Below are 72,089 nucleotides of genomic sequence, written 5' to 3'. Positions count from 1 at the left end.
GGTCCAGGTGTCCATCCCTAAGCAGCTGTCCCCTACGTTACCCACTCAGCCAGCCCAGAGTGTTCTTGAGACAATGGGGCTCTCAATACAGCGAATTTAAATAAAGGAATGAATGAGGCACAAGGCTGAGTTCGGAGTCGAGCACAGTGGACAGGGCAGCTGTATCAGTGGGGTTTGCGGATTAAAAAGTTCAAATTATATCTTAATTTGAATCCTTCTATGCTCTTTTTGCTGCAAATAAATAGTTCTAGGAGAGCACAGCAGTGATCTATATTGGTGTAATTCTACATTAGTGTGTGTGATTGGGGGCTGCACATGTAAATTACACCCATTTATTTTCCCTCTCTGCACTCTTGGAGTGACTTCTTTGCAGAAGAGGTAGCAACAGTCTGTTCTTATTGTCACCAGGGAGAACACAGGAGTAACTCCAATATAAGTGGATTTACACCCATGTAAGTGAGACCAGAGTTAGGCTCTTAAGTGTGAGTCTAAGGGAGTATTGGGGCCCGACTGATCTCAAAATCAGATCATTCTAAAATCCTGGTGCTGTAGCTTATTCCGCTGTCTTCACTGAGGGCTGAGGCTTTGGAATATAGTTTTAAGAAGCTGGAATGGCTAACTTCTAAGCTATTCATTGAGGTACCTTTTCACCCCAACTTAATAAATCCACATTCTAGAGCGCATATACACACACAGATAGGGAGCTGGGACTAGAACATTTTGGTCCCTTAGTTCCAACACCTGTAGGTGTGTAACTAGCTGTAAGAAAGAGCACTTTGAGTTTAATCAGTGCAGCAAGCCAACTTCTGGCCTTCCTGGGAGCCATCCATCACAAGGCTTAGTGTTCACAAATGTAAAGAGCCTGGTGCCCACCTCAGTGGGCAGGGCTGGGGGTGGTACAGCCACGCTGAAGGAGTTGCCTGGGCTGGGCACGGCTCCTGCGAGAGGTGGCCCGGCATGCTGCTGTTTTTGTCGCTGTGGTTCCTGGTGGAGGCCCTGCAGCTCTGTGGATAGCCACATTGTATTCATGGATATGCACATCCGTGGATATAAATTTTGTATCCCCGCAGGGCTTTAGTATTCAGTTGAGGCATGAGGACTTTGGCATGAGCTGGCACCTGACCTGCCAGCATCACACCCCTTATGCCCTTTTACAGTTGGTATCAAGAGGTCTCTGGATCACAGTAACAAATCTGCTGTGGGGCCACTAGGAAAGCTGAAGCAGGAGGCTCAGAGTTCTATCCCTGGTACTGCTGCAAATACAGACCTCGGGCTTGCCGATAATCTCCACTAGCTATTAGCAGCGTAGGGTCTGCTGCAGTCCATCTAAGAGAAGGCAGTGGTAACACCACCTAATTCTTTACAACAAGTGCTAAAGAGAGCCATCCCACCCTTCTGCCCATGTGTTCAGAGATCAAGGCACGGCGGGTTATAGATGGGAATAAGCTGAGGGACCCTTTTGTTTCTCTTTTTTTATTCCCTACTTTCCCTCCTCCTGTCTGACTCATTCTGTCCATCTGCCTCTCCCACTAGGGCTTCTCTGAACTTTAGTTTCCAGCATAATAGATTTGTGATGGTGCTTTTTTTTTTTTTTTTTTTTTTTGCTGACATAGGCCAGTAAAAGCCCCAGTGTAGGTTTAGTTATGCTGGCATAATGGTGCCTTATATTGGGATGGCTTATTTTGGATCCCTCAGTAGTATAAGCACTTTTATAATGGGGTATAATTGCATCCAAATGAGGGGGATTTTGCCAGCTCTTGAGCTGGCAAAGAATAAGTGCAAGTTAGGCCTGGGTGTCTGTCTCTTCAAAACACAGAATCTTCTTTATCCCTGCTTCTTTCTTGCTTTGGTAATGCCCCATTCTAGCTGATTTGCCTCCCTGCTGCTGATTACTTTTCTGCATTACAAATAGTAAGCAGAGGCTCCATGGTGCTAGTTTCTGTACAGAGAGCTAGACCACACATGGTCCCCGCCCCAAAGACAATACACTCTTAAGTAGGTGTGTAACATATAGAGGCCTGGGAAGAAGGAGGCAACTGCACGTACAAAATGTTTCCATAGAGAGATCCATCTATGCCTCTCACCACCCATAGCTCTCCCCAGATCTGGCCCTGCCCCCCCTCCCCCCACTAGGTCCATTTAATCTGCTCCCCGCTCACAAGACATACAGGCTCATACCCCGCCCCCCCGGCACTGTCCTTCAAGGAGGGAACCTCACCCCACCCCATTTCTGGTTATGTGCAAATTGTGATGTGCAGGGGCTGCCAAGCAGGGCCACACCCCTGATGTCTCAAGGCTCTTTGGTAGGAGGAATTGGCAGCCTACTCCCACTTCCACCCCTACACCCATCTTGCTGCAGTGAAGAGCCTCACAGACCCCCTCCCTGGCTCCACCAGCAGCAGCAGCATTGAGCTCTGCCTGGCTGCTAACCAGCCCCGTCAACATGGTTTGTTGGAGGCCAGGACTTGTCAAATACAGTTCTGGTGTCTGCATTTTAAAAAGGATGTTGAAAAAATTGGAGAAGGTACAGAAAGAGCCACAGAAATTATCTGAGGGCTAGAGAAAATGCCTTACAGTGAGCAACTTAGAAAGCTCAAGCTGTTTAGCTAATCAAAAATATGATCAAGGAGTGACTTGATTACAGTGTCACAGTATCTTCCCAAGGGGAAAACCGCGGGGTACTCATGAGCTCTCTCAACTAGAGGAGAGGGGCAGAATCAGGACAAATGACTGGAAGCTGAAAATTAGAAATAAGGCACACATTTTTAACAGTGAGAGTGTGGTTAACCATTGGAAAAAACAGCTAAGAGAAGTGGTGGGCTCTCCATCTCCTGATGTCCTCAAATCAAGTCTGGGTGGCCTTTTGCCTTAGCCATGTACAAGCTACTGGGCTCAATATCGGTGAAATTCTCTGGCCTCTGATCTACAGAGGTCAGACTAGACGATCTAATAGTTCCTCTGGCCTTCATCAATAAAATCCCCTCAAACTGTGCTCCCTCTCCTCTCCCAAGCCTGTCCGCCAGCAGCATGGAAGTAGGGATGACAGAGCACAGTTCCATAGTATGCCTGGTGGTACAACCCCTGTGCTGGCTCCTAGCATCTTGCCCCCTTCCACTCAGCAGAATTATGTTTGTTCCCCTGCAGGGCAGAGCCTCCATAGCTGCAAGGGATAAGGTAGGGTTTGGTTTGGTTTTTAAGTAACATGGATTTCTAGTTATTACATTAATTTTCTTGTCCTTGTAACTGGTCCCATCCCACAGGGGACAGACTTTGTAACCTGGTGAAATGAAATAGTTTGCAAAGGCTGCTGAGCTACAAGCAACAGCAAGTCCATACTAAAAAGAAAGAGCTACACTACAGGACAACCATCTGCGTTGAGCTTCATGTGTGCATTCTGCCAGGGAGTATAATTAACACTGCCCTGACAGCTCCTCTTCTGTCTGCTGTCATCAGTCTTTTATATGTTGCAAAGTCTGCCAGTGGCACTAAGAACAGATGTCTCTAGCCTGTGCAAATGCTTGCAGGAGACTTCAAGATGATATTTTCACTTTCATACACTAAGTGCAACAAAGGAAGGACTCTTTGTAAAACCATTTTATAAATTCCCTTCCATGTGTTTTCATAATAAAAAATTCCCACATTGCAGTCCCCTTATACTAAACCAGACCAAGATCTAGGGTATTACTACCCTAATAGCAAATAGCCTACAGATCTAGCAGCGCAGATGCCAACTTGACGCAAAGATCTCTCTGACCTAAGTTGCAGCATTCTCCCATTTCTTTGAGATAATTTAGGTTTGGTTTCAACAGAACTGGTTCTGCAGAAGTTGAAATGGGTCTGACTTAGCTCCTTGGGACTGGGACCTTGTTATATTTTGTTCCTGGAAAGCACCATGCATGCCTATGGCAATCTCCCCCACCTCCGCTGTTCCATACATTACCAGTAGTCTCAGGGACATTGACATGTTACATGGAGTTGCCATTCCAGAAGCATGGCATATGGAAAGCAATATATTTCTTGGGCACAGCTTCAGCTACTCAGGAGTTTGCAGTTGGATCATCATTCTTTCGAAATTCCATTTGTGAGGGGCAGTTATTCCAGGAATAACAGACGGAGTGGCAAATAGAAAAATGCCTTCCTCACAAAAGTTCCTACTGATAACCCTGTTTTTCTGGGTTATCAGTAGAGACCTGAGTCTTTCTTCAACAGACTCAGACAATGTTGCAAGGATAAAACAGAGCACACAGGTCAGTCCTGAGCCCCAGTAACCCAGCACTTGCTGCTTAGAAGTGTCTGAGCATCCACTCAAATAGCAAGGTGCTGTTTGGTACCACTGTGCTGTATAAAGAATGTTCTCTTCACAAGTACTTTATTTGCACATAACCAGAAATTTTTGTTCATGGACAAGATTATTGGTTCATTATTTCCTATTTGCCATTCCTTTTTCTTCCCCTTCATTTCAGTCATCCAATAAGTAAAGCAGGAACAATACCATGTACCATCCATAGATGCTAAGCATAAGTATTAATGCTTTGCCACCTTTGTGAAGAGACTAGTATAATATCCCTCATTTGAAGATGGGAAAACTGAGGCACAAACTAAAATAACTTGCCCAAGATCATACAGCAAGCTAGTGGCACCGCCAGGATTAGAATTCAGCTATCCTCTCCATGTACTTATTTCTAATTTACCATTGGGAATTGCACACCAAAGAGCAGTGAGTTAAGTGAGCTTTACCTTACCAGTATTTGCTGCAGAGCTTCTGCTTATATGTGACAACAGAAATCATGAATAAGCCCTGATGCGAAGCAAAGGCTAAATCCGCTGTACGTTTTTTTTGCCAGTCATATTCACACATCACCTATGCATGCCCGCAGAGGTGTCTCCATACCCATACCCCCTGGAACTGTCACAGTCTGAAGGAAGAAACCTAATACAACTGAATATAAATCTGAGGTAAAAGTTTAATGTCTGAAGTTTTAGCATTAGTCTGAGTGTATTTTGTTACCAAGCAAAACAATTAGCTCAAGCGTGTAATAGCTTATTGCTGCCAGTAGTTAATTAGTATCAAATTAGTGATGTGTGTTTAATGTTATGTATAGATCTAATTTCAAGCAGCAAGTCAAAGAACAGCACTAAACACTCTTCTTTGATGTAAGTGGAAAAATGTATATTCCTAATATGGATTTACGAGGTTTCTATTCACTGGCATTTGTTTATTCTCATGCTCAGAGGAAACACCCTGGAAGCAGAGTTTTGGTGCCAAACTGCTCCCCCTATATCTGAGAGCTAGAATTCCCTCGCAGTCTCAGTCTGCTGCACAGACTGTCTCTCAGCAGTCCTACAGTGATGCTTGTTAAACGGGGTACCTTTGGATCCTACCAAGAGTCCTCTCTTCCCTTCTTCCTCTGCGTCTCTCTCTTTAGCCCTGGTACTCCGGACTCAGACTGTGATGGGGGCTATTGTCTAGGGCCACAGAAGATTGCCCCCCAGACAGCGGGGGATAAAACAAACAAACAGTCCGGAGCCCTGCAGCCTCCTGGCTGGGGTGACCAGTAGCACTTGGGGTGTGGTAGGTAAACCCCGTCCCGCCCCGTCCACTAGGTTCCGACACAGGGTCCTATGAAGCTGGAGAACTTCCCGTCAGGGTCTCAGGTATCCGCTTCTCCTAACTCCCCCGGGTCACTTTCCACCACTAAGTGCATCCTGGGCGTCTCCTCAGGTGGCGGCGTCTCAGCTTTCCCGTCAGTCTCTGCAGTCAGCAAGTTGTCCACGGCGTGGTCTCGGTCTACCGCCTCTGCTGCCTGGAGCATCGCAGGTACTTCTGCAGGGACCCGCAGTATACATCCTGCTCCCTCCACTGACCACCCCGCCTGAGCTCGGCTGCCTCCTTTTATCTGGTTCTTCCACCTGGAGCATGTGCGGCACGGGAAGGTGGGCATGGACTCCTGGGCCAACAGTGATTGGTCTTCCCCCCTTGGCCCAGGGTGTAGTCGGTACGCCCCATCACACTTCCAACAAAGGGCTCTTCTGTTATGAAAAGATATTAGCAATATGTTTGGACTAACCAGTTCAAAACGAAGAATAGGAACTGTAGTAATTTGCTACAGCCAGGGTCAATATCTCCATTTCTTCTAATTGTTTCTGCCTATACACATCGTCTGTCTTCTCTGGCATGAACTTCAGGGAAGAAACCGACGTCCAAACCTTCATCTTTGGGTATGTCACTGAGGCCCAGCTGTCAAAATCCTCCACAAGCTATGGTAGTGATATCAGTATTCTAAAACCAGAGCGCCATATCCTCACTAACCCTCCTTGGAGCCTCAGATATTGAGCAGGAATGGTAACAAAATAGAACTCTGCAGCACAGCACATGAGAACCTTCATTACAGACAAGTTATTTCTCAGCATAGCCCTCTGGCACCTTCCAGAAAGAAAGTGAGACAGACAGTCCAAAGCAACTTCAGCAGTGCTTGTTAGGGACTACAGGTGTATCACTAAAACCTCCTGGTGATAAAGGCAACTAACAGACTTAGACATTTCTGCATGGACACCATTTTTTATCCATCATCAGCTGTCAGTTTCTTTATATACCTCATTACTGAATGGAAACTGACTAGGGTCAAGGAAATTAGCAAAGAATCCTAGATATTGCCAGAATTGTATTGTCACACCTTTCCTAAAAAGGTTGGAAGCAGGCCTGTAACTGAGAGAGACCTCTATTCAAGAAGGCTTTTCCTGAGACACAGACAATTGTCTCTTAAGATGGAGAGGATCAGACCCTGAACCATTCAAGTTGGGTGAGGTAATATCTTTTATTGGATCAACTTCTGTTGGTGAGAGACAAGCTTTCAAACCTCTTCAGGTGTGGGAAAGGTACTCCCGGTGTCATGGCAAAATACAAGGTGGAACAGATTGTTTAGCATAAGTAGTTAGCACATATTGTAAGGCACCAGTCAAGGTAGAGTGGCCCATTAACACCTCTGCAGTCATAGGACAACAGAAGTTGGTCTGATAAAAGATATTACTTCTTCCACCTAGCTTGTTTAATATCCTGGGACCAATACGGCCACAACTAAACTGCATAAATGTATTAATATGTCCAGCCAAGGTGGTGAGAACAGCTACTGCCTGCTGATTTCCTCAACACTGATTGAATTCTGCATTGCTTTAAGATAGTTACCTGCAGAACAGCAGCCTTGTTAAGCAAGTCATAATTAAAGATTTTAGTCTAAGAATATAAATGTCGATGTTTAAATAGTGGCTATAGCTTAATAAGATTGACTCCAACTTTCCTTTCTATCCTACAGAAGAGACTCTATAGATTCATCTTGGATTATTTCAAGAGTTGTCAAAAACGTAGCCTACTTGGAGGTAGCCTGCCTTGCATTCAGCATCTGCAGAATCAGACCTTTCGTTTAGAAGTAAGTTTCTAATCTCCATGGCAGTAAAGAAAGCAGTATGAGTGTATTCGTGCAGCTGTGTTTCCAAGTCTGCTTTGCTGAAGAGAACATGGGCACAATCTGACCCTTCTGTTGTACGGAATAATAGTGTGCTTGTTTAAAAATTGTAATATAATTAAGCTCTACTATTATGACTTGCTGACAGACCTGTCAGTCAGTAAGCATTTTAACTCAGAGCCTAGTTTAGCTGTGACACATACAATGATCACAGTTAATTTAGCACTAGTTTGTTTTAGGAATGATGAATCGTAAATGGGTTTGTAACTGGAGTTGACAGATCTCTCTGACCCCCACCCGCGAATGCTGCTTTCCAAATAAGTCACTTGAGGCATTATGATCTGTTAGACAAAGCCTGACCTGACTCACATTTCTCAGAATAAGAAGAGATACCCTCATATGTGGAAGTTTTGTTGTATCTGTCTCTTCATGGGAACCAGTAGGTCTGTTACACCACACATTGCACTATTGTACAGATGTCTTAGCATTTGTTAACACAGTGATAGCTGAGTGTCTTCCCATACTTAAAAAAGGAAATAACTGACTTTCACTCACTTATTTAAAGAGAGGCCAATGTCCTAGGCATCTGCTCCTGTATTTTGTAAAAGAACGAGGAGTACTTGTGGCACCTTAGAGACTAACAAATTTATTTGGCATAAGCTTTCGTGGGATATAACCCACTTTATCTGACGCATGCAGTGGAAAATACAGTAGGAAGATATATATATACACACAGAGAACATGAAAAAATGGGTGTTGCCATACCAACTGTAACGAGTAATTAATTAAGGTGCGCTATTATCAGCAAGTGGGATCCCACAAGTATTCCTCTTTTTGTTGTTGTTGTTGTTGTTACAGACTAACATGGCTACCACTCTGAAACCTGTATTCTTTGTGTGACCCACTGGGAGTTCTGGGTGCACAAGTGTTTTAAAAAAATGTTTAAATACGGCAGGTCAGCAAAATAAATATTGAGAACTGAAAAAACCCTTTACCTGTTTCTAGCCAACAACCACCAACCTCCTCTACCTCCGCAAATGAAAAATGCTGTCAGACACTTCACTGCTAAATGATTAAACCAATTAATAGGCATGTTGTGCTACCTTGAAGCTTCATATCCCAATTGGGGGGCCTCCAGAGTCAGTTTATATGCAGGGAGACAAGTTTGTATCTGCAGAGGTAGTTCTACTTTGATGCCAATGGGTGGGGATAAACAGGAAATTAATATATGTTAGCTACAGGCAGCTTGTGGCTAAGGTTAATGACTCACTTCTAAGTAGTATTAAACATGATAATCTGGGTCATCACGTGGCTCTTAAATTAATATGCTTTTCCAAACATATGGTTGTTTGCACTGGTTAAGCAAGGTTGGGAAGCCAAGGTTCCAAAAAGGTCAGATAGGTACAATAATCACTTTTCCTACCTACACAAAACCTCTTCCCCAACAAAATTGTAGCATAATAAGTTGTCAGTTCACTCAATATGAAGAATTTAAAGACAAGGGGGAAAATAGGGCAGTAACATACATACCAAAGACAGGACACAATCCAATCAATCTCTAACAGTGATTTTCTCAGCTCTCCCCTTGAAGTTGGACAGCATCCCTGGAGGGCCAGGGATAAGGGGTTGAGGAGGTGCTGTTTCTAAAGCTCTTAACCAGTTGATGAATTCCTAATACATACTGTGACCTGCCTTTGTACTGTGCACCAACCTGCCTCAGAAAGATGGGTGCTCTTGAGTAGAATGAGTACATGTTAGCTGCAATCAGCTGGAAATTCTGCGGCAGCTTCAGATTAAGTGTCAGAATCTTGAATTTTATTAACTATGCAAATATTAGTATGATACCCTCTGCCACTTTATTCATTTCAGTGTTCTGTTGCCCTTAATTTTCAGTGCTCTGCAGGAGATTCTATTAATATTAATTGCATCGTATGAACGGATATGGGAAACTGGGCATTTAAGCAGCTGGGGGTAGGACAGTTGTTGTTTCTGGCACCCAGGAAGGCATGTGAGGAAGAGTTTGTTGTTGTACAATAAGCACATTGCCTTTATGTTTCTGCTGAAAGTGATCAGCAGTGAACTAGTTAGCACTGACACTGCAGCTGTCATCATTCAGCTTTAGAGTTAACAGGCCCGAGAGATGAGTGGGGTAGTTCACATCAGAGCTATTATTTCAGACTTTGGAAGACAATGCATCAATTTACATTCACACAGTCTCTCTGTAACCTTAAGAGCTAGAAACAATGTTTTTTTAAAGTAAGATTAAATTCTGGAGCAAAATGTAAATTCTGCGGACGATCCCATATTATCCGTACATAGGGTATTCTGTATACACCTACAAACACCATTTGCTTAAAGAGCTCCAAGAAACAGAATTAAGTAGTTCACAGCAATTCTATAAAAGGTAACACAGTATTATCCATCAGCAACACCTGAATAACCTGAGGTACAGAGTGAATTAGTGACTTGCTGTAGGTCACATAGCATGGCAGCGGTAGAATGGAAAAGAATCTGTATGTTTTGACTCTCCTCCTGCCCTATTCAGCCACTAGGGAACAGCTTCTAATGCTGCTCTGTGCTTCTGCATCCAACATTATTCATTTCATTTTGACATCTTTGGCTGCTTCCCCTTTAGAGAAAAGGAGTACTTTTGGCACCTTACAAGTCCTCCTTTTCTTTTTGCGAATACAGACTAACACGGCTGCTACTCTGAAACCTTCCCCTTTAGAGTTACAAATGCACTTGAACATCAGAAACGCTTTGGCCTGATCCTATACTCGAAAAGGGCAACAAAAATGATTAGGGGTATGGAAAGGCTTCCATATGAAGAGAGATTAATAAGACTGGGACTTTTCATCTTGGAAAAGAGATGGCTAAGGGGAGATACGATTGAGGTCTATAAAATCATGACTGGTATAGAGAAAGTAGATAAGGAAGTGTTGTTTACTACTTCTCATAACACAAGACCTAGGGGTCACCAAATAAAATTAATAGTCAACAGGTTTAAAACAAATAAAAGGAAGTATTTCTTCACACAACGTACAGTCAACCTGTGGAACTCCTTGCCAGAGGATGTTGTGAAGGCCAAGACCAAAACAGAGTTCAAAAAAGAACTAGATAAATTAATGGAGGATCGGCCCATCAAAGGCTATTAGCCAGGATGGGCAGGAATGGTGTCCCTAGCCTCTGTTTGCCAGAAGCTGGGAATGAGCAACAGGGGATGGATCACTTGATGATTACCTCTGCTGTTCATTCCCTCTGGGGCACTGGCACTGGCCACTGCTGGAAGACAGGATACTGGGCTAGATGGACCCTTGGTCTAACCTTGTAGGGCCATTCTTATGTTCTTATGTTGCTTGCTCAGCCACATCTCCCATTGTGGGGAGAATCTTCAGAGCCTAATCCAGACACGGATGCAGGATTCCTACTGGACTGAAACATGCCAGCCAGAATGCAAGGGGGCAGGAGAGAGACAAGGTCATGGAAGAGGCAATGGCAGCTCCCTTGCCTGCTGCCACATTCCCTGAGATCCCACTTACCACTCCACGGGGGATCTGCAAGAACGGACCTTTGTCACAGTTTTGGGGTGGAACCAAAGAGAGAAGGAGAGAAGATGGAGAGCTAACATTGCTCCACGCAGCATGAAGTCTCACCCCTGGCACTTACTGCAGTCATGTAAGGAGGCATGCACGGACAGCTTTGGGAAAAGACAAGGGAGCCAGCTGTGGCACAGTCTGTCTAGGTGACATGGTCTGAGGGGGACCCATTTAAACTCAGGGAACATTACTTAATAATTGTATAGCACTTTTGTCCATAGCTGTCCCAGTACTAGAAATCTACAAGGAGGTCTGCCATCAGGATGTTTCCAGCCTGCTAAGCAGTTATAAGCAGCTGTGTATAGTCATCCACACTTCAGAGTATCACTCCTATGGCTTGCCACTAGTTTCTCTTCTGTGCATTGCAACTTTTAATTTTAAAGACCTCTGCTTATCCATTAACCTCCTAGAATGGAGGCCTTCACAGCAGAAGGGATACAGTACACTACACTGTGCTCTATTGGAAACTTCACATTTGGTTTCCTGTTTTTAATTCTCTGCTTTTAAATAATGTAAAAGATTCAGACTTGAAGCCTATGGTTATGGTCTTTGTATGGAAAATCTTGACATCTGGATATGAGCCTTTTGACATTCCCCCAAAATGAGCTCTAGCCACTCCTCCTCACCTGTGGTTAACCATAATGTAACGTAATTGTATTGCAAGGGTTACAGCTAAAGTCCAATCAAGTATCATTATGTTGTGGTTGTTCATAGAAGACCGATATTGTGGCTCCATTGCCTAGCACTAGCAGCTTGGTTAATTTCAATGGAGTGAGACTGGAAGGGTGGTGTGCAGAAGTGCAGCAGCGTGCTTAATGGTCTTAGAAGAGCTTCTGAAAAGCATGGGGATGTCACTGCTTTTATAAGAGGTCAGCCTTGTTCATTGTTTACAGTCTTCTTTCATATTTACTAAAATGATCCATGCTGAAGTTGTTTGGCAGCACTTAACTGCGGCGTGACTTGTTTTAAATGCTGCCTAGACTAGACTTAGAAAATGTCCACACTTGTTCAACCCTTATCCCAGGAGAGAGTCATCTCAAACATATTTGTGCTAAGTTGTTAAATGTGTATGTTCCAGATATCACCAAAGTAGACACTTACAAGTAGTATAATTTTACCATGTGGAGGGTGGAGTTGGCTTGTGATATTTAGCTACCTTGGACATAATTTGGGTATGCCCCAGACAGGAGACAGTTAAGTCTCAAGGGATTTACTCCATAGGGCTGCCATACTGCATCAGATCAGTGATCCAGCAAATCAAGCATCCCATCTCCAACGTTGGCTAATACCAGCTGTTTCAGAGGAAGATGCAAGAAACCCTTTCTGGATGAAGCTACAGAATAACCTCCCTTAGAGGTAAGTGTTCATGTAAACACTCAGAACAAGTTATCCTCTCAAAGAGGAGAGGATACAAGTTGATAAAGTACAGGAAGGAATTAGAGAAACAGTCAAATAAAAAAAGAGTCCCTTTTAGTTACATCACACAAAGGCAGACAACTAAATATTGACTAAATTTTATAAATGTTTGTATACAAGTGCTAGAAGTCTAAATACTAAGATGTGTGAGCTTGAGTGCCAGGTATTAAATGGGGATGTTGATATCATAGGCATCACAGAAACTTGGTGGAAGGATGATAATCAATGGGACACAACAATACCAGAGTATAAAATATATCGGAATGACAGAATAGGTTGTATTGGTGGGAGAATGGAACTTTATGGGAAAGAGAGCATAGAGTCAAATATAGTAAAAATCTTAAATGAATCAAACTGTACCATATGGATAGAAATTCCATGCTTGAATAATAAGAGCAGTAGGAATATACTACTGATCACCTGACCAGGATGGTGATGACTGTGAACTGCTCAGGGACATTGGAGATACTACAAAAATAGAAAAAACTCAATAATGGGGGATCTCAACTATCCCCATATTGACTGGGTACCTGCCACCTCAGAACAGGATGCAGAGATAAAGTTTCTAGACACCGTTTATGACTGCTTCTTTGAGCAGCTGGTCCTGGATCCCACAAGGGGAGAGACAATTCTTGATTTAGTCCTAAGTGGAGCACAGGATCTGGTCCAAGAGGTGAATATAGCTCAATCACTCGGTAACAATGACCATAATATAATTAAAATTTAACATCCTTGTGTGGGGGAAATACCAAGGAAGCCCACCACAGAAGCATTTAACTTCAAAAAGGAGAACGACACAAAAATGATGAAGCTAGTTAAATGGAAATTAAAAGGAACAGTCACAAGAGTGAAATGCCTGCAAGCTGCATGGAAACTTTTTAAAAACACCATAATAGAGGTTCAAATTAAACGTATACCTCAAATAAAAGATAGTAAGAGGACCATAAAAATGCAGCCATGGCTAAACAGAGTAAAGGAAGCAGTTAGAGGCAAAAAGGCATCCTTTACAAATTGGAAGTAAGATCGTACTGAGGAAAATAGAAAACATTCTGGGAAGTCAAATGTAAAAGTACAATTAGGAAGGCCAAAAAAGAACTTGAAGAGCAACTAGCAAAAGACTCAAACTAATAGCAAAAAAAGTTTTAAGTGCATCAGAAGCCTGCCAAACAATCAGTGGGACCACTGGACAATCAAGGTGGTAAAGGAGCACTCCAGGAAGACAAGGCCATTGCAGAGAAGCTAAAATGAATTATTTGTCTTGGTCTTCACTGCAAAGGACAAAAAGGAAATTCCCACACCTGAGCCATTCTTTTGAGGTGCCAAATCTGAGGAACTGTCCCAGATAGAGGTGTCAGTAAAGGAGGTTTTGGAACAAATTGATAAATTAAAAACAGTAATAAGTCACCAGGACCAGATAGCATTACCCATGAATTCTGAAGGAACTCAAATGTGAAATTGCAGAACTACTACTGTGGTATGTAACCTATTGCTTAAATCAGTTTCTGTATCAGATGATTAGAGGATGGCTAATGTAACACCTTTAAAAAAAAAAAGCTCCAGAGGCAATCCTGGCAATTACAGACCGGTAACCCTAACTTCAGTACAAGATACATTGGTTGAAACCATAATAAAAAACAGAATTATCAGACACATACATGAACGCAATTTGTTGGGGAAGAGTCAGCAAGGCTTTTGTAAAGGGAAATCATGCCTTACCAATTTATTCGAATTCTTTAAGTGGGGGTCAACAAACATGTGGACAATGGCGATCCAGTGGATATAGGGTACTTGGACTTTCAGAAAGGCTTTGACAAGGTCCCTCACCAAAGGCTCTTATGCAAAGTAAGCTGTCATGGAATAAGAGGAAAGGTCCTAACTGGTTAAAGGACGGGAAACAAAAGGTAGGAATAAATGGTCAGTTTTCACAATGGAGAGAGGTAAAGAGTGGGGTCCCCCAGGAATCTGTACTGAGACCAGCGCTGTTCAACATATTCATAAATGATCCGGAAAACAACGAAGCAAAAATGTTGCTTGTCTACAGCTGTAGCAGACTTTTATGGATCAATAACTGGTTAAAAGACAGCAAACAAAGGGTAGGAATAAATGGTCAGTTCTCACAATGGAGAAAGGTAAATGGCCATGTTCTCCAAGGATCTGTATTAGGACCCGTGCTGCTCAATATATTCATGTGTGATCTGGAACAAGGGGTAAACAGTGAGGTGACAAAGTTTGTAGAGGATAATAAATTACTCAAGATAGTTAATTCCAAAGCAGACTGCAAAGAGTTACAAAAGGATCTTACAATGTGATTGGGCAACAAAATGGCAGATGAAATTCAGTGTTGATAAATGCAAAGTAATGCATATTGGAAAAGTAATCCCAACTATATCTACAAAATTAAGGGGGTCTAAATGGGCTGTTACCACTCAAGAAAGATCTTGAAGTCATTGTGGATAGTTCTCTGAAAACACCTGCTCAATGTGCAGCAGCAGTCAAAAACGCGAACAGTGTTAGAAACCGTTCGGAGAGGGATAAATAAGACAGTGTGATGCAGTAGAGAAACTGACAAGCAGCACAGCAGGGGTTAAGCAGAGGCTTTGGGCCCAGCTAGCCCCGCCCTGTTATACCTAAAGCCAATGCGGGTCTGGAGCAGGGAGAAAAGGAGAGGACCTGACTGGCAAAGAGGCAGGAGCTATCTGCCTCCTTACCAGAACGGAAGGATCATGAACCTGCCAGCCAAAGCAGCCACCTGGGAGTGAGCAGTGTCTCCCCATCCAAGGGAGACTGTGGAGGAGACTTAGAAGCCTCTGGCACCTGAGTGAGCGAAGCTCAGAGACATTGTGGGGCTTGACCTCACCAAATGGTGGATGCCCTGCCCGAAGAAGCCTGGGACCGTGGCAGGGTGCCACCCCAGATCCATGACCAGGTGCTATGGGAAGCAAGCTTCCAAGCAAATTGGAGTAGAGGGGCCATGCCCCAAACTGAACAGACACTGGTAGGAAGTAGCCCAGGGCTGCGGATTTAGACTCCCTGCTGAGAAGTCCTCCCTACCCCCTTTCAGAGGTTGACATACACAGGGCCCCGGGTTGTGAGCCAGTAGAGAGGGAGGGCCTGGGTCCCCCTACCCCTCTGGCCTTAAAGATTGAGGCTCCTCAACCAAGCAGGGGGCTGAGAGCCCCATGCTCTAATCACTAGGCTCCTGGCTCTCCAAGCCACTTGTTACAGACAGTAAATATCATAATGCCACTGTATAAATTTGTGGTACACCCACCCCTGGGTGCAGTTCTGATCACTCCATCTCAGAAAAGATATATGAGAATTGGAAAAGGTACAGAGAAGGACAACAACAATGATGATATGGAACAGCTTCCATATGAGGAGAGTAAGAACACCAGGACTATTCAGCTTGGAAAAGAAACAACTAAGGGGAGATATGATAGAGGTTTATAAAATCATGACTGATATGAAGAAAAAGTTTATTTACCCCTTCACATAACACAAGAACCAGGGGCCACCCAGTGAAATTACTAGGCAGCAGGTTTAAAACAAACATAAGGAAGTACTTCTTCACACAATGCACAGTCAACCTGTGGAATTCATTGACAGGGGATGTTGTGAAGGCCAAAAGTATAACTGGGTTCAAAAAACAATTAGATAAGTCCATGGCGGATAGGTTCATCAATGTCTATTAGTCAAGATGGTCAGGGATGCAATCCAACACTCTGGGTGTCCCATAGTCTCTGACTTCCAGATGCTGAGACTGGACAACAGGGGATGGATCACTTGATAATTGCCCTGTTTTATTCATTCCCCCTGAAGCATGTGGCATTGGTCATTGTCAGAGACAGGATATTGGGCTGGATGGACCATTGGTCTGACCCAGTATGGCCATTTTTATGTTCTTGGGAGATCTGGGTTCTATTCCTGGATCTGCCCCAATTCCCAGTATAATGCTTTAGCCACAAGACCATTGTTCCTGCCCAAGAGCTTCTGGCTCTTTTCAGGTAAATTTAGTGAAGGTGTTTGAGAGCCACCACCCACATATGTGTTGAGAGCAATTTAATGGAGGATGCTCCATGTTCTCATCACAAATTGGCTTATTTCCTGCAGCTATGTTCTTTCATCCAGACAGATCTGTTCAGTCCGATACAGATGCTCTTTGCAGTTTTGCTACCCAATAGTTGGTGTTCTGGTGCATTACTTTGATCAGGCTCCCACTAACAGAAGGAGTCTACTTCCTCTACAGTGAGTAGGTTTGGATTACAATCTGCTGTCATAGTAGATAACACATCCCTTGTCCAGATGTGCAGCAATCAAATCAGCATAGCAAGATGCCACCTTTTAAAACACACTTATGTTCTCTCTAGACCCACACATCCTGGCTATAGCTAAATCTTGCCACTTCTTCATGCACAACATCTCCAAGATGAAGTCTTTCTTTCCCCTCCACACAGCTAAAATTCTTGTCATGGCATGAGATAAGGGTATAGACTACTTCGGCTTCCTTTCTGGTCCTTAATGTCATGTTATTCCCTTAAACCCGTTCACAACTGCTTACAGACACACTCACACCCACCACCCCTTCTTGGCTCCTCACTTTGACCATGCTATACCCACTCCCAACTCTTGCATCCTTCCATTTGACAGCCCCCCCTCACCCTTTCCTACTACATCAAGCATAAACTACTTTGTCTTCACAGTCAAATGCCCTTCCTTTAAAAGCTATTGACTCTTTGCCTTCGCTCTGCCAATGGTGCCTTTTTTTATTACACATCAGTGCAATTCATCCATCCCCCACAACCCAACACTTTAATGCTTTCTCCCATGCCATTCCTTAAGCATGGAAAGAGTGCCTCATCAAAATTTGCAAAGCCACTAAGTTGTCCTCAAAACTCACCTCTACCATGATATCTACCAAACAGTGATTAGACAGCTAGTGTCTTGTGATCACTGTCTTTCACACTGATCATGATCACCTCACTTATCTTGTTCTGTCATATCTGTTGTGTACACCTGTTGGCTCATTACAGACGTCTAACTGTAGTTCCCTGGAGCAGGGACTGTCCTTTTTGATATGTAGGTGCACAGTGGAGCCATGATTCCTGACTGACCATCTAGTCACTACTGTAATAAAAATATCAATATTTTGAGTCCCACCATCTGCAGTTCAAACCATTTCGCTCACACCCGCATAGCTGGCTCTTAGGTTTCATTTTACATCTGGTTTCTCCTTTGGCAAGGGCTTGCTAAAGCCAGATGTGGAGGGAGTCTTCCATCCTCTCCTCCTTGGGTTTATGGATTATCATCCCCATGTGGCTGATCGTAGCTGCTTGATTCTTAAAGCTTTTCTCTGGCAACCGATAGCAATGGAGGCAAAACCCCTCCCATGCCCCCCCCACACGCACAGTAGCTTATTGAGCTTTCTGGCCATTATAATCTCTGATTTATGTGTTCCCAATAAGTAGTTTAAAGAGAAGGAAAAAAACCAAACTGAATTCTTTAAGGTTCAAGGCTCCAGGCTGGTCACAGATAATTAAATGTAGTGGAGGACAGTGACACCAGGAGTGATAAAATTAAAGACTTTATTTAATGTAAAATAGTGAGTTAAGCAAACAGGCTTCACGCTATCGCCACACCCTGCCTTGATACTCACATTCAGAGATGAAATGATGCATTTGGGGCTAATCAGCCCTGAAGTGAGAAGAACAGGTATAATCCTTTCTCTACCGATGCCTAATCTCAGATTAATTTGATACCCTTTTATAGTCAATTATAATAGTGCCCCTTAATTAATGAGCATTAAATCCACCTTTTTACCATAATTAAATATTTTCTACTTTCTCATTGGCTATTTAATGTTCAGCTCATCTTTATTAGCATCTGTATATGTTCAGGGCCTTTTCACTTACACTCTGGAGCATTATGTACATCACAAAGAACCATGGAACTGAGGTGACAGAACTGAGATAATAATTCGGATTGCAGCAGCACCTAAAGGCCCCAGCAGAGATTAGGGCCCCACTGTGCTGGACGCTGCACAAACCCAGTGAGAAGCTGCCATTGCCTTGAAGGGCTTACGGTATGAACGAAGGATGTGAAGGGAAAGAGGCACAGTGCTGGGGGAAAGTCATCTGCTTGAGGTCACACATCAAGTCACTGGTAGAGGCAGGAACAGAACCAGATCTCTTGTTTCCCAGTTCACGGCCTTAACCACAAGACCATCCTTCATGAGGAAAGGAGCCCTCAACATGTTCTGTTCTCGTTGATTTAGGGTCTGGTGCCACACATTGTGTGTAAGGATCTAGGATGGATCTAGACTGTTCTCAGTGGTAGCAGATGACAGAAAGAGGAGTAATGGTCTCAAGTTGCAGTGGGGGAGATTTAGGTTGGATATTAGGAAAAACTTTTTCACTAGGAGGGTGGTGAAACACTGGAATGCATTACATAAGGAGGTGGTGGTGGAATCTCCTTCCTTAGAAGTTTTTAAGGTCAGGCTTGACAAAGCCCTTGCTGGGTGATTTAATTGGGGATCGGTCCTGCTTTGAGCAGGGGGTTGGACTAGATGACCTCCTGAGGTCCCTTCCAACCCTGATATTCTATGATTCTCTTTGGAACCCCTTTTCAGATAGTTGAAAGCAGCTATCAAATCCTGCCTCTTTCTTCTCTTCCGTAGACTAAACAATCCCAGTTCCCTCAGCCTCTCCTCATAAGTCATGTGTTCCAGTCCCCTAATCGTTGTTGCCCTCCGCTGGACTCTCTCCAATTTTTCCACATCCTTCTTGTAGTGTGGGGCCCAAAACTGGACACAGTACTCCAGATGAGGCCTCACCGAATAGAGGGGGACGATTACGTTCCTCGATCTGCTGGCAATGCCCCTACCTATACATCCCAAAATGCCATTGGCCTTCTTGGCAACAACAGCACACTGTTGACTCATATCCAGTTTCTCGTCCACTGTAACCCCTAGGTCCTTTTCTGCAGAACTGCGGCCTAGCCATTCGGTCCCGAGTCTGTAGCAATGCATGGGATTCTTCTGTCCTAAGTGCAGGACTCTGCACCTGTCCTTGTTGAACCTCATCAAATTTCTTTTCGCCCAATCCTCCAATTTGTCTAGGTCCCTCTGTATCCTATCCCTACCCTCCAGCGTATCTATCTCTCCTCCCAGTTTAGTGTCATCTGCAAACTTGCTGAGGGTGCATTCCACACCATCTTCCAGATCATTTATGAAAATATTGAACAAAACCGGCCCGAGGACCAACCCTAGGGGCACTCCACTTGATACTGGCTGCCAACTAGACATGGAGCCATTGATCACGATCCTTTGAGCCCGACAATCTAGCCAACTTTCTATCCACCTTATAGTCCATTCATCCAGCCCATCTGTGGGAGACCGTGTCAAAAGCTTTGATAAAGTCAAGGAACAACACGGCCACTGCTTTCCCCTCATTCACAGAGCCAGTTATCTCGTCATAGAAGGCAATTAGATTACTCAGGCATGACTTGCCCTTGGTGAATCCATGCTGACTGTTCCTGATCACTTTCCTCTCCTCTAAGTGCTTCAAAATGTATTCATTGAGGACCTGCTTCATGATTTTTCCAGGGACTGATGTGAGGCTGTAGTTCCCTGGGTTCTCCTTCTTCCCTTTTTAAAAGATTTACACTATATTTGCCTTTCCCCAATCATCCGGGACCTCCCTGATTGCCACAAAGTTTTTAAAGATAATGGCCAATGGCTCTGCAATCACATCAGCCAACTCCCTCAGCACCCTCGGGATGCATTGCATCTGGCCCCATGGACTTGTACATGTCCAGCTTTTCTAAATAGTCCTTAACCTGTTCTTTCACCACTGAGGGCTGCTCATCTCCTCCCCATACTGTGCTGCCCAGTGCAGCAGTCTGGGAGCATGACTCTGGGAGTCAGTGAATATGTTTACACTTCTGGTAGATGAACCATTTTTTAAAGACCCTAAACAAACAGCTTTGCTTGGGATTACCTCCTGTTGTATTTTGCTTAGCTCTATTACAAGGACCTACGATTTGGGTCTAAGCAGAGCCGATAGAATTATTTGTCACAACAGAGAGAAAAGACTTTAGGGGATAGTCATTTGCTAACTAACTCTAGGGCCATTAGTCAGAAAGATGCTAAAGTACAAGTTACCTCAAGCCACTCTCTAAACACTGACAACTTACACCTCTTCCAGGCAGCTAGAAGGGGTCACCTCACTTACCAAGTGCAGCCACCAGCACCCACTGTTTTGGTAACCCTCTCCCTATAGTTTAGGACAGGAAGTGAAGAGACATCTAGCAGAAAGTAAAAGTGGCACTGAGCCAGGGACTCACTAACACGGCTTTCTACGAATCTTTCATATATCTCCTATTTAGTTATGGATGCACCAAAACCCTACTTAGCTTAGAGATGGGATGGGATGGAAGTACAGGGGCACATTGTTAGTAGCCAGCACCAAGGTGTAAACAGAAAACCATTAGACAGTCCAGAAAAAGAGGATGAATGGGGAGAGTCAAGAGCTGTGATGCTCTGAGTATATGTCAGAGACCAGTCACCAAGCAACTGTTCCATTGCCTCTCCCCTTTGGAAAGACTCTGAGAGGTGCAATACTGCAAAGTTCTGCTGTCCTAGCGAATCTGTGGTAACCTGGGAAATGCTGTTTTGCCCAAGTTCTTGTCTCAAGCACCATGCGTTCACATCCACCCACAGTTCATTTTAGTTTGTCTTTGGGATCTGAACAGTAATGCACTCATGCAATAGACTCCATTTCATTAATCATTCATTTCATCAATCATTCCCTGGGGGCCACTCAGCCTTCCCTACAGCTTGTTTCATCTCTAACCTAGTTTCAGAGCTGCCTTGTCTCACTGCCTTTCATGTTTTCACCTTGCATTTTATTCACACAAATTCATTCTGCTGGCCCTGCCAGTAGAAGGGGGTGATCCAGACTAATTATTGTTGTTTTTACTAAGCCTAGAGTCTTGAAATAAGATGTTTCAGTTGCTTAATTCAAAGTCTTGGAAGAGCAGAATCCACAAACTGGGCAAAACTCCATGCTAACCATTATCTATGGGTCTCTAGTAATTAGCAGGCATTTGATCACTGTATGAAACAAAACATCTTCATGAAACAGCATGTCCTGGTGTTACATAGGACCCATCACACAGGAATTGGCAATGAGCACCGATGCACTTTAGTCTCCATCATTCACAACAACGTCCACAAATTTAATCATGAGTAGTAGCAAGATGCTTCCACATGTTTAAGTCTGGGACTGGGGAACATTTGTTCTTTCAGAGGCCCCAATGTACAGTAGTAACAGTGTGGCCTTCGCTGGCATGGTAGCAGACAGAGGGCTGCACTCACTCTCCCTGGGATAACAGAGAGAAAGGGCTTTTGGACTGAAGAGGAAGGGTTTGTCCAGCAGACCCAGGAGATAGGGATGTAGCTAGGGTGGAGAATGCAAACCTGGGATAGTCAAAGTAGGAAGTACTCCAGGGGAGAGGCAGGAAGGTTTGGGGTAGTATAGACCTTGGCTGCTGGAGATAAGGCCCCTGGACTAAAACTCAGAGTAGAGGGCAGGATGGTGAGTAAATGGGAGAGTGAATGGAAAGATTTGAGGCTTTTGTTTACTCTTATGGTTATCCTGCCCTTGGCTGAGCACTTTGGTCACTGGTATAAAAAAAATCCTTTGATGATAAGAGTCTTTCACACCTGGAGAATTCCCCCAACTAGTAAATTAAATCCTCCATAACCACATCACAGTCACCATGATACCAACTAACGGGATGCAGCGAAGAGGCTAGCTGCCTTCTCCAGTGCAGATAGCAATCTCCTTCCAGCGAGTTCCCCACTCCAGAAACAGACCAGAAGTTATAATCAAAAGAAAAAGCCGCTGCCTTAGTTAAACAGCTCGCAGCGGGTCCTGCATCTCCCAGTCTCCTTCCCAAACTTAGCCCCAAATCCTCACTCCACCTAGTGTGTCCCCCGCCACCCAGACTGATAGTTTGAAAGGAATAAAGACAAGGGGTAACCTGAGAAAGTTTACACTCTGGGACGGGGGGGGGGGGGGGAGGGGGGCGGAAGGAGTTAATGTAGCTTTAGGTTTTGCAAAGCTCCTTTCTTTATCAGTGAATGAACTGGAACCCCGAAGCCAAGCACCCCTGAATTTGGGGATATTTAAAGCCCAGACGTAAATTTTGCAACTTAGGCCCATTTCTATGTTGTGAGTAAACGGAGAAGCAAAATGCCTCAAGATAGCCTGCAGAAAGGACATGTCATGTACACATACACACCAGCCCCTTGGGCACAGCTTTCTCCTGAGCATCCCTGAAGGATGAGGCCACAATTCCTGCTATAGACACCAAGCATGAGTCAGTGGGAAGTGAGAACTCCCTGTTTCTCATGAGACACTTAACACTTGGCAGGATCAGCTCCATTAACATTCTTCTGTGGAGGGCAAGTCTACCTTTGAGCTATTCACCCAAGCAGGGCCCAGTGGGAAACCAGCATGTAGCTTACACAGGAAGACTTTTTTTTAGTGAAGTCCCACACTCCTCTTAGCAATAACATTGCCTCATTGAGAACAACCTGAAACACCGTCACTTCCTCTGATCAGTCTCTTAATATCTCAGACTAACCACATGGAGCCAGAAATCCTTGTCTGTGTGCACTTCTCACTTGGTAGGATGCACACACAAAAAAAAATTTTTTTTCTTTATTCAACTTTGCCCTGCAGATTAGCTCTTGAAATGCTGCAGTTACTCTCCTCCTTTATGCTTAAACTTGTTAACGTGTTATCTCTGCCTGTCCCCAAAGTGATAAATAGAAAACAGACAACAGCTGCTTCTTTTCTGCCCTTTGGCTCTGCTTGACAGACAGGGTGTATAGCTAGCTTCAAAGGGTTCCACTGACATACCCACTGTCTTTCACATACCTACACTGGCTCAATACAAATATGTAAATCCAGCAGTTTATGCTTTGCTTGAGAAGAGGCTTCATACAGAGTTTTGTGGAGAGGAACACGGGAGTTCAAATCTGCTACTCCAGACCCTTTCAGAACTCACCAGCTGTTCACACTACTGTTTCTACCCTTATAAAGTTCTGGAGAGCACCTAATCCACTTTGATCATTGTCTTTTCTCTGGGAAGGATGGTATGAAGGGTGGGTTATTTTTGGACTATCTGTGCCTGATTACATTAAAGAAGCAGTGCATCACCACCCAGGCATCCATCACTTAAAAGCACTCAGTTGGAAGTCTAAATAGCTAAAGAAACAAATCCCAAACCAAACACCGTAGTCAGATGCCTTCAGAGATGGAAGACCAAGTATCCAGGATGAAGACAGGTTAATGTTTTACAATTTGTTAGGATCACCTATCAGACCATCATGTCTCATATCCTGCTCCTGGCAGTGCCTTACACCCAATGCTTTACCAGCCCCTAACAAAGGCTGTTCCATTGTGCTGTGTGGTGCATGAGAAGAAATATTCCTTACTGAGCCCTATGTCAATCAGCTATTATCCCGATTGGAAGATCTAGCCGTATTCTTTGGCAAGCATGATGACTAAGGTGGAGTTGCTCTACACAGGTCGTAGTCATTGCTGAACAAGAATTAACACCCCCGCTAAAACTCGGAGAGACTGTGGTAAGCCAGCAGAGCAAGTGAGCCTTATATTCCTAATCCTTTCATTACCCAGGACCACTAGCATGTGATAGGTGAGGCCAGCAAAAATTTTCCCCAGGAGTAGCTGGATAGAAGCCTGGCACAGAGGCACCCACCACAGAATGATGAATTATGGTTGAATTACACCACATGGGAGACCCACCCTGGTTTTGCACTTCCTGGGCCAGCTGGTGGAAAGCTCTGTGAGCTGAGGATAAGGGAGGGACTTCCAGCAGTGGGGTCAAAGTTGTGTGTGTGTTTGTGAAATATTGAAACAAATCTGTAGCCATATCGGGTATCCTGGTGGTCTTTGGGACCATAGGAATTGCCATGCTGGATCAGAACTGTGATCAATGGCTAGTACCATATGTCCCAGAAGAAGATGTAAGGGGCAGACGTAGGAATACTCTTCCTCCGACATAGGTCTCATCCTGAGGTCCAATAGCTAGAGATTGGCTCAAACACTGAAGCAGGAGGTTTAATATCCCTTCCACAAAATTAATCCCAATAATTCTGGATATCTGTGTAAGTGTCCCAGTCCCTTCTGACTCTTGTTAAATTCTTGGCCTAAAAGAATCATCATAGAATATCAGGGTTGGAAGGGACCTCAGGAGGTCATCTAGTCCAATCCCCTGCTCAAAGCAAGACCAATCCCCAAGACTTCCTGTGGCAATGAGTTCCACCATCTAATTCCATGTTGTGTGAAAGAGCATGGTCTTTTGTCAGATTTGAATTTCCTCCTTTTAGTTTCACTGAACGTCATCTTGGCCTGTGTTCTGAGGCAAGGGTAATGTATCCCCCATACCATTCATTATCTTACATAAATGAGAGGGGATGTGATAAAATTATCTCCTTTCTAAGGGAAGGAATCCCAATCTGTTCAATCTCTCTATGTGGGAAGGTTTTTCCAGACCCATGATCATTCTCGGCACCCTTGTCTTGAATGACTTCTATGTACTTTTTAGATGGGGTGACCAGTGGTGCACACGGTATTCCGGGTATTGCACCATTGATTTATAAACAGGCATAATACTGAATTTCATCTCCCACTCCCCTTTACCTAGCTCTCAGTACCTGACTAACCTAAATAACTCTATGCCATCTGCAGATTTTGCTACCTCACTACTCACCCTGCTTTTCAAATTAATATATTAAACCCAGGACTTGCTACATCGCCTTCAGTACCCCCTTATGTCATGATGAAAACTGACCATTTAATCCTACTCTTTGCTTGGCCTTGCCAGTTTTTGATCCATGACAATACTTTGTCTCAGTCCATGACTAGCTTCTTTAGTAGTCTCATGCCAGACATCGTCAAAGGCTTTTGGGGAGTTTACATAAGTTATGTTAACTAGTTCTCCTTCATCCATTCTTTATTGACACTTCCAAAGTATTCCAAAGAGATTAGCGTAACAATTTCCCTTTGCAGAATGAGTGCTCGTTAGGCCTTACTGTATTATGATCTTCTACATATTTTATTATCCTGTTTTAAATGATCATTTGAATCAATTTGCAAAGTACAGATGTAAGGCTAAATGATCTAATATCTAGGATCAAATTTTGCTACATTTCAATTCAATCCACTGGAACAGTGGCTGTTTTTAATGAGATGGTATATTTTAGTTGGCACTCAGCCACCTCATGCTTAAGCTCCTTCAAAAGTCTTGGATATAGACTATTTGGGTCCGATGAATTACTGTTTTTTAAATGATCAGTTTGCTCCAGAACCTCTGAGACCTCAGTCTCTGATGGCACCTCACCTTTATTATGAGAAAAGAGCAGCCCCAACAGACCTGGCAGTGAAGCCTGATGAAAAGAGTTCATTTAGCTTCTCACTGTCCTTATTTCCCTTAATCACTCCCTGTGACAGGACATACCAGGCCTTCACTGCCCCCTGACAAAGACATCTGCCCTGACACATCTACCTGTAGGAAACATGTCACTTGAGAAGGTGGGACAGTGGGATTAGACCTCTGATACTGCCTAGAGAGGCCACTCTGGCTCTGGTATTAGCAGAACCACTTAAGACTTGATTCCCTAAGCCACTCGAAGGGCTTGGAGGAGGCAGCAGCCAACCAGCTATATAACCAAATAGATAAGAAGTCTTGCCTGCTTCTAAGAGGAGAGCTGGTGGAGCTAGGGCAGGAGAACAACTCACAGTCCTACCCCAAAAGCACCAGGCCTGGGTCAGGGCCTCACAGCCTGACTGCACCTTCAGTTAAAGTGTGCAACAAGCATCATTTTGGAGTTAAAACCCAGAAGGACACTTGTGTTGAATTACAATTAACCATGGCAGGACTAGCAAGGGGTTTATGGCATGAGACACTGCTCTGGCTCTCCCTTGAGCCCTGCGGGATCCAGCAGACCTACCAGTTCTTTTATAGATGTCCTGCTTTTTATATATTCACAGAATCTCTTGGTGGGTTTTTTTTTTGTTTGTTTTTTACACCTTTAATTATTTGCTTTCCATTTTGGCCCTTCTAATTTCCCTCTTACATACTGCCATCTATGATTTATGCTCTCGTTTATTGGCTTCTCTAAGGTCAGATTTCCAAGCCTGGAAGATTTCTGTGTGTCACGAATACCCTCTCAAACCTGCTGTTTACTCCATGCCTCAGTGGTTTCCTATTTGTTCATCAGCAAGCATCTTCCAAGACTGGTTCTTAAGTAGCATCCATGCCACCTCCCAGGATTTTGCTTCCTTTACTTTTAAAGTTAGGGCCTTTTTGTCTATGCATCTCATTTTGCTGGAGACTCCCTTTCTATAATTTGTTTGCTGTAGACTGTTGCTATCCAGAACTCCACAGTACTAGCAGAGAGAGAACCTAAATCCTCCTGGTCTGAAAGCCCAAGCCCCCACCATCCGAGCACAAGGAGAATCACCATTAGTCATGAAGTACAGGGCCTGTGACACACAGAAGTCAGACATTGAGGCTGTTCTAGAGAGCCAGTTGCACCCTGCCCAATGAGGACTGCACATGTACACCTTTCAGGATCAGGGCCCAATGACAAAGGACTGTCTAGGCACTGTGGTAGAGGGATACATTCCAGTTGCATGCAGTTTTTATATCCAGTTCTTTAAAAAATATATATATATTCACACTAGCTTATACTATTACAAGAGACTAATTGTTCTCATACTCAGGGCCCAGTTCCCCTGAAAGGAAGAGGTGTAAGAGGTCTGAACAGTTCCTCTAACCCTGCTGGCCTCTCTTCTTAATGCCACAAGTGACTCCGACTCCCTGGGCCAATGGAGTGATTGTGCCTCTCATCTCCTACTTCAGTTACACTCCTTTAAGTCTGGAAATGGAGGGAAAGCTAGGATGACCCTGCTAGCTCGTTTCTGTGCAGCTCTCCCCTCACCCCAGCAGAGCTGGAGGGAAAGGATCAAACCAGTGGAAAACCCCTTATCAGCCAGCCAGTACAGGGCTCCAGGATGTCTGGTGGTGCAGGCAAAGGAAGAAACACTCTGGAGATCAGAGGGCCAGGTGCAGGGGATAGCAGAGGGGGCAGCAGGCAGCCTGAGAGCTAGGACTAAGAGCTCTTCAGCCTTCAAAATGCTTCCTCCTGGCCTGTGTCTCGCCTGCCACTGGCCCACTGTCCCTCCTGGACCCCGGTGCCCTTTTCCTCAGGGTTCTGTTCCAGAAGTACCCCCACACTCTGGGTCTCCCCTCCCAGGGGAACTCCCAACACTCTAAACACACCTTGCCTCAGTGGCTACTGCCAGTCATCATCTAACCCACACTCACTTTGCCCTTCCCCAGCACTGCTCCAGCTCTAGTTACCTTGCTCCTAGGCAGCTAGACCTTCCCACTCCAGAGCTAGAGTGAGACTCCTCCAGCTTCTGGCCCACAGCTCTCTTATAAGGGCCAGCTGTGGCCTGATTGAGGCGTGGCCCCAGCTGTGGCTGCTTCCCCCCAATCAGCCTAGCTGTTCCCAGCCTCAGCCCTCTCCAGGCCGGCTTTAACCTGTTCAGGGCTGGAGCGGGATGACCACCCCGTCACAAGGACTCACAGCACCCCCCGGCAGTAGGGGCGGGGACAATACCACAGCACAGCAAGGAGGAATGTGTGCAGTGAACACAGTTCCAGCAGAGACGAAGCTGGAATTTTGTCCAAAAACTAGTCAGACAGTGTGGGATAAAAAAATTGTAATAAAATCAGGCTGCTCAGATGGAAATCAGGCCTGTCAAAAACGCAGAGAATTATGAGTTTGTCAGCTCAGCTCCTGATCGACGTGAGGTGATCATGTGCTAGCTGAGACCAGTGCCCCATTGAGCCAGGAGCTGTCTGGTCGCATAGCAAGAAAATCCCTGGCCCAAAAAACTTCCAGTCCAAAACAGATCTGATAGACAGAGGGTGGGAGGAGAGACAGGAACAGAGGGGAAGTCTGTTGTTTGAGGTCAGTGATTAAGTTGGGTACAGAACACAGGTGTCTCAAAACTCTGCCCACTGGGCCATATTGTCTCTCAGCCAAGAGGTATGCTCATCCTCTTTAAGAAGAAACACCCTGTTTGCAGCTTTGTTAGCCCAGTATCTGAGCCCCTTCAGCACTGAACAAAAAAGCTTGTGAAAACAGTTGGAGAAGTGTTCATAAGAGATTTAAAAAAACCAATGAAAAGATCCATCAATACCTGAGTCAGGTCCAGTGAACAATGCACGAAGCAGGATGGCCATGTGCTCTCCCCGCTTACAGGCCTCTTTCTGGGAAAGGAACTTGCAATGGAAAAGATAGATCTGGGAAATGTGATTTCTTTGCAAGTCCAATTTGAGGTAAATAGGGATATGACCCTAACAGCATCCCAATGCAAGAGGGCCAGGGGCTCACTGGTATCTGGTAGCAAGTTTCAGCCAGCCTGACCAATTCAGTTTACCCCAGCTCACTGTCGTCATGACCTGTATCTAGAAGGTATCAGGTAAGACAACAATAGACAGCTAATAACATACTGATCAGTGCAGGGCTGACAGCCAACAGGCAATGTAAGTAACGCAGCCTCTACACAGACACTGCATCGCCCAAACTACATGAACCTAAGCAGAGGTGGAGTTGTTAGGTCGGTGTAGTGGGTGACTTACACTGGCGGGAGCTCCGTGGTAGTGTGGACACTTAAGTAGTTAGGTCAACATGAGCTGCCTTACATCAACCGAACTCTGTAGCATCGACCAGGCCTCAGGAAGGCCCAATGCAGAGAAGGCAGAAAGAAGCCGCAATGTAGGGTTTGATTCCTGAGTAAATTAACCCCTCTAATGGAGAGCACAGTGCTTAGCAGAAGTGCAGTAAGGTGCCACTGGACCTGCCACTGTTCAGAGGATACAGCTAGGAGATCCAAACAGGTCATTGGCTAAAAACTGATCATCCTTCATCCAGCTCCCCTGGTATTTTACAATAAACCCCTCACAGCCTCAAGACTTGCAGTTATTCAAGCCTGCCACCTACTGGCCCCTCAATCACGAGCCAGAACAGAAGTGGGAAAGGAAACTAGATAGCGCTTTCAGAACTAGCATTAGTCCCTGTATCAGTTTTTGGCCAACCCTATACTGCCACCAGAGGTTTCATGCAAGTCTTAGAAGAACTGTGTAATTATGATGAATTCTGTCTGCAATATGCTTTTATAAGTGCATCTTTATGTTACATTGGAATTGGGAAAAGGGCTAATGTCAAATGTGAATCAGCTGATCAGACTGAGGTTTTGCAATGCAGGTCCATCCATCATCAAAGGTCCCTCTTTTTCATTACCCACCTGAGATTAAGCTGATGGCAGAAAAGGATATTCCTGAACTCACTGTATTCCCTTCGAGTGACTAAAAGCCTTCCTTTCTAACGAGCCTTTAGCTCTGTGCAGTGAACTCACTCAAGAACGTTCCTTCTACATTGAAATCAAGTTGGTTCCAAACTAGTGTCAAGGAACTTTGAGCTATTTCTTAGTTGATTTAGTGCTGAACAACATATCTGGCAAATATGCTTCCCTCGCTGCTACCAGAATACAGTACATGGCACAGCACACACCGAGGGTAGCATCAAGCAAGTCAACAGTTAGTGGGAATCTACTATCAGAACACAAGCATGTCATGGCAGCTAGTATTATTGAAGCTTTATATTACAGTAGCACCAAAAGCCCACAATCAGGTTGGGCCCCATTGTGCTAGGTGCTGCACAACCCTAGAGCCCCAGTCATGCCGTGAGTGCTGCGCACATAGACACACAGAGCCCACCGAAAGCAGGCACATCGATCCACCAGCATGTAGGTCATTGTAGGATCAGGGACTAGGGTAGTGTTTGCTTAATCAGGCGTGAAAGGGAATTGTCCAGGTTTAGGGATTCTTCTTGAATATTCAGAAGAAATGCCCTTGACACCTAGACGATGGTGGTGATGCCCACTGCTCTCAGCCCCAGCCACACCCTGGGCTCTAAGTGGTTTCCAGGGTAACCCATTGCAGAATGTCACACTGACAGGAAAATGGAGTTTGAATAATGAGGGACACATTATCATTGCCTCTGGACTTTCCCCCTCGATTTTCTAGATGAGCAAGATGTGCTCTAAGTGAGATTGTCTCCCACTTCCACCTGGGGCAAACATGTTTCCCTTAGATCTGGTGAGGGATTTTGTCACTGTTCTAGACAATTTGATCGAGAAGAGCAATGCTTCCACCCAAACCCTCACACACGCTGCAGTCTCCTATCTTGTGCTCCAAGACAGCCGTCCTCAGTTCTCTCTTCACCTAGATGGCCTTTGTTATTGCTTTAGGTTCAACACTCCAGGCAGATTAAAAACCCACTTCTCCTCAGGGAATAGGAGTCCAAACCAACAGCCCAGACTTTCTTCACCCAGTGTGTGGTACACAGGCTCTACAGCAGAGGGCTGTGCAGATTTCTACCCTGGATGCAGTGGGGCTCAGTAGAACTTCCACTCACCCGCTACATGAAGCAAATGCCCAGTCTGAACATCAGGCTTGCTATGTTGCCTTGCCTGATGCCACCTCTGTCATATCTTTCCCTTCCCAAGATCCTCCAAAGAAGCACTTCCTCTCCCCAAGTGCCTTCTGCTATCTGGTTCTTCGGAAAACCATGCAATAACAAGGACTATCCATAGCACCTCCCAGAAGTAAGGAATAAGAGCTGCATATATAAAGCCTGACGCCTTCCCAGGATGCATTTCTCCAGAGCTAGCAACTCTCATCAGCCCTTGGAATTACAAATCCCAGTATTCCTTTGATCTGGACTGAACCCCAAAGCCTATCTTAAAGAGTCCACATACTCTATTACACAGAGAATATTTTTCCACAGGTCAGGTCCTTTCAAAGGCCCCCAAAGTTCAAATGCAATAGTTCCTTGGTGTGCTGCTACCTGCCTATATGAAGTTACTGTAACTACTACTCACTAGGGAGTTACATGACCTGACTTCAGCATCAAACCACTTTTTGACTATATTTGTTTTAATAGAATTTGATGCTGAAGTCTTCCATTTGCAGCCTGCTTCCTCCCAAGCATAGAATGGACCAGAACCATCACTAGGTGAGGAAGGAATTTTGCATTGAGGGCACATGCAGGTGAAATACATTATGCCACTGGTAAATTTTGGAGGTTAAGTTCTGACTGCAAGGAAATCCATTAGGAAAAGGCAGGACATCCTCTCCTAGGATGCTAACAGAACTAGACATTTTTAAATGGCAGACTTCAGTCTTATGGGGAAAATTTAGCTTGTGGACAGAGCTGTATTATTTCAAACGTAAGTGCTGAATCTGAATGGGTATCTCCATAGCAGTTACCATAGCTATGGTGGCCTGCAAATGATCAGCAGCTGTTGACCTGCGAAGTCTAAGAGCTGAGCAAGGCAGACAAAGAAATGGTTACTCCCCTGTTCTTGAAAAACATTTGCACAATAGGCTCCATGTCCAGTTATGAAGGCATGTGTGTATGGGTGGCAGGTGCAGATGACAGTGTCGCTGGCCTGTTGTAGCACATATCCGGAATACAGGGCTTTGGTTTTTAATGGCGATGTGACCTGTGTACAGCTGGGCAAGTAGAAGTGTTCATTCTACAAGCCGTCAGGAACGGTATCCCCGATAATGTCACAGCAAACCTGGTGGCTGAACTTTGTGACTTTGTCCTCACCCATAACTATTTCACATTTGGGGACAATGTATACCTTCAAATCAGCGGCACTGCTATGGGTACCCGCATGGCCCCACAGTATGCCAACATTTTTATGGCTGACTTAGAACAATGCTTCCTCAGCTCTCAACCCCTAATGCCCCTACTCTACTTGTGCTACATTGATGACATCTTCATCATCTGGACCCATGGAAAAGAAGGCCTTGAGGAATTCCACCATGATTTCAACAATTTCCATCCCACCATCAACCTCAGCCTGGACCAGTCCACACACTATGGTGCTAATAAGCGATGGTCACATAAACACCACCCTATACCAGAAACCTACTGACCGCTATGCCTACCTACATGCCTCCAGCTTTCACCCAGACCACACCACACGATCCATTGTCTACAGCCAAGCTTTATGATACAACCGCATTTGCTCCAACCCCTCAGACAGAGACAAACACCTACAAGATCTCTATCAAGCATTCTTACAACTACAATACCCACCTGCTAAAGTGAAAAAACAGATTGACAGAGCCAGAAGAGTACCCAGAAGTTACCTACTACAGGACAGGCCCATCAAAGAAAATAACAGAACGCCACTAGCCATCACTTTCAGCCCCCAACTAAAACCTCTCCAACGCATCATCAAGGATCTACAGCCTATCCTGAAGGACGACCCATCACTCTCACAGATCTTGGGAGACAGGCCAGTCCTTGCTTACAGACAGCCCCCCAACCTGAGGCAAATACTCACCAGCAATCACACACCACACAACAGAACCACTAACCCAGGAACCTATCCTTGCAACGACGCCTGTTGCCAACTGTGTCCACATATCTATTCAGAGGACACCATCATAGGGCCTAATCACATCAGCCACACTATCAGAGGCTCATTCACCTGCACATCTACCAATGTGATATATGCCATCATGTGCCAGCAATGCCCCTCTGCCATGTACATTGGCCAAACTGGACAGTCTCTACGTAAAAGAATAAATGGACACAAATCAGACGTCAAGAATTATCACATTCAAAAACCAGTCAGAGAACACTTCAACCTCTTTGCTCACTCGATTACAGACCTAAAAGTGGCAATTCTTCAACAAAAAAACTTCAAAAACAGACTCCAGTGAGAGACTGCTGAATTGGAATTAATTTGCAAACTGGATACAATTAACTTAGGCTTGAATAAAGACTGGGAGTGGATGGGTCATTACACAAAGTAAAAATATTTCCCCATGTTGGTTCCCTCCCCCCCCCCCCCCCCATTCCTCAGACGTTCTTGTCAACTGCTGGAAATGGCCCACCTTGATTATCACTAGAAAAGGTTTTTTTCCCCCCGCTCTCCTGCTGGTAATAGCTCACCTTACCTGATCACTCTCGTTACAGTGTGTATGATAACACCCATTGTTTCATGTTCTGTGTGTATATACATCTCCCCACTGTATTTTCCACTGAATGCATCCGATGAAGTGAGTTGTAGCTCATGAAAGCTTATGCTCAAATAAATTTGTTAGTCTCTAACGTGCCACAAGTCCTCCTTTTCTTTTGGCGGATACAGACTAACACGGCTGCTACTCTGAAACCATTCTAAATATGGTATTTTCATTGCTTCTGGCATGTTCCAGCCGCTCCCACCTGCAAAAAGATTTTTTAAAATGCTACAGTATTTCTCCCCAAAAAATGGAGCGAAGGAAATCCAAGTCTCTCCATAGCTGGTGTTTTTCTTAAAGGCCCAGCTCCTGGAGTTATGTGAAGATCCCAGCTTTTATTTTAAACACCATCTCTAGTTCTCTGGTGTGTAGCAAAAAGCTTGAAAACATGGCCCTGTAAAGGCTCAAACAAAAGAAGGGAAAAGAACCCCGAATGCATTAGTTTTATAATCTCATGAGTTTGAAGCCAGTCTCATCATTTCTTGGGACCTGTTTTGAGATTTTTTTTAAATTTTTTTTTTAACACTTGGTAGGCCAGCCTTCCACCTTATCAGGACCTGATTTTCAAGGGCGGGTGCACACCTCTTTTGGAAGCCCCATTAGCCGTCTCAGTTTGCACCCCCAAAATCACTGGTTACTTTGGCCAACAGCGATGCTATTGCGAAAAAGGCTAATATCATTATGGAGAGTATTAATGGAAGTGTCATGTATAAGAAACGGGAGATAATTGGCCTGCTCCACTCAGCACTGCTTAGGCCTCAGTTGCCAAGAAGGCTAACGGCATATTGGGCTGCATTAGTAGGAGCATTGCCAGCAGATCGAGGGATGTGATTATTCCCCTCTATTCAGCACTGGTGAGGCCACATCTGGAGTATTGCGTCCGGTTTTGGGCCCCACACTACAGAAGGGATGTGGACAAATTGGAGAGAGGCCAGCGGAGGGCAATGAAAATGATCAGGTGGCTGGGGCACATGACTTTTGAGGAGAGACTGAGGGAACTGGGCTTATTTAGTCTCCAGAAGAGAAGAGTGAGGGGGAGGGGATTTGATAGTATCTTTCAACTACCTGGAGGGGGCTTCCAAAGGGGATGGAGCTCGGCTGTTCTCAGTGGTGGCAGATGACAGAACAAGGAGCAATAGTCTCAAGTTGCAGTGGGGAGTCTTGATTGGATATTAGGAAAAACTATTTCAGTAGGAAGGTGGTGAAGCACTGGAATGGGTTACCTAGGGAGGTGGTGGAATCTCCCTCTGTCAGGGTTCCTCCCCACTCTGAACACTGGGGTACAGATGTGGGGACCCGCATGAAAGACCCCCAAGCTTATTTCTACCAGCTTAGCTTAAAAACTTCCTCAAGGCACAAATCTCTATTTGTCCTTGGACTGAGGTATGCTGCCACCACCAAGTGATTTTGACAAAGAATCAGGGAAAGGAGCACTTGGAGTTCCTATTCCCACAAAATATCCTCCCAAGCCTACATCCCCTTTCCTGGGGAGGCTTGAAAAACAAACAAGGTGAGCAGAAACCAGACCCTTGGGTTTGTAGGACATTAAAACCCAATCAGATTCTTAAAAAACAGAATTTTATTATAAAGAAAAAAAAACTAAAAGAAGCACCTCTGTAAAATCAGGATGGAAGGTAATTTTACAGGACAATCAGATTCAAAACACAGAGGATTTCCCTCTAGGCAAAACTTAAAAGTTACAAAAAACCAGGAATAAACCTCCCTCTAGCACAGGGAAAATTCACAAGCTAAAACAAAAGATTAACATATTTCCTTGCTTTACTTACAATTTTTGTAATCTAGATGCTTAGTTCAAGTAGGGCTTTGGGAGATGTATTTTCCCTGTTCTGATTCATCACTAACCTGGAGAGAAAAAACAAAGAGAACAAAGCAAAAACCTTCCCCCACAGATTTGAAAATATCTTCTCCCCTTATTGGTCCTTTTGGTCAGGTGCCAACCAGGTTACCTGAGCTTCTTAACCCTTTACAGGTAAGGAGGGATTTTATGATACCCTTAGCTGTATGTTTATGACACCATCCTTAGAGGTTTTTAAGGCCTAGCTTGACAAAGCCCTGGATGGGATGATCTAGTTGGGGTTGGTCCTGCTTTGAGCAGGGGGTTTTACTGGATGACCTCCTGAGGTCTCTGCCAACCCTAATCTTCTGTGATTCAGGTTAGATATTAGGAAAAACTTTCTAGCTATAAGAGTAGCTAAGATTTGGAACAGGCTTCCAAGGGAGGTTGTGGAATCCCTCTCAGTGGAATCATAGAATCATAGAATATCAGAGTTGGAAGGGACCTCTGGAGGTCATCTAGTCCAACCCCCTGCCCAGAGCAGGACCAATCTCCAACTAAATCATCCCAGCCAGGGCTTTGTCAAGCCTGACCTTAAAAACTTCTAAGGAAGGGGATTCCACCACCTCCCTAGGTAACGCATTCCAGTGTTTCACCACCCTCCTAGTGAAAAAGTTTTACCTAATATCCAACCTAAATCTCCCCCACTGCAACTTGAGACCATTACTCCTTGTCCTGTCATCTGCTATCACTGAGAATAGTCTAGATCCATCCTCTTTGGATCCACCTCTCAGGTAGTTGAAAGAAGCTATCAAATCCCCCCTCATTCTTCTCTTCCGTAGACTAAACAATCCCAGTTCCCTCAGCCTCTCCTCATAAGTCATGTGTTCCATGGAGATTTTAAAGAACAGGTTGGAAAAACTCCTGTTAGGGATGGTCTAGAATTTACTTTGTCCTGCCTCAGCTCGACTTGATGGGAGTTGGGCTTGATGACTTCTTGAGGTCCCTTCCAGCCCAAGATTGCTGTGATTCTGTGATAAAGTTTCACATATAGAAGACGCTGTTTTGCAAAACTGATGTGCCTGTAGTGAGGTATCAGTCTTTGGCAATCAGATGCAAACCCAAAGCCATATATTGTAAATGAAGGCATGGCTGATGTTTTCTGCTCCATTTCCACAGACAAAGGACACCTAAGCCCCTAGGAGGGCAGATGTTCCTTTGCTCGCCTGCACCCCTACGTCCCTTCAACACCTTTTTTATCCTGCAGCTAGTACCCTGTAAACTTGGAGAGCTCTGATTCCATGTTGTTGCATTTAAAGGACAGAAACCCATATGAAATTGGGCTATTTTGCTGCAGTCTGGAAAGCGAATTAGCAGAGAGGGAAACAGCATGAAAAAGTCGCCCTACAGAAAAAAAAATCAGCAGGCTTCCAAACTGGGAAGGTCCCATAGGGGCTAAAATGCTAAGCATCCACCTTCTGTACAATGGCCCATATCCCAAGAGACAGGCTAGCGGCTGATTGGCTGCAGATCAAACTGATGCTGCACATGCTTGGTTTAAACAATGACAGTGGGAAGGATTTAAACTCTGCTTGATGCTTTCTTTAATCTGCCCCGAGAGAAAAATTTTATTGTAGGTTTGCCTATTCTGATGAGCTTGTCATGTGACAAGGTCACTCCTGTCCATGGCTACGCAATTAGCCTTTGATTTTGCCATCTCAGCGGACTGACCCTGGCTGAACTGTTCCAGATCAATCCAAAGGTACAAGCAGTTAATGGCAGAGGTAAGTGCACCCGTCTGTGTATTTCAGTGGCATGACACTTGCTTTTATTGTACAATGCTTTACACTTCTGTCCATCTCTGCTTAATTTCACCCAAAGCTCAGAACCACATACATTCTAGCAGTGAGGTTTCAACCTTTTTCCTACTGTGATGCCCTATATTACAACAGAGAAAAGTTCTGAGATTGCACTCATATCAGGGACACTTAGGTGGAAAGATAGGGGGATAAAGCGGATGGGGCTTTGGGCCAGCATGGTAGATATTTACTGAAAAGTGCTTGTATCCCTCTGGACCAGCTACGATGGTGCAGAGGGGTGAGTTCCACACTTGGTTAATAAAGAATCCTTATGATATATATATATATATGTGTGTGGAGAGAGAGAGAGACATGCACAAGGAAGACTCAGACTAATACAAGACATTGCCTAATTCAGATACCTGTTATTGAAATTATAATCCTTACCCTGTGCACTATCAGCTGTGAATTACATTGTGCTGCTGATATGGCGAACAAAGACCCGTTCATTTTGATCCAGTCCATTCCTTATTTGTATCACTGCCAATGAAATAAGACAACATGGGAATGGCATGTCACTTTCCATTGGAATTTATTAAATAGGCAGGATTGAGTGAGTAATCTGATTAGCTAGCTAAACTACCAGCCTCAATTATAGATTAATTATGGGTATGCAGTTGACAGCTACTGTGTCAACATTTCTGTCAACGTAAGGGAGCCCACTGTAAAAGCATCGTCTTTCTTCTGAGCCATGTTCTCTCATGTGTGCATGCCATCTCATGTTATTTTTGAGCTCAGACTCTCTACTACAGTACAGATGTTTCTATTATAACTGTGCGTAAAGGCCTCAGGTAGGATACAGACCCCCATAGGCCCTGTACAGAAGTACAGTAAGACAGTTCCTTCATTGAGGAGCTTACAGTCTAAAAGCACCAAATAGGAGTGGGAGGACAACTAGTGAAATGACTTGCACAAAGGCACAGAGCAGGTCAGTGGCACAGCTAGGAATAGAACTAGTCAGTCTGCTCAGTTTCATGGCTGCTATTCAGTGGCCCTGCATGAAACTGACAAGATCATATCAGTTGCACTGAGCAGCTGGGGAGGATCCCATGGTCTGTTGCTCCAGGGAAGCCCTGCTGTATGAATTGCTCAGGTGAGCCCAGAGCTATCAAACTCCCAGCTGTCCTCAGGACAGGGGATGGATAGCCAGGAGAGGCTTCCATACTCCGGGTGCTGTGACAGGGAGGCTGGATCCCTGTAAGCCCTAGCTTAAACTGGGGCTCATTGGAGCTAGGATCCTGGCACCTAGACCCTGCTGCAGAGCCAGGACTTTCAGGCTCCCAGCTCCAAAGCAAGTAGAAGATGGAACCCTAGCTTAGCTTGCAGGGAGCCAGGCAGGTTTTCTGGAAGGGAGAGGTCTGGGAGGACCCTACCTGCCATTTGACAAAACTGAACTGGTTTTGTGAAACATTTTGGGTTCAACAAATCAGCATATTTTGATGGAACTCTTGTCAGAAAAGTTTCCAACCACCTCTAAATAGAACCTAGGACTCCTACTTTTTATGTTGGGTTGTTTTTTATATTTCTAACTACTCATTCCTGCAGTCCTCACTGCCACTCCACAGATGGAGGGATCAGGTAGGGTGACTAGATGTCCTGGTTTTATAGGATCGGTCCCGATACTCAGGGCTTTGTCTCTTATAGGTGCCTGTTACCTCCCTCCCCCGTCCTGATTTTTCACACTTGCTATCTGGTCACCCTAGGACCAGGACATTAGAAGCCCAGGGAGGGGGTCTGCCCTCATTCTGTGCCATGCTGCCCTGCTCTGTCAAGGTGTCCTTTGCAGACTCACACAGCATGATTTCAAAGACAAGGACCAGGATCTATCACTACCATGGAGCTTCTGCTCCTTCTCTCTTCCATTCCAGCTTCTATGGAGAAAGGGTACAAGGACTATAATGTTTACTCCACCTCTTAGGAGATAGTAGCAGACAGTGTCACTGCTGCTCTGTGGAATATTCTGGGACACTAGACCCCCTTCCTTATTTTGTGTGTGGAAAGAATAGCCTAGAGGGCAGAAATTGTTTTTTATTGTGTTTTAAATTGAACAAGAATTAGGAACGAGCACAACAGAAAGTGATGAGTGTCGCCGGCGAGTGAGCCACCCAACACATGGAGACGATATAATGATCCTTTAATAGCACCATTATGAGATGATACACCGCACATTGGAGACAGTTATGCTAGGTGCATGAGACAGCTCTCCAAATGACCCTCAATATACAGCAATGCAATAGAATGCCCATTTCCACACATTTGTGTGCATACTTCAATGGACATTTGCCATTAAATGGAAAGTGGTCGGGGGAGGGGGTGTTGGGAGTCAATATGTTACATAATGGCTTTTGCTGATGAAATAAAGTTAATTGCTGTCAAGTTCCTCCTTCATGTGCTGGTTCTTTGGCTTCTGGTCCTGTTGGACCTTCAATTTACTTTAAAAAAAAAGAAAAGAAAACAAATCATAGTTAAAGCATTCAGTGTCTCATCCTTAACAAAACCTAATCAGACACAGCTTAAGGAAGGAAACCGTGTATAAACCTGTATTCATACCAGCTACTAATTATTTTCTTTAGCACCAATATCAGTTCACACCCTGCATTGCCATCTCATATTTCTGGTGTTCAGTAAAGAGGGTCCATAATATTCCATGGCAATTGCTCACAAAGGTATGTTGAAATGTCATTCCTACAAGGTCACTCTCCCCAACAGAAGTTGGTCCAATAAAAGATACCACCTCACTCACCTTGTCTCTCTCATATGCCTACAAAGTAGTCCCTCAGACTTTTGCAAATAGTAAGACCATATAACTGGCTCTGTGGATGAGGGGAAAGCGGTGGACGTGTTGTTCCTTGACTTTAGCAAAGCTTTTGATATGGTCTCCCACAGTATTCTTGCCAGCAAGTTAAAGAAGTATGGGCTGGATGAATGCACTATAAGGTGGATAGAAAGTTGGCTAGATTGTCGGGCTCAACAGGTAGTGATCAATGGCTCGATGTCTAGTTGGCAGCCGGTGTCAAGTGGAGTACCCCAAGGGTCGGTCTTCGGGCCAGTTTTGTTCAATATCTTCATAAATGATCTGGAGGATGGTGTGGATTGCATCCTCAGCAAGTTTGCAGATGACACTAAACTGGGAGGAGAGGTAGATACGCTGGAGGGTAGGGATAGGATACAGAGGGACCTAGACAAATTAGAGGATTGGGCCCAAAGAAATCGGATGAGGTTCAACAAGGACAAATGCAGAGTCCTGCACTTAGGACGGAAGAATCCCATGCACCGCTACAGAGTAGGCAGCAGTTCTGCAGAAAAGGACCTAGGGGTTACAATGGACGAGAAGCTGGATATGAGTCAACAGTGTGCCCTTGTTGCCAAGAAGGCCAATGGCATTTTGGGATGTATATGTAGGGGCATTGCCAGCAGATCGAGGGACGTGATCGTTCCCCTCTATTCGACATTGGTGAGGCCTCATCTGGAGTACAGTATCCAGTTTTGGGCCCCACACTACAAGAAGGATGTGGAAAAATTGGAGAGAGTCCAGCGGAGGGCAACAAAAAAGATTAGGGGACTGGAACACATGACTTATGAGGAGAGGCTGAGGGAACTGGGATTGTTTAGTCTGCGGAAGAGAAGAATGAGGGGGGATTTGATAGCTGCTTTCAACTACCTGAAAGGGGGTTCCAAAGAGGATGGATCTAGACTGTTCTCAGTGGTAGCTGATGACAGAACAAGGAGTAATGGTCTCAAGTTGCAGTGGGGGAGGTTTAGGTTGGATATTAGGAAAAACTTTTTCACTAGGAGGGTGGTGAAACACTGGAATGTGTTACCTAGGGAGGTGGTGGAATCTCCTTCCTTAGAAGTTTTTAAGGTCAGGCTTGACAAAGCCCTGGCTGGGATGATTTAGTTGGGGATTGGTCCTGCTTTGAGCAGGGGTTGGACTAGATGACCTCCTGAGGTCCCTTCCAACCCTGATATTCTATGATTCTATGTTTGGCTAACCCAGACAAAACTGAAGAGATCACAGTACAAAATGTACAAAGTGACCTAAAACAGCTTTAGAGAACTAAAATTAGCAGTACAATGGACAGTCTAAAACAGAAGTGGGCAAACTACAGTCCGCAGGCCACAACCGGCCCGTGGGACCATTCTGCCCAGCCCTTGAGCTCCTGGCCGGGGAGGCTAGCTCCCGGCCCCTCCTCTGCTGTCACCGCTACCCCGCAGTCATGCTGCTTTGTGGGCAGCGCAGCTGGCTGTGGCCGGGCAGTGGGGCTGCTAGTCCTGCTGCTCTGAGCTGCATGGTAAGGCGGCTGGGGGGGGTTGGATAAGGGGAAGTGGGGTTCTGGGGGGCAGTGAGGGGACAGGGAGCAGGAGCAGGTTGGATGGGGCAAAGGTTCTGGGGGGTGTGGTCAGGGGACGGGGAATGGAGGGGGGCAGGTTGGATAGGCGTGGGAGTCCCAGGGGGCCTGTCAGGGGGCAGGGGTGTGGATAGGAGTTGGGGCAGTCAGGGGACAGGGAGCAGGGTGGTTGGATGGGTTTTTCGGTTCGGGGGGGGGGGCAATCAGGGGATGGGGAAGAGGGGGGGTTGGGTAGGCGTGGGAGTCCCGGGGGGCCTGTCAGGGGCTGGGGTTTGGATAGGGGTTGGAGCAGTCAGGAGACAGGAAGCAGGGGCGGTTGGATATGGGGTGGGGTCCCGGGGGAGGGCAGTTAGGGGTGGGGGGTCCCGGAAGAGGGTGGTCGGGGGGGTTGGGAGTTCTGAGGGGGGCAGTCAGGGGGCAGGAAGTGGGAGGGGGCCGATAGGGGGTGGGGGCCAGGCTGTTTGGGGAGGCACAGCCTTCCCTACCCAGCCCTCCATAGAGTTTCATAACCTTGATGTGGCCCTCGGGCCAAAAAGTTTGCCCACCCCCGGTCTAAAAGGAGGAGCCATTGCTCGTCATGACATAGTGCCAGGTTTTATGGGAAATGCAGTTAAATCAAAGGTTCCCATGAGCACTGTACTCTTGGGTTACATGTGTTTCTGGAAGAACACATGAGCATGTCTCCAGCATGCTCCGCCAGATTTTTATGGGGTAATCGTAACCAGAAATCTCATTTCTAAGCATTTCCCTGCACACTAACATTCTATAAATTAATGAAAACAGCTGAGGCACAGACTTCTCCCAGGAAGAAAAGCCTAGATAGCTGCAGTAAGCTACCCGCTAACAGCCACTCGCTGGCTTGTGTGAACAAGTTTGTGGCCTCAGCTCAGTTCCTCACTAACAGGTGTCCAGGTCAGAGAACTAGCACTGTAAGCAGCACTCAGTCTCAGAGGGATGGCAGGATCATGGACAAAGAGCTATTCTCTGGGCTAGGCATGGAACCCGGTGTGTAAATCCCCACCTATGTGAGGAAGTGGACATCACCACTCCCTGGGCTATGTATCAGTTGTGGGGGTAAACGCAGACTTAACCTTTGGTGCTTATGAAAGAGGCCATCTTGACGCTGCAGGAGAAAGCTATAGGGCCTCCATCAGTCTGCCTTTGCCTGGGAATAAATCAACAACTTTGGATCAGGCCCCCCTAACTGCAGAGTCAAAAGGAGTCTTGCCATTGGCTTCAATAGGCTTTGAACCAAGTTTGGAGTCTCCTGGGAGCAGCAGCAATTCCTAGACATCACCAAGAGCAAATACCTATAGACACCGGGTCCAAGAGGGAAAGGCACACTCTGGAAAATCATAGTAGACAGTTTCCTTGACTGCTGAATGGCAGAGAAAGTGACAAGTCTTCAGAACAGCTGGAGTGGACTATTGTAGCCACTCTCCTATTTGTCAGGACACCTGGATTTGTTCTCCTGCAGAAAGCAGCCTGTGGCATTCTGGTTTATAAGCAGGGCGGGGGTATCAGATACAGAGTGCAGAGATAGCAAGAGCAGATTCTGCAGGGGAAGGGGCAACAGCTGCAGGGAACTAGGATCTTTGCCGCTGCCTGCCACCTTACCCAAGTTGCATAATGGTGAAATCAAGGGCTCTTGCTCTGGCTCTGTGCCAGGATGAACACTCACTCTGAGCTCATCAATTATGCAGCAGCTCCCAGCTTTCAGGGATTTTTTCTTTCCACCGAACAGAGATAAACCTCCTGCAGAGGATGAGGGGAGGTGGGGGGAAGTGAGTGACAACCCAGGGCTGGGCACTAAGTTCTGGAGAATGCAATGCTGTGCCTAAAGAGGTGGTCTCCTAATGAGTACACCAGGGATGATGTCTTTTCCTCCCACACCCTGGAAACATGATGCATCCTACATTGGGACTATCCTTTGCCTAGAAGGACCAGGGCAGCTCTCAGATCCTCCCTGTATTTTTCACCCAGGATTCCTATTAGGTACATACATATGACTAAGTCCAAGGTTAGCTAGGCTTTCATTGCTGGAAAATCCCACTATTCTATGCTGTCACACTCTTATCCATTCTGTTCGATCCCTCCTCAACTTCTCAATTGCCTTTTGTATTCAGAGTCTACTATAATGTGAGTCAGATGCCCAGCTCCATTGCAGTCAATCGCAATTTATCCCAGCTGAAGATCTAGCCTCATCTAAGACTATATTTCAAAACCCCCATTACTTTGCATTGGACCGGATCTGCTTTGAGGAGACACTGACCTGGTGTGATTAAGACAGATAAAACACATTAGTAACAGTGATGACCCACAGGTTACTTGAAGTAGAATCAGGGGCTTGTTGCTTTGTTTGTTTGACCTCAAACTTCAGGGAAATACACCCAACCCTGGACATGAGAGGGATTCAGAAAATAAACCTAGCTGCAGATTTCATAGCTGACTTCAGCAAAGAGAGATTTCCAGAGGCACAAAGGGGAAGCAGGTGCTCCACAGCCCTTTGTGGTTTTGACAATCTCCTCCTAGAACTTCCGATCCACACACCTGAACTTTGGAACATCCAAAGCCTAGCCATCAGCTGGGGGGTCTCTGGCCTATATTTACCATTGGCAGCTTAACGTTTTCAGTTCATCCTAAGAAAGAAAGCAGGTAAGATTTTAAGAGTCATATGTTCCTCTCCATTTGCTTTATTTTCCTTTAAAAGGATGTTTTCCTGCTTATTTGTTTTTAGGTGTGGTTGGTTTTATTGGGGGGGGGGCATGTACACTTTATACCTTAGGGAACACAAAATATTGGTGATATTACTGTTTTACCTGGATGACTTCTTGGGGGACTAAAGAACTGGTTTGGGAGACCTTGCACTCTTTAGATTAAAAGGAGAAGGGATGTGAATTTATTCAAAGAGAATCCCTCACCTCCCTCCCAAGTTTTATTAGAAGTTGGTTTAGAGAGATATTAAAAATGCACACAGATTTTTAGGCAGTCTGACAGACTCCATCCCCCTCTCAGTATCGCTTCTTACAGTCTCTTGACCCTTCTGAGGTCATTTCACTAGTTTGCCAGCAAAACCAAAGAAAACCCAGTATTTCTGATGCAAGATCTGAGCAAAAGAAGTTTTTAAATAAATATTATACATAAAATTAACACACACACACCCCCGCCATAGGTCTATAGATGAAAGAGTTACAGTCATCCTTGGTGCCACTCTACTGAGCTCATTGGAATGAATTCACAATCTAACCACAGCCAGTTGGATTTATTTTAATCTTTGTTTTAGAACATTGAGGGAAATCAAACCTTTTATTTACTCTTGATTTAGCTTTAGTTTTGTCATCTTGAGCCTCCTAATGGGAAAAAAGCCAGCTAGAAGAAAATAACTTGCATGCTGGAACAACACTGCAGCCTGACCATGGAAGTCGGAAGAAATTAGAAAGGTCAAAGATTACATAAAAAGGAAAAGCACTAATTAAAATGGTGTGTCAGCTTGCCATGACTTGTGACTAGCATAAAAGAGGACAGACTTAGGGAAAGCATTATTTTTTAAATAGCATGATGAAATAAAACAAGCCCTGATCTAGCAGAGTACTGGGTTTTCTCTTTTTAATTTTGACCTCTCGTTTGAAAGAAAAAGAACCTCTCCCCTATCATGTAATTTTAAACAAGAATCTGGCTCAGGATCGAACAGCTGCTTGGGGTTTGTCAGTGACTCACTGACATTAAACTTGGTCTAAAACTATCATTTTTCCAAACCAGAGAAGTTAGTTCAGTCTCCTCACATATGGTATGGTATCCTAGCTCTTTCTGCCCGGGCTGTCAGCAACGGTGCCAATCGTGCTGTGGTTACATGGTGAATAGGAACTGCACACAGGCCATCTCTTATCCTGTAGAAAGATTCTTCTGCTTAAAGAACTGCTTTCCTTTTCCTCAGCAGACTTTGAGAGTGTTTAAAATGCTAACCAGCTGTCTCCATGGTGTGCACATTAATCTCATTTAAAGTCACTTTCCTTTAGATTAACTTCTCTGTCGCATGATATGGTGGGTGACATAGCAGCAGCAATTAGAACGACTCCCACGCAGCCTCTCAGAAGTAGGTTAGCAAAGACAGTTTGTGCAATGCAAGACTTACTGAAGCCAATGAATTGCTTGTGCACTCACTATTATTTGCATTAATTAGACTCTAAATAGGTTACCCTTGCAGCCAGACTGCAGGTGGAGGTGTAATGAACAGCTGCTGCAGTTACATTGCTTCTTTGTTCTCTTAGATACTGTAATACAGAGGTAATGGTTTGTATGACAGTAGGGCCCTGAGGCTCCATTGTGATAGTCAAAGAGACTGCTCCAGAGACCTTAGACTCTAAATAGACATGACAGACACAGGGGAAGTGGATGTGCCCAAGGTCACAGAGCACGTCTGTGGTGGAGCTGTGAACAGAGGAGAAGCCAACAGAGGGAGTTTGCCTGGGGTTGTGGGAGTTCCCATAGAGTTTTAGCCTTTCAGGCTTCTATTAGCAGTAAATACAACATCTGAAGAGGCTCTTAGAAGGAAGACAATATGGATAGTGAGTGATCAGCTGTTGTGACCTGCACAGGATGTGCCATGTTTGTCTTTCTCCCAGAGGATAGAAGCGACTTCATCTGTACAAAGTGCAAGTTGGTCTCCATATCAGAAGAGAAGGTTAAAGGACTAGAGACCCAAGTTTCAACCCTGCGTTGCATCAGAGAAAATGAAGATTTTCTGGATAGAAATCAGTGTTTGGTACTGCAGCACAGCATGCTGAAGAATCTGAGTGGGCAGTGCAGAATGGGAAGAAAACTGACAGCATGTGACCTCCAGAAGAAGAAAGAGGATAACCCATGTACCTCCAATGCAGATAGAGGTAAGAAAACATTTTCAGGCTCTCTGCACAGGTACTATGGCAGAGAATGATTTGGAAGAGTCATCTGAGGGACGGGATCAGAAGGAGACCCCATTGATCGGAAGGCATGGGATGCATTGTTCTAGGGATGGGGGTTCCACGACCACTACTCTCAAGAAGAGGAGATGGGTGGTGGTGGTCAGGAACTCCCTCCTAAGGGGGATGGAGTCATCCATCTGCTGTCCAGACCAGGAAACTCGAGAAGTGTGCTGCTTGCCTGGAGCTAGAATTCAGGATGTGACGGAGTGTCTGCCGAGACTGATCAAGCCCTCAGACCACTCCCCTTCCTACTTCTCCACGTGGGCACCAATGATACTGCCAAGAATGACCTTGAGCAGGTCACTGCAGACTACATGGCTCTGGGAAGAAGGATAAAGAAGTTTGAGGTGCATGTCATGTTCTCATCCGTCCTCCCTGTTGAAGGAAAAGGCCAGGTAGGACCATTGAATTGTGTAGGTAAATGTGTGGTTACGCAGATGGTGTCGGAGAGGGGGCTTTGGTTTCTTGGGCCATGGGATGTTGTTCCAGGAAGAAGGACTACTAGGAAGAGATGGGATCCACTTAATGAAGAGAGGGAAGAGCATTTTCGCAGGCAGGCTTGCTAACCTAGCGAGGAGGGCTTTAAACTAGGTTCACCGGGAGATGGAGGCCTAAGCCCTGAGGTAAGTGGGGAAGTGGGACACTGGGAGGAAACACAAGGAGGAGGGTGCAACAGGGAAGGCCTCCTGATACATACTGAGAAAGTAGGGCAATCGGCTAGTTATCTTAGGTACCTGTACATGAATGCAAGAAGCCTGGGAAACAACCAGGAAGAACTGGAAGTCCTGGCACAGTCAAGGAACTATGATGTGACTGGAATAACAGAGATTTGGTGGGGTATCTCATATGACTGAAGCACTGTCATGGATGGGTATAAACTGTTCAGGAAGGACAGGTGGGGGAGAAAAGGTGGAGGAGTTGCACTGTATGTAAGAGAGCGGTATGATTGCTCAGAGCACCAGTATGAAACTGGAGAAAAGCCTGTTGAGAATCTTTGCGTTAAGTTTAGAGGCGGGAGCAAGAAGGGTGATGTCATGGTGGGCGTCTGCTATAGACCACCAGACCAGGAGGATGAGGTAGATGAGGCGTTCTTTGGACAACTAACAGAAGTTTCCAGATCAGAGGCCCTTGTTCTCATGGGGAACTTCAAATCACCCTGACATCTGCTGGAAGAGCAATACAGCAGTGTACAGACAATCCAGGAAGTTTTTGGAGAGTGTTGGGGACAACTTCCTGGTCCAAGTGCTGGAGGAAGAACTAGGGGCCATGCTCCTCTTAACCTGCTGGTCACAAACAGGGAAGAATTGGTAGGGAAAGTAGAAGTGGGTGGGCAGGGTCCTGGGCAGCAGTGACCATGAGATGGTCGAGTTCAGGATCCTGACAAAAGGAAGAAAGGAGAGCAGCAGAATATGGACCCTGGACATCTGAAAAAGCAGACTTTGACTTCCTTCATGAACTGATGGGCAGGATCCCCTGAGAGGCTAATATGAGGGGGAAAGGAGTCCAGGAGAGCTGGCTGTATTTTAAAGAAACCTTATTGAGGATGCAGGAACAAACCATCCCAATGTGCAGAAAGAATAGCAAATATGGCAGGCGACCAGCTAGGCTTAACAGAGAAATCTTTGGGGAGCTTAAACACAAAAAGGAAGCTTACAAGAAGTGGAAACTTGGACAGATGACTAAGGAAGAGTATAAAAATATTGCTTGGACATGCACAGGTGTAATCAGGAAGGCCAAAGCACAATTGGAGTTGCAGCTAGCAAGGGATGTGAAGGGTAACAAGAAGGGTTTCTACGGGTATGTTAGCAACAAGAAAGTGGTCAGGGAAAGTGTGGGACCCTTACAGAATGAGGAAGGCAACCTAGTGACAGATGAAAGCTGAAGTACTCAATGCTTCTTTTGCCTCGGTCTTCACAGAGAAGGTCAGCTCCCAGACTGCTGCACTGGGCAGCACAGTATGGGAAGGAGGTGAGCAGCCCTCAGTGGTGAAAGAACAGATTAAGGACTATTTAGAAAAGCTGGACATATACAAGTCCATGGGGCCGAATGCAATGCATCCAAGGATGCTAAGGGATTTGGCTGATGTGTTTGCAGAGCCCATTGGCCATTATCTTTGAAAACTTGTGGCGATTGGGGGAGGTCCCAGATTGGAAAAGGGCAAATATAGTGTGAATCTTTAAAAAATGGAAGGAGAACCCAGGGAACTACAGACTGGTCAAACTCACCTCAGTCCCTGGAGAAATCACGGAGCAGGTCCTCAAGGAATCCATTTGGAAGCACTTGGAGGAGAGGAAGGGGATCAGGAACAGTCAACATGGATTCACCATGGGCAAGTCATGCCTGACCAACCTGATTGCCTTCTATGATGAGATAACTGGCTCTATGGATATGGGGAAAGGGTGGACATGGTATACCTAAACTTTAGCAAAGCTTGTGATACAGTCTCCCACAGTATTCTTGCCAGCAAGTTAAAGAAGTATGGATTGGATGAATGGACTATGAGGTGGATAGAAAGCTGGCTAGATCGTCGGGCTCAATGGGTAGTGATCAACGGCTCAATGTCTTGTTGGCAGCCGATATCAAGTGGAGTTCCCCAGGGGACAGTCCTGGGCCCAGTTTTGTTCAACATCTTCATTAATGATCTGGATGATGGGATGGATTGCATCTTCAGCAAGTTTGCGGATGACACTAAGCTGTGGGGAGAGGTGGATATGCTGGAGGGTAGGGATAGGGTCCAGAGTGACCTAGACACATTGGAGGGTTGGGCCAAAAGAAATCTGATGAGGTTCAACAAGGACAAGTGCAGAGACCTGCACTTAGGACAGAAGAATCCCATGCACAGCTACAGGCTGGGGATCAACGGGCTAAGCGACAGTTCTGCAGAAAAGAACCTGGGGATTACGGTGGATGAGAAGCTGGATATGAGTCAACAGTGTGCCCCTGTTGCCAAGAAGGCTAACGGCATAATGCACTGCATTAGGAGAAGCTCTGGCAGCAGATCGAGCAAAGTTATTATTCTCCTCTATTCGGCACTGGTGACGCCATATCTGAAGTACTGCATCCAGTTTTAGTCCCCCCACTACAGAAGGGATATGGACAAATTGGAGAGAGTGCAGCAGAGGGCAACAAAAATGATTAGGGAGCTGGGGCACATGACTTATTAGGAGAGGCTGAGGGAACTGGGCTTATTTAGTCTGCAGAAGAGAAGAGTGAGGGAGGATTTGATAGCAGCCTTCAACTACCTGAAGGGGGGTTCCAAAGAGGAGGGAGCAAGGCTGTTCTCAGTGGTGGCAGATGACAGAACAAGGAGCAATGGTCTCACGTTGCAGTGAGGGAGGTCTAGGTTGGATATTAGGAAACACTATTTCAGTAGGAGGGTGGTGAAGCACTGGAAGGGGTTCCCTAGGGAGGTGGTGGAATCTCCATCTGTAGAGGTTTTTAAGGCCCGGCTTGACAAAGCTCTGGCTGGGATGACTTCATTGGGTTTGGTCCTGCTTTGAACAGGGGATTGGACTAGATGACCTCCTGAGGTCCCTTCCAACCCTAATCTTCTATGATTCTATGGTTCCCATTCCAGTGCTCCAGCCACTAGACCACTCTTTTCCCCCACCACCCTGCAGCTCTAGATTAAGCTTTACATTAGTCATTATTCCTACAACAGTCTGAATGGCTGCCAAGTTGTACCTGTGTATGTATTTGAATCAAATATGGCTACACAGCAGGAACACTGTCAGGACTCACCAAGAGATTTATAACATTTCAAGATGTGCCCTCACATCAGACACCTCAACAAGGGCATGATCCAGAGCCAAAGTCAAATGGAAAGGCCCTAACTACACATGATGTGCTTTATTGCTGACAGAAATTTCCTCTGTATCAACCAGGACAGGTCGAGAAAAGTGGTAGAGATGAAAGAGTGTAGGCCTGTGAACACCAGAGTTCATTCTAGGCTACTGAATCAAGGATTTATTTGTGGGGATGGTTTTTGGGATGTGGAATGGGATTAAACCCATAAATATATCACAGTCTCCCCAAAAGCTATCTGATGGCAGTAACCTCCAGTCACTACCTGTCCATGGAGCTATCCAGTCCTGAATGCCTGCCAGGCTCACAGAATATGAGGGGGGACGAGAGAGCGGGGCGGTTAAAGAGACTGCCAAATTATTACATTTGGATGAGAGAGCAGATTGGATGGGCTACAAACTCCATCTTTTCATATAGTTTCTGTGCTTGCTGTGACACGTCAGTTTAGTGTTCATTAGTTATTAGTTCATTTCCACGCTGACTACACAGCACATCATACAAAAGTGTTCCCTTAATTTGGCCATTGCATTGTAGAACTGCAAGCATTTCCTTTTACCTGAGTAACACAGTGCTACTGCTCTTTCCATTCTTGCTTGTCTCATTGGCATTGCCACCAGTAAAGTCTGTACGACAAGCAACAGCAAGTCTCGGAGCCTGGGTCCACAGACTGGGGCTCACACTATAGTGCTAAAAACAGCTGCAGATGTTCAAGCTCAGGCAGGAGCTCAGACCCCAGAGAGGGCTTCAGAGCCTGAGCCCAATCATCTACACAGCTATGTTCAGTGCCATAGCACGAGCTCAAGTCTGTAGCCCCTGGCTCTGTGCCTCATTGCCGTGGGCTACTGCTTGTTGTGTAAACATACCCTAAATTCCCAGGACAGGCTGGCTTCCAGCACACTAGTAGCCAAGTCACAGTTTATGGATTCCTATATTCCCAGGAGGTCATTTATTCTAAGCAATCAGATTCCGAAGTCCCAGGACATACCTTGATAGAAGGCACATTCAAGAAAGTGTATTTACCTGAGTGGGGTTATTCCAATGCATAGGAGTTTGTGTTACTGGATTTGCGCTGAGCTTTATAGCTCTGGCGTCTTCTCCCTGCAGAGAAGGCCTCACGAGCAAGTTTAGCTTTTGGAAAAGAACATGAAATGTTAGTGGGTCCCTTCAGCATTCTCATGAACAGTTTGAGCAGGACATTCTCCCAAAGAATCGGAGTAAGGGTTAGGACAGTCAGGGTCCAACCCCATACTGAAAAAGCATATACTGACTTCTGATGAGGTGAACATCATGATGTACAGACTTGAGGTAAATACTGAATGAGGCCAAGAAGAAGTCGGGATTTCCTTTATGGGAAAATCATGATGTTCACCAACATGAGCCATCGGTCTATGCTGGGGTATATATGTTCTGAACATAGCCATGAGTATGCGTATATGTTCTGAACATAGCCATGAGTATGCGTAATCTCTCCATGGTGGCTGTGAATTGCTGGAGCATCACTGTATTTCCATTTTACACTGATGTTCCAAAAAGAGGATCAGCTCCCAGCTGCGGAGCTGGGATCCAAACTTTGAAGATGATGAGGAAGAACCGTTACCATCTCAAAAGGTCTCCATCAAGGAAATCTGGGACAAGCATCCCATTTTGTCATGGGGCTGCTTTGAGCCAAAGGGCTGTGTTCTGTTCAAGATTAAATCTTGTGCAACTAAAGAATTTCAGCCCTCTACTAAACATTCTCTCTTCTAAGGACTGACTTTACTGACACACGTATTTAAACATGGAGCTGGAATCTGGCCCTTTATACAGCACAACTATTCCCTGAACACAGAAGAGCAACAAAAGCCTGCTGTAAGCCACAGCCTGATCTGCCTCCTGCAGTCTAGAGCCCCATCTTCCTAAAAATAGAGGTCTCTGCAGCTGCATCCAAAGCCTTATGCAACAATGACAGCTGCTCTGTATGAACTTGTGTCAAGGTTCTTTCCCCACTCTGAACTCTAGGGTACAGATGTGGGGACCTGCGTGTTAAAGAACAGGGAAAGAGCCCACTTGGAGACGTCTTCCCCCAAAAATATCCCCCCAAGCCCTACACCCCCTTTCTTGGGGAAGGCTTGATAAAAATCCTCACCAATTTGCATAGGTGAACACCGACCCAAACCCTTGAATCTTAAGAACAATGAAAAAGCAATCAGGTTCTTAAAAGAAGAATTTTAATTAAAGAAAAAGTAAAAAGGATCACGTCTGTAAAATCAGGATGGTAAATACCTTACAGGGTAATCAGATTCAAAACATAGAGAATCCCTCTAGGCAAAACCTTAAGTTACAAAAAGACACAAAAACAGAAATATCCATTCCATTCAGCACAGTTATTTTACCAGCCATTTAACAAAAGGAAATCTAATGCATTTCTAGCTAGATTACTTACTAACTTAACAGAAGTTCTGAAGAGCATTCCCGACCTGGTCCCGGCAAAAGCATCACACACACAGACAGACCCTTTGTCTTCCCCCCCCGCCCCAGCTTTGAAAGTATCTTGTCTCCTCATTGGTCATTTTGGTCAGGTGCCAGGGAGGTTATCTTAGCTTCTTAACCCTTTACAGGTGAAAGGGTTTTGCCTCTGGCCAGGAGGGATTTTATAGTTCTGTATACAGAAAGGTGGTTACCCTTCCCTTTATATTTATGACAACTTGCATGGCTATGAAGGGTGGGGTGGGAGGTATGGAGTCCTTTCCTAATCCCCCATTATACACACTTTTGCAAGGAACAGCTAGAGTCCCTGCTTGAACCCTGAGCACAAAGGAAGAGTTTCCATGATGCCCAGAGCACTAATTAGATGTTCAAATGGAGCAGCGGGGATGTGCTAATGGCCCAGCCCTCTCTGCATAGGCTCGTGGACAAGCAGCAGAGCTGGGAGCACATGTCACTCTTGCCAGGTGCAGCTGTTGTTCCAATGCACCTAGAGGTTCTGCCTCAACATAGCCTCCACATGCAGCATGCCTCCAGCTGGGGTGCTGATTGCCTCCTGCACCAGCTCTAGCATTGGCAGGAAGAGCTACAGGATAGCTCTGTGGGCCATCCTGGGCCAGGTCAATGGTCCCTCCAGCCCAGTAGCCTGTCTCTGACAGTGGCCAGTGCCAGGTGCTTCAGAGGGAATGAACAGAACAGGACAATTATCAGCTGGATCTATCCCCTGTCGTCCAGTCCCAGCTTCTGGCAGTCTGAGGTTTAGGGACACCCAGAGCATGGGGTTGCTTCCCTGACTAGCTTGGATAATAGCCTTTGATGACCTATCCTCCATTAACTTATCTAATTCTATTTTGAACCCATTTATATTTTTGGCTTTCACAGGTTTGACTGTGTGTTGTGTGAAGAAGTATTTTCTTTTGTTTGTTTTATCCTGCTGCCTGTTAATGTCATTAGGTGACCCCTAGTTCTTGTGTTATGTGACCGGGTAAATAACACACCTCTCTTCACTTTCTCTACACCAGTCAAGACTTCATAGACCTCTATCATAACCCCCCTTAGTCATCTCTTTTCTAAGCTGAACGGTGCCAGTCTTTTTAATCTCTCCTCATATGGAGAGATCTATACACCATGCTATTAAACATTGGCCTAGCAGTGTTTTGGGCAAAGAGTAAATTCACCCAAAAAATGCTATTCATGAATTCAGCTCAAATTGGGCAAATAGTTTCAGCCCAAAACCAATTTTGAATAGGTTAAATCGACATTCTATTCCAGAATTGTCAAGCTGAATCAACATTCAAACTGTGTCATTCGACCTGAAGGAAGTTTTCAGTTGTTTTATTTTGTCAAGAAAACCCTGAAAAAAATTCAGCTTCAGTTTGAAAGCAAGCTTTCCTGCCCCACCCCGTTCAGCCACTGAACCAAAAAAAAAAAAAATCCATTCCTTGCTCAATTCCAGGGTAACGGAAGACCTGCCCAGGGGAAGCTTGGAAAAAGATTGTGCTGGTGGGCACAGGAAGAATGCAATTGTCACCACTGCTTGAGATTGCAGACTGCTCCTCTCATAAATATAAAGGGAAGGGTCACCACCTTTCTGTATACAGTGTTATAAAATCCCTCCTGGCCAGAGACAAAGTCCTTTCACCTGTAAAGGGTTCAGAAGCTAAGATAACCTTGCTGGCACCTGACCCAAAATGTCCCAAAGAGGAGACAAGTTACTTTCAAAGCTGGAGGGGGGGCAACAAAGGCTCTGTCTGTGTGTTGCTTTTGCCAGGACCAGAGCAGGAATGCAGGTCAGAACTCCTGTAAAGAGTTAGTAAGCAATCTAGTTAGATATGCATTAGATTCTGTTTTGTTTAAATGGCTGATAAAATAAGCTGTGCTGAATGGAATGTACATTCCTGGTTTTGTGTCTTTTTGTAACTTAAGGTTTTGCCTAGAGGAATTCTCTGTTTTGAATCTAATTACCCTGTAAGGTATTTACCATCCTGATTTTACAGAGGTGATTCTTTTACTTTTTCTTTAATTAATATTCTTCTTTTAAGAACCTGATTGCTTTTTCATTGTTCTTAAGATTCAAGGGTTTGGGTCTGTGTTCACCTATGCAAATTGGTGAGGATTTTTATCAAGCCTTCGCCAGGAAAGGGGGTGTAGTGCTTGGGGGGATATTTTGGAGGGGAGACGTTTCCAAGTGGGCACTTCCCCTGTTCTTTGTGTAACACTTTGGTGGTGGCAGCTTTTAACCTAAACTGGTAAGAATAAGCTTTGGGGGTCTTTCATGCAGGTCCCCACATCTGTACCCTCGAGTTCAGAGTGGGGAAGGAACCTTGACAGCTCCCCTCTCCACGCTCTCAGAATTACATGCCCTCCCATCCCTGTGAAAACTAGTGATAGTCTAGTCCTTCGCCTGGTTGCATCGCTATCATTCCACATTGGCCACTCCCTCAAGTTATGCTTCCCTGTCTCACCCTCACCTTGGATCAGTAAGTCAGAGTTTTTTTACCCCATTCCAATCAGAGCATTCACCCAAGCCTCACTACCTCAAGAGTATATCGAGAATTCAAAGCACCTACGCTTAGATTAGGGTTGCTATATGGTAGTTTAGAGGGTAAGAGAAACCATGATTTGGGGACTTCAATAGCTCAGACATAGGTGAGAGGTTTATTGCAGGAGAGGGTGGGTGAGATTCTGTGGCCTGCATTGTACAGGAGGTTAGACTAAATAATCATAATGGTCCCTTCTGACCTTAATATCTATGAATCTATGAAAATCTTGTCTGTTAGGCTGCCAACGATATGCACCAAAGCTCTGAGTGACAAAGAGTCAATCACCCAGATTACTTACCTTCATTGCGACTGTCACCCCTTCTATCTGGGGCCATCATTTCCATGAACATTATCTAAAAATAAAGAAATCTTTTAAAGGCATATATACCAAGCTGTCAGAGTAAGCCACAGTCAAAGGCAGCCTTTTGGATTTGCAATGATTTTATCTTGTTTAAAGTTACTCTGTTTGGGAAAAACATCACTGAACAAGCCTAAGGAAATATAAGTACCAGAAAGGGGACAGCCAGTCCAAGAGGAAACTGGCTTGCTAGCCCTGGCTGGCATGCAGGGAAATCACCTTTAAAATAGGACCCTGGAAATAGAGGCTCCCCTCCTCCCCAAATCAAGAGGAGCTTTTCAAAGGTATCCCCTTATTAATTAGAGCCTCTGAAACCAATGAGATTAGGGACTTTGGCTTGGAGCCTTTGGGGTTTTCTAGAAGCCTTTACAGTTTATACCAAAGTCACTCTGTCCCTGCCTGGCAGTAGCATCACATGGCCACGAGCCTGATCTTGCCCCCCTGAAGTCAATGGGAATTTTGTTGGAAGATGACTGGTCCCCAGGCCATTTATGGTAACAAACATATGACCATAGAAATTCTCCGTTCCAGCAAGCCAGCTTCTCTGATGCTGTGCAACACTTCCAATCAACCCCACCCGCAAGCAAGCAGGAATTCTCCCCTCTCGTGTTGCTGCAGAGACAAGTGCTTTGTGGTTCTAACTGAATTCACTGGTGCCAGGACTGGCCCTTCAGTCAATCCATGGCAAGGCTGTCTCAGCCTTGTTCGTCTAAGCTAGCTTTTGTACTGTGACAGGGAAGGGCAGGGTGGATGTGCCCCCTCATCCCACTCCCAACACCTATTCACAACATGCCGGGCTGGGAACTCCTGATCTAAACCATAACCTCCAAAGGCAGATTTACAGGGCACCTTTTGCAGAAAGAAACTTATTTCCTTTTTCTCTGACATCACTTCCCTTTGGCTTTTATGCTCCATAAATACTATAGCAACTGTTTCCTGACAGGAATAATGGCAGCAATCAGCAATTTTAAATGATGGTTAAAGAGTATTCACCAAAATGACTCTACTCCAAAAAGTGAGTATTTCCACTGAAACCCCACTGTAGGAGTCATGTTAGTCAGGAAACAGAATCAATGCTCCAAATATACCCACATAGCTTGAATTTTAAACACTCAAACTGCACTGCTTCCGTGCTACAGATCATGAATTCCTAGAATGTATTCTCTGAACGGTTTGGAATAGGGACTAAACACAAGAAAGTCACAAGCTATTCTGACAAATCAAAGATGCTGAAGTTTGAATCTTATTTGCTACAAGTTATTCATTGAGCTCTAGCATTTAACCAATGGCACAAGTTGTCCCCATACTCTGGCACTATAAGCTTTTGCCTGAAATGAAAACTTCATTTCTGAACATAATTATTGGGCACAACCTTAAACACCATGGCAATTAACAAGAAACAGAGTGGTGCAAAATGTTCAAACACCAAATGTAACAAAATCAGGTACAAAACCAGAAAAGCAAGTTGCAGAATGAGTTATACCCGGAAAGGGACATAAAAGATAATAAGGGCTTGTCTACACTTAAAGTGCTGCAGCAGCACAGCTAGGAAATCTCCTGTCAACCTAACTCTGTCTACACTGGGAATTAGATCGTTTTAACTGCATCACTACGGGGTGTGGATTTTTCACATCCTTGAGCCACGTAATTATACCAACTTAATATCCTCGTCTAGACCAGTCCTAAGAAAAGGTTCTATAAATACACAGGAACAAGAGAAAGACAAAGGAGAATGTAGGTCTGCTACTAAGTGGGCAAGGACAGCAAATAATAGAGGACATCAAGAGGCCTTTGGTGTTACATGCCTATTTTGCTTCAGTCTTCACTAAAAAGGATTAATTGTGACCAGATGCTTAACAATTAATATTAACAAGATGGAAGGAACACAAGCCAGAATAGGGAAAGAACAGGTTACAGAATATTTAGGTAAATTAGATGTTTTCCAGTCAGCAGGGCCTGACACAATTCACTGTAAGGTACTTCTGGAACTAGCTAATGCAATCAGAACCTTTAGTGATTATCTTTGTGAATTCACAAAGAATGGGTGAGATCCCAGAGAACTGGAGAGGAGCAAACATAGTACCGATCTTTAAAAGGGGGAATAAAGATGATCCAATCAGCCTGACTTTGATACCTGGAAGGTTACTTGAACAAAGATTAATTTAACAATCAATTTGTGAGCACCTAGGGGCTGATAGAGTACTAAGGAATAGCCATCATGAATTTGTCAAGAACAAATCATGCCAACCTAATTTCCTTTGGCCTAGTAGATGGCCAGGAAGTAGTAGACATGATATATCTTGATTTTAATAAGGCTTTTGACAAAGTCCCACATGACATTCTCATAAACAAGCAGGGATAGTGTGGCCTAGATGAAATTATTGCCAGGTGGGTGGCACAACTGGTTGAAGAACAGAACTTAAAGAGTAGTTATCTATGGTTCTCTGTCAAACTGGGAGGATGCCTCAAGTGGAGTCTCACAGAGGTCCATCCTAGGTCTAGTACTGTTCAATATTTTTATTAAAGACTAGGATAATGGAGTGGAGAGTATCTTATAAAATTTGTGGGGGACACCAACCTGTAAGGGGTTGTGAGCACATTGGAGGACAGGATTAGAATTCAAAATGACCTAGACAAATTGGAGAATTGATCTGAAATCAACAGGATGAAATTCAATAAAGACTAGTGGAAAGTACTACATTTAGGGGGGAAAAAAAATCAAATGTACAACTACAGAATGGGGAATGACTGGGTAGGTGGTTGTACTACTGAAAATGATCTGGGGGTTATAGTGGGTCACAAATTGCATATGAGTCAGTATGATGCAGTCGCAGAAAAAGCTAATTTTCTAGGGTGTATTAACAGGAGTGCTGTAAGACACAGGAGGTAACGGTGCTGCTCTACTCAGCACTGGTGAGGCCTCAGCTGGAGTGTTGTGTCCAGTTTTGGGCACCACAATTTAGAAAAGATGTGGAGAAAATGGAGAGAGTCCAAAAAACAACAAAAGTGATAAGAGGTTTGGAAAACCTGGCCTATGAGTAGGCTTGGCAGAGTTTGAAATTAAAAAAACTATGGATAATCTCAATGTTTATTTTTAAGCATTTTTTCTATTTTTATTTTTTAAAATTTTCACAGTTCCGGGAAATTATGGGGGAATCAGACAATACCTGGTTAAAGACAGTAGACAGATATAAGAAGTTAAAGCTTTGTAATAATTTAAACACAAATCGCCAATATCTCATGTCAAAATATACAACTAAGAAATTCTGAAGCAGCATTTTTCTTACTTTGCCTATCTGTACATTTTGATTATTATTGATGGAAATATTTTTTTGTTGGTTTGTGTGTAGCCAATGAAATTGACATTTACCAACAAAAATCGAATCCTTCCAAGTCTACCTATGAAGAAAGGTTAAAAAAACTGGTCATGTTTAGTACTGGGAAAGAGAGACGGGGGTGGAGAGTGGAGGACCTGAGAATAGCCTTCAAATATGCTAAGGGCTGTTATAAAGAAGATGGTGACCAACTGCTTTCTGTCTTCACTGAAGGTAGGACAAGATATAATGAGTTTAATCTGCAGCAAGGAAGATTTCGATTAGATTTTAGGAAAATTTTAGGGATGGACTAGATGACTTCTCAAGGTCCCTTCCACCCATACGTTTCAATGATTCTATGAGGCCATCCAGAACTCAGCTGCTTCCGTGCTTTGTTACAATCTGGAAATGCAGGAACATGTTTGTCCATCAGTGGGAAAACTGGCACCCAGGTGAACCTGGTTTCGCATCAAAGTCTTTCAAAGTGTGTATATTTGCATGGTTTTGAAACAGAGCCAGGTGGAGCTCAGCTATTTTGATCAACCTTTACTCAAATCCAGGAATCGAGTGAGGCGGATCAAAACCAAAGAAGAATGTGGAACAGTTCCCAAAGTGAAAGTGCTTTGGTTATAATATGAAGTGCTTGGACTAGTGATGACTTGATCACCAAAACAGAAGTGTAGGTGAATAAATTATATTTCTTTCTGACTATTAGAGCTGCATATCTGCATCTTTATGATCATGCAAACAAATACTATGCTGGACAATGTAGAATTAGTGTCAAAGTTTGCAACTCAAGTTCTACCAAGGTATCCATCAGGGAAGATCAAAGATCCCAGCTGATCTGGGGTGATGCCTGAGGCAAAATAGCCAAGTTCCAGACCAGGAGAGGGGAACAGAACACTGTTGGGAGAGGCAGTTCTTGTTCTTTGTTGGCGGTGTGCTGAAGGGCTGTTTCCCCCCCTAAAGCGATCACCACGTTTGTCTCAGTCATTCACTGTTTCAGTGGAACAATCTATGAAGTCAGGGTGTCTTCTGATATGCATGTGCAACTCCTATTCAGGTTAATGGAAGCCAAGCCTATGTGCACCAGAGGCAGAATTTTCCTTAAGACAAAGCTGCATGGCAAAAGCAAATTTTCTGCTTGCTTACCTCCTCGCTGCTTGAGGATTCTGAGCTGGACCCATCCTGGCTGCAGTAAACTGTCAAATTCTGTATCTGCTCTTCAGAGACCCGGACTGTACTTCTGCAGAAGGCCGTTTGCTGTAACAGATCAAAATAGAGTTCACCCATTCAGCTATGGAGGCTATGGCATAAGCCTACTGGCACTGCCCGGAGAACAAGTTTCAATCACAAGTCATCAGCCTTTTGATAGCCAGCTACCAAAAGCAGGGACCTGAGAGAGCACACTTTTCACAACCATGGATTAGCCTTTGGTTCTGGTCTTCCAGCAAAACTTATTTGTGGCAGTTCAGTGTAGTCACCAGTCTCTGGAATCTTTCCATTTTTGAACTGGGTTTGTATGGCTTTCGTGCTCCTGAAATACATCACCTCCACACCCTGGAGACTGTTGCCTTCTGCCCAACCGCAAATAGGGGCATAATGGATAGTGCTAAGGTGAGGTACCTCACACCTTGCTTCCCCAATGTTCCTCAGCCCTCTACAGAAGGAACCCCTCCAGGGTGGGGAGAACATTGGTCCCTTCTGATCCACCCAATAGTTTTGTCTTCTGAAGGCTGAAGTGTTTTGGTCTAATTCTGATTACTGGGCTGGGAGGTGTTTAGTGGCCTGTCATACAGGCAGTCAGACTCGATGCCCATCTCCATTTCAGAGGCCCTTTTCATCCCTTTGGCTCTCTGAGGTTGCAGACGGGGAGCCATACAGTGCTGAGCTGGTAGTAGCCCCATTTTTTTAAATTACTTCTTTAATCACCAGACTGGAGGCGGTAATGATTAAGTGGCAGTTTCATCCAAACTGAAGTACAACTAACAGCTATTTTAGGTGATGGAGTACTCCAGGGTTGCCCTTAGCTCCATCCTGGTGATATTTTGATACTGTACTTTCATACTTTTGCATGTTTATTAGGATTGCCTGTAAGCGACACAAAGCGGAGAAGACAGTTTGAAATTCCTATTCCCTCAGTTGGGGAACTTTCCTGTACTTCACCTGACCGAGCTGAGTAAGGACACAATTGCAGACATAGTAATATGTGCAATACACACAGGCATCAAATTCAGCCACTGGATAGGGACTCCCCTAAATGATAAAATCCACTGACTAGTTGCCAATGGACTTGGGTGTGGCCCTGTGATAGACTTCAGTTGGCCTGTTAACGAGTGTTGCCTGATAGAGGATTCAGGGAGTCCTTCAGACTGCTCTACTCTATGCCAGGGAACAGGCCAGCATATAGCACAGCTCAGGAGTGGGAGACTGTGTGCAGAGGTGGCTTTAAGCCACATTTCCTTCCGCTCCCATCCTGGGGCTAGCTGGCTGAGTGACGATCAGATAAGCATTAGTTTTTAATGAATCCTAAATATCCTCAAACAGCTTGGTTTTCATCCTGGTATGCTCATCCTGGTAGCAGACCAGCTACATGGGGGACTACCCTGGGAAGCAAAAAGGACTTCGACATCATGGTGGATAGTCAGCTGAACTTGAGCTCCCAGTGTGACAGCATGGCTGAAAGGGTTGATGTGATCCTTGGGATGTATAAACAGGGGAATCTCGAGTAGGAGTAGAGAGGTTAATAGTCTCTCTATATTTGGCACTGGTATGACTGCTACTGGAATTCTGTGTCCAGTTCTGTTGTCTCTAATTTCTCAGTATCCTTCTGGAATTGTTGAGGGTTCAGAAAAGAGCCACCAGAGTGAATAAAGGATTGGAAAACTCAAGGAGCTCAATCAGAAGGTTAAGGGTGACTTGGTGAGCATTGAAGTACCTACACAGGGCATGGACATTTGATAATAGAAGGCTCCTCAATCTAGCTGACAAAAGATACAACAACATCCAATGCCTGGAAGTTGAAACTACATCAATTCAGACAAGGAAAAAAAAGTGTCTCTTAAGCGTGAAGAGAATTAACCACTGGAACAATTTACCAAGGGTAATGCTGGGTTCTCCATCACTGGTCATTTTTAAATCAAGACTGGCTGCTTTTCTAAAAGACCTGCTGTAGTTCAAACAGAAATTAACTCAGGGAAGTTCTCTGGCCTGAGTTCTACCCACGAGGGGTCATTCTCGATGATCACAATGGTCCCTTCTGGCCTTGGAATTTATGAGTATGCTGGAGAGGAAGATGTAGGAGCAATTTTTCAGTCGGGTATTTTTTGCTGTGAAAAAAACATCTTAACTACACCTGTGTTGTTAAGTGAGGCAATATAAAATAATGAAGATGGGCTTGGACTGTTCCTTTCTAACATGGCATAGAATACACTTCTTTCTCCCACCCTGTGCATGTTGAGCAGGGAGGAGTCTACAGCAGCTTATGTATAGTGGCCAGTCCTCAAATGTCATTTACTTAATGCTTCAAGCCAGGTATTTGCTTAGCAAAGGGCTTGAATGATCAGCACAAAAGCTGACAGAATCCCAGGCCATGTTCAATAACACAGAGGGTGTTTTCCATGCTAGGAGACCCAGCACGCTTACCACATAGTGTCCCACTCTGAAGTCACACAAGGACGGGTCCTTCTCTGAATCTTTAGTGCAGGTGGTTTCTCGAACAATGAAGTCCAGCATTATACTGTAGTCATTGTTATCCAACAGGTCAACCTGTATAAGAAGGAAGGGCCAATAGCATGTGTGATTGCTGCTTGAGTTGCTTTTCTCTGTGTACAGTACACGGTACTACTGCCTCTTTGCCAAACTGTGACAGAAATCAGGGCCTTGGGAGTCAGTATCCCATCTGGAGCAGAATGTCAGGGACAGGGTAAGGGCATTTTCTTGTGGACATTTTGTAAATAAACTAGTTACACCACGTCTTATTTCCTTCAAGAGAGTTGGTAAAAGCTGCACACAACTCCTCCTGCAGAAGCCTCAGGCGCGATGGCCCCAAGCAGCACCTGCCATGAGTGACTCTCTAGGGTCTCTCGCCAGTGCAAATTGCTTAATTAAACAGTTCCCTTCCTGCCCCAGTCCTGGGGTTTTACACCTGGTGCTCCCCTGTAGCTCACAGATTTCCTCTGGGAGTATATGGGCTCTGAAAGAGTCCGAACATCAGCTCTCCTGTGTGGCTGCTTTGCCATCCAAAAGGAACCTCAGAGCTCTAAGGGCTAACACGTGAGACTGCTGCTTTAACTCACATGCTCTCCCTAATGAGACACACACACACACAAACACACACACACACACACATGTCATTAGCACCTTTCAACCCAACAGCAAGGCTACTGTTGAATCACAGCTCTGCCTTGTGTGCTGTAAACAGTACCAACAATGAGCTGTCAAGGCTAGAGAATCAGAGATCAGTTACAGTTAACCTGCATCCGACGAAGTGGGTATTCATCCACGAAAGCTTATGCTCCAATATGTCTCTTAGTCTATAAGGTGCCACCGGACTCTTTGCCGCTTTTACTGTATCTACTGTTAACTACCTTATTTATAAGGAATCTATTACACCAAAAAAACCCAAGGATGATTGCTTTAGAAAAAAAACTCCCTATTGAGCTAAAAGGAAATCTTTCCCGGGTTTTCTCTTTCAATCATTACCCCTGCAATTGCAACTTACCATTCACCCCATGGTTTATTCATGCCCGGCTAGGGTATAGGTCTGTCATCTCATTATTTTAGCTTATAAATGTCACAGAAGCTGTATAACAATCAATTTCTAAAGTGAGACCCTTAAAAAGAGTGTCTGTACAGTGCCTAGTACCATGGGGCCAAATCTGGTTGTTGCCTTTAGGCACTACTCACAATATAAGTGTTCAATAATACCAAACAATAATACTATTACCAGAAGAGGTGCTGAGTAGTACCATCCAGCAGGAAACATGATAACCTTTAAAGACTGGTAGGTACATTTGCAGTTATATGTATTAAGGACTTCTCTCCTCTTCCTCTCACTCTTATTGACTTTTCAGACCCAGTGAATCTCCCTTTCACTTTCAGCACCTTATTTTCCAACCTTGCTACCTGCAATATTTCCAAACTAGATTTATTCCAGCAGGATCATGGGACACTCATCATGCAGGAGTAGGTACATTCCAGTTCAAAGTTTAGAAACAGTGGGGCTTTGGGTTTGTCTGGGAATGCAAGCCTCTTAATTTTATATCAAAATGCAGTAGTTACAGCATATGTCACGGGGGCTAGAGGTATGACAGTCACATTTGGTTTTTTGCTTTTCAAAAAGTCCCTTGTGGAATAACAATTGAGCATAAGAAACTTGAGACTGTTAAAGCAATTTTCTAAGGAAGCTGTAGGCACTGAAGGCAGCGAGGACCAGCAACACATGACCAGTAGAATTGCTGCCATGATACTACATACAGATTGAATATGTTTAGACTGCATGAATGGTGAACGTAAGTGATAAGGACAAGTGCATCTACTAAATATTATAAACACTGGCCAAGAAATGTTCAACTGAGCCACATTACAACCCACCCAAAAATGGAAAGCACTTTTCTAGAGCTGATTGAAAATGCCAATTATTTTTCCATGGAAGATTATGAAAAAATTGTTTTTCCTTGATGTGTCCCTCAAACCCCCCCCCAAACCCACGTTTTTTAAGGCAAATGAAAAGCTGAAAACTGACAATATTTTGGTTTTCCAGAAAACATGATTTTAGTTTTTGAAAACCAAGAATTTTGACTGAATGACAAGAAAAAAATCATCTTTTTTTTTTTTGGAAGAAAATTAGCACATTCCAAACCAAAAGAAAATTGGTTACATTTCCTGGTTTTTCCCCACCACAAACATGTTTCAGTGACATTTTTTTGACTAGCTCCACACTCACCCCTCTAACGTAGCTCTTGACGACGCCAAACAGGGCTGGCCATTGTGATCTAGAATTCACTCTTCCAATGGAGGCACGCAGAGCTTCTTCCGTGATGGACAGTTCATAGTCATACACTGGCAACGCTGACACAAACATATCACAGGCCCATTAAAACAAGCATTGGTCATTCATCCAGTAAGAATGGATGCTCTTCCTATTTAGAGGAACTTACCAGAACAAGACCAAACACTCATCACAAGGGCAAAAATGAATAAGGTCTTCATGGGTTCTCTTCTGGAAAACCTAACTTTCCCCCTCTAAGCAGCAAAGTCTTCCCTTCAGCTTTCCAGCATATATTTCTCTGCCTTTATATAATGCAACCTTGATACTCCGCCTGACCTTCCTGTATCAGAGCTTAGCTACAAACATTGCACTTTAAACAGAAAGGATTGATCTAACAGCAAATATTTGTTAGGCTTTCTACTGCTTGTGGGAATTCTCCATCACAGGGATACTGCAATACTTCTCCACAGGTCTGTGACCAAATCAGAGAAGTCAGGGAGCATCAGAAATACAGCTCCTAACAAGCTCCACGTCCAGTTATAACGGTTTGCTTCTAGCCTTTGCTCTTCAGTTTAAAGCCACTGAATCAGACCTAATCCAGCCCCTTTGCACCACTCCAGAGACAAAGGGTCCACATTCTGGTCCCATTTGGGCAGCAGAGAATTCCCCTGGCATGGGGATTTTTTTGCCAATGTAAAGCTGGTCTGGCCAATTCTTAAGCCACCCCTGCACCTGGCCCAGGTGTAAGGGATGTGCTGCTGGTGGCAGGGGCATGACCAGGGCACTGCTGCACTCTGGCTATCATCAGCTGCAGACAGTCCTGCCAAGGACCACTGCCAGCTGGTGCAGACTAAAGAAGCCCCTATGCTGCTCTAACTTTTACCAAGTCTAGAACCAAGCTAAGCAAAGAAAATATGGCCCAAACCAGCTCCCTGATACCCTCGGATGCTGCAGTAAGCAGATCTCAGTTGCAGCAGAGTAATTATGGATATTTAGTCTACTTTTAAAGTTAGAAATCTTTGGTCAAGCTCTAAGAGTTTACAGGGTGGAATCAGAGACAACAGGAGTTGGACGCATGACAGCTCAGTTTACAAACGATTTAAAGCCTTCGTGCTTCTATTTTGCCAGAAGGCAGCTAATCAAGAGGTTCATGGGATGTGATCTCAAACATGCCAAAAGCGAAGTGATTAAGCGCCAGTCAGTCCTTCAGTTCAGATTATCAGATGTCCGAGGCAGCTCTGGTGCCTGTACCACAGCAAAGCCACCCAACAAGTCTGGGTAAAGTTTTCTAAAGCACCTAAGTAATGTAGGTGCTTAAGTCTCACTAACTTTCAGTGAGAGCTAGAGGGTAAAAGTTTCAAGGGCGCTCAAGTGATTTACAAGCCTATCTGCAGTAATGGGTCTGCCATGAATGTTATTCTGTGCATTAAGCTAGTGCCCGATACACAATAAGTTTGCAGATCTGACGGCTAAGATTTCTGACATGGTCTTGAAAACGGCAGGGTTACTCTTACAATTGTTGGCGGCTGAGTCTTCATGTAACCTTCCTGAACATAGAGGACACAAGGGAACTTGATAGACAGCTGCATGTCAAATACCGACTGGTCAGAAGCCCAGATTTAATAAGTACTGCAAAAATGAGGAGGGAGAAACATTACATTAGATTGCTGGGGGCTAGGACAAACAAGGCTTGGTGGATTCTATCAGCCCTCAGTACCACTGGTCTTGTGTTGCCTGGATAATCCTTCTAGCTGCCTCACATACACCTTAAGCAGGTGAGGTGATGAGACAGAACCTTACGTAACAGAGCCCTCAGAAGCAGCCTCTGGGAACTTGAAAGAAAGGGCCAGAAACACTCTAGGGGGACTCCATCTGCCCTATGCGACACTGTAGACCCACCACCAACACCTCATGGTCAGCATGATCAAAGGCATTTAACCAATCAGCAAAGACTTCCTTAACCGCATTGCTCAGAGTACCTTCTAGCTGAGCAAATGCTCATGACAATTGTCAGAACCCCTAAAATGGGTAGCAGGAATGACAAATATGGACAAGAGGCCAGGACTTCATTAAATATGGTCTCGGAAATAGGTGGGGATAAGGATTAGGTGCATAAAAGGGAATCAATGTTCATGCTTAATCTCATTTTAAAGGGAACCACAGCCCCTCAGATTCGTGAATATAAGGGATACCATCTCTGCTGTTATTCTCATATTGTTTGTCTACTTTTGTAATTTTGCTTCCATTGATTGTGGTATTAATAAAACTCAGTCTCTGCATGTCACCAGTAATCTTCTTCACTAATCTCTATGTAGCCACCAAAGAACAAACCTGTTATTAGCAACAAGTGCATTTTGCAACCCAAATTAATAATAAAGCTACACTTGGGAGATCTGGGTATGAGTCCCTGCTCCACCGCAGACGATATGACCTTGGGTGAGTCACTTTGCATCTCTGTGCCTCAGTTCCCCATCTGTACAGTGGGGATAATAGAGCTGCCCAGCCTCACTGGGGGGTCATGAAGATACCCATACTAAGGATTGTGAAGCACGTTGAAATCTACATATGAAAAGTGCTATGGAAGAGCTAGGTATTATTGTTACAGTATGCCATACAGGAGTGGCACACAGCAATGCTGTTAAGAGTTTGAACTCCCCCCGGCTCTTGCTACCCAGTGCAGATCAGGGATGTAAAAAGGTTAGTACTCCCCTCATGTAACAGAGGTCAGAAGCCACTAACTCCAGTACCCGTGACACTGCAGGCAGGCAGTTGCGAACTTCCCCCTGTGACGTTATGAGTGTAATATAATATCTCATTGAAAGGTGACACAGGGCCAGAAAGAGTTAATTAACTCAGACTGACCTGACCTAGGGCCGAACTTTAAAGACTGGTTGGGAAGATATGTAAATGAAAAGAGCTTGAAATGCAAGCCTTCATGGTTAGAGATAGAAGGGTAGCTGTTTGCTCGGGTCTTGTGATGTAAGCAAACAATTCTTGTCTATTATTATGGCTTTGATTCAAAGATCAAAAAAGGAGTATTAGCATTTAGGAAGATATTTGAGTAAAATAGTATTAGGATTTGTCTGTATGTCTTTTTGAAGGTTGTGGTAAACCTGTAGCTGAACTGTTCAATGGATAAATTACCCTGTGCTAATTGCCATGATGTCTGGGAGATAGAAAGTTACGTGGATTGTTTTCTCAGGCCAAGAGGCTACTGGAAAATGTATAAAAATCCTGGGACACCATCCTCAGATCTGCTTGGGGATTCAAGAGAGGGAAACCTTAAGCCACAAGAATTGAAATCCCCAGTCATTCCCCAGACTGGAGTCACCCTGAATATGGACATTGGACTATAACCTAAGTTCTAAAAGAACTTTTGGCAACTACAGACTCATCCCTGCTATGTATTTAAACCTCAAGAATTGAATTCAAGTCTGTATGTATATTGACCTTTTAACCGACGCTCTAGCTCTTTTCTTTTTTAATAAATTTTAGTTTAGTTAACAAGAATGGACTAATAGCGTGTATTTGGGGTAAGATCTAAGTTATCATTGGACCTGGGTGTGTGGCTGATCCTTTGGGGTTGGAAGAACCTTTTCTGTTATATGATGAGATAAGATTTTCAGTCATCAGCATCGTTTCTGACATGTGTGTCTGGAGGGAGGCCTGAGGCTGGGCACTTTAAGACTGCGTTAATTGGACTTCTGAGTAACCAGGGGGGTGCTATAGAAGCTGTTTTGGGCTGGCTGGGTAAATCTAAGTGTTGGAATATCCACCAGCCTTTGGGGTTTGTCTGCCCCATTCTGTTTGCAGTTCACCCTAATTGAGTGACCTCAGCTGGCTCCCACGGGCAGCATCATCACACCCCCTCCCAACTGGATGTCACACTGTAATCCAGATTTTTACCCTGAACTACCGCAAACCGAGGCATGTCTAAAACAAGGCCATGCTGCATTCTGTCCAACTGGAGACTGGCTTTGCTGTGCCACAGAGATACAGTACATTGCCTGGGTTCTAGAGGGAACTCCTCAGAAGCCTGATTTGGACACCAGCTGTTTAATTTTCTCCAGAATCAGTGAATGCGCCATCTACAGGGTAGCTCCCAAAAGCCATAAGAGAACCAGCGAAATGCAACACACAGGAAAATTAGAGTTCTGACCATGCGCTCTGGAGTACCAAGCTCAGGATAAGGAGTTTGCATGCCCTGGGTATCATTTAACAATGACTCACTGCGAGACCATGGCAAGTTACGTCCCCCATCTCAGAGTCACATCATCTCAGTTTCTCCAGCTGAGAAATAGCAACATTTACGCATCTACCTCAGACAGGTTGAACACGTACTGTTCGTCCAGGGGGTTGAACAGGTAGAATGCCATAGAAATGCCAAGCACCATCATAAAATAAATAGTAATTGCAACAAAGGAATTGATAGAGTGTTTTGAAGATTCCAGTCTTATCCTAGGTACAGTGAGACAGTCTCTGCGCGGCGATAGGAGAGGTGCTGATTGGTGCTCAGAAATAATTGCTTGCTGAAATAAAAACTTCCTCTGCCTGGTTCTGGCTTGCCTAGTAAACGTGGACCCTATGCATTTCATCTACCTGAAGTTCGGCTCATTAAGTCTGTAATGAGCTCAATATAAATATTTCCCCTGTGTCTCGGTTGATACATTATACACTCCAGTAGTTTTTGAAGTTTAGCAAAACTGGTTTTGCTCAAGATATTAGTAACTGGTAAATTTAAGGATGAGGCAAGTTTGCGTTCAGTTTAGATATCCAACCACAGATTGACTCTTGGGTCCAGAGGTATTATTGTAAGCAGGGGGATGGGTGAAATTACCCCTCTCCCCACCCTGATATTTCCCCAGCTTTTGGCTTGCTTAAGAAGGAAGGGGGGGGTGCAGTTGAGGTGGCTGCTTTGAGCCTTAGGCTCTCCTCCCTCTGGCTAGCTGGCTAACAGCGGTTCACTTCCTGGCCAGAGAAGGAATCTCACTGCAGCATCCTGCCAGCAAAGGCCGTTCCACCCCACTCCTGGTTAGGCAGAAAGTCAGCAGAGAGCTTCTCTGCAGCTAGTCCAGCTCTTTTCCTGCCCTTCCAGAGGAGCCAAGAGCTAGTGAGGCAGAGGTAGCCTGCTGTCTGGCCCTTCAGGAGGGAGCTGAGCCAGTCAAGGAGTCAGCCACCACCAGCAGCTTCTCTACCCTTTAGGAGACAGGTAGCTGTAGGGTGGGTGGGAAGAAAGGACTCCTAGAAGGAAAGGAACTTTTGGGGGGCATCAGTAGAACTCATGGGGTGTTGATCTTTAGTGGGGATGGGACGGACCAGGAGTACAGTACAGAAGGGATCTGTAGTGGGGAAGGGAGATGGAACCAGATGAAGGCAGGTACAGGAGCACTGGGAGAGGATACAGGAGGTAGCTTGTGGAGAGAGACACCCCAAGAGGACAGAGGTAAAAGGAGTGGGCCCCAGGCATGGGGGAGTCTGATGAAGCAAGAGCAGGAACCTTGGGAGAGATAAGGGATGGGTACAGGGAGACCTGGGGGAAGACTCTCAGAAATCTGGAGGTGTGAAAGAGGAATCTTGTCTACAACTAGAAGAATGGAAAGAAACAGTGGACACCTAGGAGAGGGAAAAGGAAGTCTGTGGCAGGGCTGGGAAGCTAACCTCATTCTCCCAAGTCACAGACCAGACACTTATCCATTGAAGAAGTAGAAAGGAAGATCTGAAGGGTTCTACTCAGATCTGTTGCAGAAGTCGAGCCAGTTCAGCCATCACGCTTATGAGCTCTGCCTTTCAAAGTGAAGAAGGTCTGATAGCCCCCAGCATACTGCCTATGAACTAGAGACTGCCCAAAACTAGACTCATGATTTAAACATACCTGAATTTAGGATGTTGGTTGTAATTTGAACTTAGATCTAACACCTCAGAGCGTTCAACATCCAGACCCAAGGTTGTTTTTCAACTGTATTAAAAACAAATACATTTATTACTGTCACCCCCACCTTAACGAGTTATGTCTTTGTAGCATTGTGTGGTTTTGTCTTGTCTGCTCCTGCAGCTTTGATGAGTTGTAAAATTGTACAGTTCTATTGGAGATCCCAGGTAGCGTGCTGTTTTGGAAACATACACAATCTGGAAGCCATTCACCTTGTTCTATTTTTCACTGTTTCTTTATAAAATCAGTTGAAAAAAAGTAAAAACCCAAAGCAATTACATAAAACGTATCACATGACTTTGGACAGCACATATGTTTCTGAAGCGGATTTGCATTATGGCCTACCTGGATTATGTACCTCAATTCAGAAGTTCACCTACAAGAATCTACATGGTATACAAGTATCTTTGGGAAAAGACTCTACTATTAGCTATTTAATGCTATGAACTAATCATAAGGCAGGTGTATAGTTGTATCCATCAGATTTGGCAAATAGAACCAAAACCAGACTTTTTAGGGCATGGAGGGAGATGTGGAAAGATCAAAAAGTTAAACCATTTGATTTTTTTCAGAAGTACTCCATTGTTGATCTAACACTGCTCTCACTTAAGCCAATGGGAGTTACATTGACTTCAACGAAACAGAGCTGGGCCAATATGGAGCACTTGAAATATAGCCTTAACTTTTTGGTTTTCTCTCTCTGTCAGGGCCAGAGAGAGAAAACTCATGGCATTTCTGTCCTATCTGGATAGTGTTTCCAACTTAATCAGATTTGGGAAGGTCTAGGAGACTTTCAAAGAGAGCCTGAACTCGCACAACTGATAGAAAATCTTATGGACACAAACAAAAATGTCTTCGGCAACGGAACTGAGTCTTTCAGAGTAACAGCCATGTTAGTCTGTATTCGCAAAAAGAAAAGGAGTACTTGTGGCACCTTAGAGACTAACCAATTTATTTGAGCATGAGCTTTCGTGAGCTACAGCTCATTTCATCGGATGCATACTGTGGAAACTGCAGAAGACATTATATACACAGAGACC

General features: G+C 44.7%; 1 protein-coding gene across 2 annotated transcripts; it reads right to left on the bottom strand.

The window, feature by feature from the left end:
• Positions 1–39,232: 39,232 nt before the first annotated feature.
• SPP2 (secreted phosphoprotein 2) lies at positions 39,233–65,425 on the bottom strand. 2 transcript variants are annotated; one of them, XM_037912866.2, is made up of 7 exons: positions 65,290–65,425; positions 65,076–65,200; positions 62,774–62,896; positions 60,281–60,391; positions 55,755–55,809; positions 51,471–51,578; positions 39,233–39,768 (listed from the first exon to the last, which is right to left on the bottom strand). In XM_037912866.2, the coding sequence occupies exons 1-6, from the start codon at positions 65,339–65,341 to the stop codon at positions 51,481–51,483; spliced, it is 564 nt and encodes a 187-aa protein (XP_037768794.1). In that variant the 5' UTR covers positions 65,342–65,425; the 3' UTR covers positions 39,233–39,768; positions 51,471–51,480. The 2 variants fall into 2 exon arrangements, with proteins under 2 accessions (XP_037768794.1, XP_043381114.1); XM_043525179.1 differs by lacking the exon at positions 51,471–51,578.
• Between the last annotated feature and the right edge of the window lie 6,664 nt (positions 65,426–72,089).

The sequence above is a fragment of the Chelonia mydas genome, chromosome 11 (genome assembly GCF_015237465.2).
Source record: "Chelonia mydas isolate rCheMyd1 chromosome 11, rCheMyd1.pri.v2, whole genome shotgun sequence".
NCBI classification, from domain to species: domain Eukaryota; kingdom Metazoa; phylum Chordata; order Testudines; family Cheloniidae; genus Chelonia; species Chelonia mydas.
Note: the sequence above shows the minus strand (reverse complement) of the source record. Positions and strands in the feature narration are given on the sequence as shown.

Bases quoted from the DNA above. Each gene is read 5' to 3' on its own strand.
- SPP2 (XM_037912866.2), bottom strand. From the start codon at position 65,341: ATGAAGACCTTATTCATTTTTGCCCTTGTGATGAGTGTTTGGTCTTGT. The intron at 62,897-65,075 runs GTGAGTGTGGAG...CTTCTTATACAG, and splicing joins TCAAGAGCTACGTTAGAGGG to GTTGACCTGTTGGATAACAA. The intron at 55,810-60,280 runs GTAAGCAAGCAG...CTTTATTTTTAG, and splicing joins AATCCTCAAGCAGCGAGGAG to ATAATGTTCATGGAAATGAT.